The sequence below is a fragment of the Ursus arctos genome, unplaced genomic scaffold (genome assembly GCF_023065955.2).
Source record: "Ursus arctos isolate Adak ecotype North America unplaced genomic scaffold, UrsArc2.0 scaffold_17, whole genome shotgun sequence".
In the NCBI taxonomy this organism is placed as follows: Eukaryota; Metazoa; Chordata; class Mammalia; order Carnivora; family Ursidae; genus Ursus; species Ursus arctos.
In genome coordinates, this window is record NW_026622841.1 from 9,600,980 (window position 1) to 9,673,068 (window position 72,089).

At 38.0% G+C, this 72,089-nt stretch overlaps 1 protein-coding gene and 1 pseudogene across 1 annotated transcript; both read left to right on the forward strand.

The window, feature by feature from the left end:
* Positions 1-16,744: 16,744 nt before the first annotated feature.
* DSEL (dermatan sulfate epimerase like) lies at positions 16,745-44,505 on the forward strand. Its single transcript, XM_026496456.4, has 2 exons — positions 16,745-17,129; positions 17,947-44,505. Exon 2 carries the CDS (start codon positions 18,836-18,838, stop codon positions 22,472-22,474), a length of 3,639 nt encoding a protein of 1,212 aa, XP_026352241.2. The 5' UTR covers positions 16,745-17,129; positions 17,947-18,835; the 3' UTR covers positions 22,475-44,505.
* A 3,132-nt stretch (positions 44,506-47,637) lies between these two features.
* Positions 47,638-48,639, forward strand: LOC130543966 (60S ribosomal protein L9-like; annotated as a pseudogene).
* Positions 48,640-72,089: the final 23,450 nt, after the last annotated feature.

The window sequence follows — 72,089 nt, forward strand, 5'->3', positions numbered from 1 at the left end:
GGCTTAGACTTACAACCCTGAGATAAGGCCAGAGATCAAGAGTCAGCCATCTAACCAACTGAGCTACCCAGGTGCTCCAAGACTTGCATTTTAAATTATACATTTAAGAAGCTTTTAAAGCCTGATTTTAAATTGCTTTTTAACACAGAAGAACAGTTCAAAGATAGGAGGAGAAGAATATATCTTCAGTTCAAGAAGTGCATTGCTTTTCATGAGATGTAGGAAGTCTGTAACTAACAGCATAGTTCAAAAGAAATGGTTTCCTGTTGGTGTAAAGTTCTTGCCATGGTAAATGTTCTTTGTACTTCCACAAAAAATACAAACAAGAGATATGTGAAAAATAATTTCAAAATTTAGAATTTACAATGACCTTTCATTCCATCCTGGTGACCTCAGCATGGAGAAACTCTCATTAGCATGCTCTCTAAAGCAGAATCCTGATCGGCTCTCAGAACATGAGTCACTAGGTTCTGGCAGTGACTGTAATGATAATTTACTGTGGAGCAGAGCAACTTCCTTTACACAAGTTAAGAAAACTTTGGTGCTCCTCAAATCTTTCTGTTAAATTCGTATTCCTATCCCTTTACATGGTATACTAATTAATGACAGGAGAGTAAATAGTAAATGTACGAATAATGTAAATGCTGACTTTAAATGATGTTAAAGATGGTATTAAAATTGACTTGAAGGGAAATAATAAACGCAATCTACATAAGGTGGCTTCATTTTCTAGAAGTAGCATTGTTTACGGAACAGTTACTAAACTAAATGCTTATCTCTTCTTTAGAGAAACAGTTGAATTAATTTTTTGATGTTCTGAGTATAATGTTTTGCTAATATTTGCAACATCCTTTATCAAGGATTCTTTTGCATAAGGATTATATTTTCATTTTTAAAGGAAAAAAACCCTAAAATTTAATCTAATTTAAATATACTATGTGATGTAAAAATTTAGCAAATGCACTTAATAAAACAGTAACATAACTGGAATTATTTTTAACCAGTGACTCAGCTCTTAGCATCTAAATAAATGGTCCCAACTCTGTCTCTTCTTCCCCCCCAGGAAGTGTATGTTCTAAAGAGGCAGTACTCCTCATATTTCAACACTGTTCATCATTTAAATCTCTCTCTCTCTCTCTTTTTTTTTCAGTTTGGAAATGCTATTGCATTTTGCATATGCATATTGCATATGCCTCTGATCTCAGCTTCATGTAAAATCTATCATTGGCTCTATGATTGTACCTCCTGTGCTTGAAAAACACCTTCCCTGTAAAACGTGCTATTCAGTGCTATCACGTTCTTTCTCTCCCATTGTCCTCAAGTTTCTCACAGTGATTCTTCCTGATTTGTGGAATATTCCAGCCCAATTCCTGACACATCCACTGGGATGAGACTTCCATGGCTCCTTGAGCACCACATCCCAATGAACTTCTAATCTTCTCTACCTATAGTCATACTTGGAAACTTTCCATTACATAAAGCTACTGATTTCTACAGCTGCTCTCATTTTCCTGGTGTCAATCTTGTTTCACCCTAACTTATTGCCTGTCAGAGAAATTCTTTGGAAACACAGTTCAGGACTTTCCAGTTCCTGCTCAAAATACCCTCATAGCTTCCCATCACACCAAGAATATAATCCGCGTCCTTCCCAGCGGCCACAAGCCATGCCCTGTGTGGTGCTTGCTTACGTGTTCAAGTCCCCATGCCCCACATCCTCCAAATGCACCCTAGCCTCACTGGTCCCTTGCTGTTTCTCAGCCCACTCAGCATTGCCCTGTCTCCGGACCAGGGCACTGGCTGACCCCTTGGCCTGACATTCTCTTGCCTTGTTCTGCAACTTCTTTTGGTCTCTGCTCCAACATCACCCCTTAGAGAGGCCTCTAAATTAGCATTCCAGGGCTTCAGTTGCTCCTTAATGGGCTTTATTTTCTTAGCATTTCTTACTATGTAACATTATATGCTTATTTGTATGTGTGTTTATTGTACCATTTGAAGGTATAATAAGCCTCCATGGGAACAGAGGCTTTATCTGTTTGGTTCCCTCGCCTACCTTGAGTACTGAACCTAGCTAGAATTAAGGGGAAAAAATGTCAATGCAAAAAGGGAAAACAGAAGAAGGAAGAAGAGGTAGGAGTGATGGAGGAAGAGGAGAGAAAAGGAAAGAATCTTGTTTCTGGAAACACTTCCTCTTCCTCCAGCTCACGTGTGCAGCTATTTCTCTAAGGCCATTTTTAAATCTATACCAGAACATCGGTCTATATGTGTGCCATATTCATAATTCCTTCTGTGTGCAGCTCGGTTAATGATGTACGTAGCACTGCTGCAAATACCAGTCTCCTTGTATGTGTTCAAGGCCCAATCTAACCTTAGATTGACTTTATGATCAGCTTTGTCCACGACTGTATCCACACAAGTCGCTCCTTCTGTAGAGAATAAGAAAATAAAGCAAATGCCATTATTTTAAATATTCAGGGAATAGAATTGACAGAAATGGGTGCCAGATAACCTATGGGAGATGGAGGCAGGAGAGATAAGTGCCATTCTGACTTATGTGACTACATGTTGGGCCACTCTCTAACGTACAAGTGATGGAAGATGATCAGGTTGGGGCAGGAAGCATTCACAAATTCGAGCTTGCCTTGTGAATTTTGGTTCGCTTTCAAGACATGCAATTGGTACTATTAAGAAAACATTTGGTTACCTTGACCTGGCTACATAAATGTGGGAAATTAACAATCTATGGATGGCTATTAAAGACATAATCATGTACAAGGTTATACAAGTGGGAAGGATAGAGTAAGAAGAGTAGATGGTCCAGGGGCTTGGAGCACTTCTGCATGTAACGGCTGCTGAGAGGGAGCAGGGATAGGTGGACAGTTGCCCGTGCAGGTGATTGTTCCAAGATGAGACAGTGCACAACAACATCGAATGCCACTGGGAGATCAGGTAAGATGTGACCTGGGGAAGGTCTGTCGGATTTAGCGACATAGTGTGATTGGTGTCCTCGGAGTGAGCCCTTTCAGGAACCGGCAAGAGAAAAACAAGAATGGACTGGAATTATAAGCGAGTGAGAGGTGAGAAAACCGACATTAAGTGCGGCGCTAGGAGAGAGGATAATTCGCAGGACCCCATCAGAAGCGGATCCCTCCCACACTGTAATCTGAGAAGACAGGCTTCGTGCCGCTGTGGGTAGCGTGTAAATCTTGCGCTAACCCGTGAGGGGGAACCAGTGTATTTGTTTTAACTGCCAAGGAAGAGGAAATAACTTCTGCTGAGGGTAAGGAGGAAGCTGTCTGGAAGTGGGAGTGAGGTCCCAGTCTAGGAAAGAATGAGAAAGGCTTACATTAGTCGTAGAAAAAGGAAAAGCCAGTTGACCAAGAAGGACTGAAAGGCAGAGGTGACAGCCCATGTCTTCTGTCCATCTTCACTGCCACTGGTCTAGCTTCAGCTACCGTATGTAGCCAGAACTGCAGTAAGAGCCCCACTGTCTCCCTGGGCACTCTATGACCGCTTGCTATTTTGTTCTACTCGGTATGGTCAGAGAAATATGCGCAAAACACAAATCTGATATTCATGTAACTCTATGTTCAAAAGTCTCAATGGCCTCCTATCATTATCAAGCTAAAGACCAAAATTTTTAACACAGAGAGTGTGATCATAAAATGTATTATCGAGGGTGCCTGGGTGGCTCAGTCGGTTAAATGTCTGCCTTCTGCTCAGGTCATGATCCTGGGGTCCTGGGATTGAGCCCCACAGCAGGCTCCACATTCAGTGGGGAGTCTGCCTGTCTCTCTGTCCCTCTCCCTGCTCGTGCTCTCTCCCTCTCTTTCTCTCTCAAATAAATAACATCTTTAAAAAATAAAAATAAAATGTATCACCTAATGAGGAGCCTTTCAAGGTTGATAAGGGGCACTATTCATAATTAATGCTGAGGAAGTTAATGTAAAAACCGGGACAGCCCTGGGCAAAATGGGACTGAGTGTTACCCTACGTTGAACCTTACTTGGTTTTTCTGCTTTATACATCTCCACGCTTCCTTCCACATCACACTGTCCTAAGCTTTTCTCCTATCCAGACACACAATTCTTTCTGTTTTTCTTATATGCTTGCTTCCTTTACTACGGCCATTTACACCTGCTATTTCTTCCACAAGAAACACATCTCCTCCCCTGTTCACTGCCGTGGAAACACAACACAGATGCAGTGTTTTGTTTTTTTTTTAAAGCCTTTATGACATACAGTAGTTGCAGTGCAGGGAAGGTATAGGTGAGTTCACCTATACAGGCACTGGGCTCCCAGTCCTAAGTGCACAGGTTTTCATGAACATGTGTGTGTACCCAGATTCCCTGTATTTTCCTTGTGGCCCCAGGCAAGGACACACCCCATAATACTCAGGAAGCAAAAGTGAGAAATTCTGATAATATATCAAAAAAAGTCATGGTATTTATTGACAAAAACCTTCAAAAAATTTTTAAAAGATTTTTATTTATTTGTTTATTTGAGAGAGAGGGAGGGAGAGAGCACAAGTAGGCGCAGCCCTGAGGGAGAGTGAGAAGCAGGATCCCCAGGAGGAGAGCGCCCAATGTGGGACTCAATCCCAGGACCCTGGGATCCTGACCTGAGTTGAAGCCAGACGCTTAACTGACTGAGCCACCCCAGTGCCCCTGAGACCTTTAAATTTATAAAGCAATTATAAATGGGACAAGGGAGTAAAATATTGAAGGTCTTCTAAAGGGTAATGTTATTTGTCTGAGATAGTAAACGACCGAGGATCTCTTTGTTAGTTGAGATTGCTTAACTTTTAAAATATCTGATGTAAAGTTCCACGGATTAGGGAGGGTCTGGTTTCCTCATCGCCTTCACAGCTCACTGTTCAGAATCCAGCCCAAAGAATAATTGCCACTTTCTCCAGAAAGATTTCTTTACTATTGTTCTGTATTCTTTGTCCACTTTCACAGTACCATGCAAATGTTTCCTTGTAATTCAGTTTTAAATTTTATACACATTAGCCCTAATATGTCAATGGAACCTTTTCTCCTGCACCAGAATGTAAACTCAGTGACAACTAGGACCACATCTCTCTTCTTCCTGTTATGCAGCGGTGCTTACCACAGGGCTGGGCACGTGAAAGGAACTCTATTAATAGTTGTTGAATAAATGAATGAATAAATGTGAAAATGTGTTTGGGAAAATCAGTATACATACTGTTTGTTTGTTTTTTTTTTTTTAATGGCTGTTTTGATATAATGACAAGCCATAGTGTTCTGGAGTTTGATCACTTAGGAAATTGTTAAAAGAAATCACCTTTTTTGTTCTGCAACCATGACTTTTATACCAAAAAAAACCCCAAAACAAAACCAAAAAATAAATGGAATCATAATACTGACCAACACTTAATTCCTTTCTCCTCTCATTCTTGACTCACTTCCCCTGGGGGACTTTAGCTGCCATATTGTTAAGAAAATCAAGTCACCTTGTGGAGAAGTCCGTGCAATGAGCAACTGAGACTTCCAGCCATCCTCCAGTGAAGGACGGAAACCCCACGCCAGCAGCCACGTGGGTGAGCCTTCTTGAGAGTAGCCCTGTGAGCCCCATTGAAGTCAGAAGACTGCCAGCCCTAGCCCACTGTAATAACATTTAAAAAAAAAATGCTATCTTGAGTCAGTTTTGAGGTCCTGGCTAGAGGCCAGTCAGTCCTTTCTTAAGTGGCTGACTATGTCTACACTCCAACTACCCCCTTATCGGGATCTCACACTCCGGAACACTATACACCCACCTTAATCATGCCAGGGACAGGTACCAGATAACCAGGGACAGCTCCAATGCCCAGAACCCAGGGAAATTATTTAAACTGGCCAATCTGAAACTGGCTAACCCTGTGTCTCTCGTTTCTTCCCTCAAAAAGCACAATGAAGGGCTTTGCCCTCAGTTCTGTCTCCATCTGCCCTGTGACTCGGCCTGGTGCCTCCCCTGAGTGGCCTTGGGTGGCATACTGTGTTCTCCCCAGGGAGCTGGGAGTAATAAAAGTCTAAAACCCTTTCCAGGGGCGCCTGCGTGGCTCAGTTTGTTAAGCGTCTGCCTTTGGCTCAGGTTGTGATCCCAAGGTCCTGGGATTGAGTCCCACATCGGGCTCCCTGCTGAGCAGGGAGCCCGCTTCTCCCTCTGCCTGCCACTCCCCCTGCTTGTGCTCTCTCTCTCTCTGGCAAATAAATAAAAAAATAAAATCTAAAAAAAATAAATTAAATTGAAAAAAAAACCTTTCCCACTCCTCTCTCTTGATCTGAGTGGGCCTCACCCTCCCTCACTCAGGGTAATGTGGTTAAAACGGAGACATCTTGACTGCAGCCTCTTGAGAAACCCTGGCTAGAACCATCTCGTTAAACTGTTCCCGGTTGTTAATCCTCAGAAATTGTCTGAGAAAAGAAACGTTTGTTTGCTTTCAGCTGCCAGATTTTGGGATAATTTGTTATGCAGCGATGGATAGCAATATCCAAGCTAACATTCTTCAAAATTGGCCTGATATTTGGGCTTTAACCCCCTCTCTGTTAAACCAGACTCCATTTCTCTGAAGGAGAATTTTCTCCAATCTCTCTTTCTCTCATATATATATATATATATATATATACACATATATTCTCCAGAAAGAGGAATATATCTGGCAAGAGAATTATGTTTCTAATTCAGATAAAATTTTATAAATGAGATCTTTGGAAATGATTCATCCATACATGTGCTTCACAGATTTTTATATAATCAAAACATTTTGTCATAATTTGATTTCACCACAGTTCATGTCAATAAGAGTTAACTGAGTGAAAAGTGCCTGCCTAAAATTCTGGCTGGAACAGATGGGAATACAAAAAAAAAAAAAAAAAAAAAAAAAAAAAAAAAAGCACAATTTCTGGTCTCAAGGACATAATAGTTTAATCAGCCAGTTCTCAAATGTTATTGGTAAACTTGATAAAATGCAAATTCTCATGCCCCACCAAGATTCTGATTCCAAAATAATCTCTAATGGACACAGAAATTCAGGTTTTTAAAAGATTCCTGAAAGAATTTTGGTACAGATGTAGACCAGATAATTCCTTGAAATACTGCTTTATTTTAAGAAGCATATAGGATGGTTTTTTAGGAGTTAATTTAATATCAGCAGAAACAAATCTAAAATATGTATCATTGGATTTATTTAAAGATAAATCACATTTTCAACAATGCAATAGCAGATCTGCATTAAAAAACCCGAGCTGTTGTTGTTCTCTCTCTCACACACATTGAACAAATTATTCTATTTCACTGGGCCTCAGATTCTTTACCTGTAAAATGAGGGAAGTGGATTAGCTGTGTCCTTAAAATACTCTCGGTCTTTAAAATTAGATAAATTCAGAAAGCAAGTTGCTAGACAGCAGTGTACTATTTTTGTCACATTATCCTAAGAGATGATATTTTCTACCCTGAATTTTTCTTCCATTTTTTAATACAGGCAGACCTCAGATATATTGAGGGTTGGGGTCCACCCACCCTAATAAAGCAAATACCTCAGTAAAGTCAGTCAGGTGAATTGACTGATTTCCCAGTGCACATAGAAGTTATGCTTACATTATACTCTATTAAGTGTGCAATAGCATGACGTCTAAAAAAATGCACATGCCTCAATTAAAAAATACTTTATTACTAAAAATTGCTACACATCATCTGAGCTTTCAGCAAGTCATAATCGTCTGCTGACAGAGGGTCCTGCCTCAGTGCTCGTGGCTGCTGGCTGATCAGGGTGGTGGTTGCTAAAGTTTGGGATGACCGCGGCAGTTTCTTAAAATAACACAGCCATGACGTTGGCCACATCAATTAACTCTTCCTTTCTCGAACACTTTCTCTGCAGCATGCAACGCTGTTTGATAACATTTTACCCACAGTAGAACTTTCAAAATTGGGGTCAATCCTCTCAAACCCCGGCTCTGCTTTATCAACGAGTTTATAGACTCTCGTAAGTCCTTTGTTGTCATTTCAACGCTCTTCACAGTGTCTTCACCGAGAGTAGATTCTATCTCAAGAAACTACTTTCTTTGCTCGTGCATGAGAAGCAAGTCCTCCTCTGTTCAAGTTTTGTCACAAGGTTACAGCAATTCGGTCCCATCTTCAGGCTCCACTTCTGATTCTCATTCTCTTGCTACTCCCCCCATTGGCAGTGACTTCCTCCACTGAAGTCTTGAACCTCCGATTTGTAAAAAAAAATGCATAGTTGTGAAGCACAATAAAGCAAAGAGTGATAAAATGAGATATGCCTGCATACAAAATTGAGTGAATCACATATCGTTCACATGATTGTTAAACAAATGAAATGAGACAAATTATGTAAAATTGCTTTTTAACCAAAGAGAGCCTTCCTTGAGTGATCCCCAAGCTCTGGACTAAGGCCTGCCTGCCTCTTCTCACTTAAACGTCACCACTGTCCTTTGCAGTAGTAAATTTCCAACCCCTTTTCTACAGATGAAGATATCTATATTCAGAAAAGTTATATAACTAGCCCAATGTCTCACACAGAGCCTCAGAGCATGGACTCCAACCCAGGACCACCTCACTCAAAAGTCTAGGCTGTTACAGGGAAAGAATCACTTTTTATCCTACCTGTCTGGTGATAACAATCACTTGATGTACAGACCGGGAACTCCAAGTTTCTGATTTCATCCCAGCCCCTGAATCAGCATTCCTAGCACAAGCAATTATCAAGTGCCCTTGGTGGCCCTCATCATCAAAGACTTCGGAAAACAGGGTTCTGTCCATCTCTTTTTCCAATTTCTTATGTGTAAAATGATCGCTAACAGGAGAGATGATTTTCATCTTGCTTTTGGGGTTTGACTGCATCTTCTGATAGAAAGCTGTGGCCCGGGGTGAGGCATGTGTCAGCGGGATGGCCCCATTCTTTCTTCCTGAGCCTTCTTGATGGCCTGTGTGGCGGCCAGATGCCAGGAAATGGCTCAGTTTCATCCCCAGCGGTCCCTAGATAAATAACTGAACTACCACATTCGTTGTTTTTGAATTCCCTCATTGTCTATAGGAAATCTCTGGCTAGCTGTGCTGGAAAGTCTGGAAACAGGTCAGCAAGAGAGGATCCAGGATTCCTTTCTGCAGTAGTCAGCCAGCTTGCTCAGTGCCTGGCGGGACTCGGGTGTTATAACAGAAGGGGGGCAGTTCTGAAAAAGTGCAAACATCCTAGAGATTTCTCACAATGTTTTGATTTTTATGCATTTTCCCAGTTCCTGAGTCATTACTAATCTCTCCGTCCTCATCAATTTAAATGTGCTTTTGAAAATAATGGGCAGTGAGCGAGATACAGAGGATCCCTCAAAGATATTTAAACTCTATGAAGTAATGATTAAAATACAGAAAACAATTGAAGTAATAATTCCTAACTATTATGCCTTTTCATTATGACTTTTCTGTGCATAAGATTAGATAAGCTCCATTTGGCCAGTAATTATTTTCCCATAGAGGTTCTCCCCCAACAGTGCCTGGCACAGTGCATTATTGAGCCCTTAGTGAATGTTTGTTGAATAAGTGCAGGAAATAAAGTTTAATACGTTTCTGCAGATATAAATATTATTATTCTAATATATCATCAATCTTTGACTGTTCCAGACTGACAGGGGTCGTAGCAATAGATCACTTAAGAGAAAGAACAGCACTTTTCTCTCCCGCATTAAAATGAAAGTTGATTTCCTGGGATAGAATTGGTCTAACAAAGATAAAATCAGGAAATTAATTTTCAGTGCATCCAGCTTCTAAATCAAAAGTCAAAACCTTTTCTTGTATGATCTGAATTCATCTTGCATTCATATTTTAGTTGGCCTTCATGGTGTTTTCAAAAAAAATTAAGCCATTAAAAAAAATCAGGCTATTTCATGTATAAATCCAGATTTCTGGCTTTCTTTGCAAAAATCAGACTATCTGGCTACTTGGGGCCCTAGATTCCATATGACAGCAATCAACTTGCTGACTTCACCCACATACATCACCCAGTAAGACGGTGTGGTGCTGTGGTTAGCGTGTCGGCTGTTTGAAGGGTCACACGACACATGCTCAGTAAGCGTCACTGTTACCGCTGTCATTAATATATCAATATCATCTTCAACATTACGATCACTAGGTACTCACTCTGCATAGGCCTATGGCTGGGGACTTCTGCTATAAATATTATAGCATCTTTCTCCCTCTTCCCTCCTTTCTCTATAGCGTTATCCGAGAGAACTTCCTGCAACAAAGAAAGTGCTCTGATCTGTGCTATTTAAAATTATAGCTACTAATCACGAGTGTTATTAAATGTCTGAAATGTGGACAGCGCAATTAAGGGACCACATTTTTTATTTTATTTCATTTTAATGAATTTTATTTTAAGTAACCACATGCGGTGACTGGCTACTATGGACAACACAGCTCTCTAACTTCACTCATATATACCTTTTATCCTCCATCAACCTGCTCTCTGGATTGGAAACTAATTTATGTTCTATTGTAAGTGGCCGGCAATATTTTAAAAAGGTGAGCTCTCTGAGGGTAATTTGCCAGTTTTGCATGATCAAAGTGGCATTTAAAAATATGAATCCATTGCATCCCCTTCCCCACCCATCATTCTAAGATAGGATTTCATATTGTGTATTTTTAATAAGCACTTCTAGGGGATTTCTATAACTAGGCAAATTTAATAAATCCTACCAAAGAAATAATTTTCAAAGAGGGATGAGAAAGAGGAGTCAGCTTGCATTATGCAGCTGGTGGACATTTGTGAACCACTTATGCCAACCTCCCACCCTACCTCCTGCTATCCCAGCCCCACCTCAAACTCTCCCGCCTCTACTACCCACCACCAAATCCACTGTTTTCTCTATGCCTCTCAGGAGAAGCACGACCCTCTGATATGTCATTGTACAGTAGATACTTTTTCGATATGAGCCTGCTCTGTTCTCTGATGATGACTGATACCCCAAACCCACAAATGTCAGCCCCCGTAGCAATGTTTGAACTACTTAACCCTGAACTTCTTTCCATCACTGTATGAGTCATGATGTAACCCTGACCATGCTGTGTAGTCATCTTTTCTTTCCTGAGACTTTGAATCTGCAGTTCAAAAAGGATAATTTATTTCTGCCTGATAATAGAATCGAGGCGATATAGACTTGTGCTGAGGGACAGCCATATTTAGTCCTATCCCCATGACAGAGCTGGTAAAAATTGAAGAATGAAGCAAAGGCTCAGAAGCAGAGAGAGGAGTCTCCTGGCCTTGGATGTGTGGAGAGAAGAGCCTTACTTCCCAGTGGCTTTCCAGTGAGGACGTCTACTGGGAAACATGGCGGCTGGATCTGACAAGCTGGCAGCTACTAGGGAAGGTTACTGGCTGACATCATACAAGCACGATCTGCTCCTTCTGCTCACAGCTAAACTTTCACTGTTTTCTGGGGAATCTGTAAAGAATTGCAAGTTGGCCACTCACCGACCCAGGATGAACTTCTCTGCTACCTTTCATTCAACGAATTTGCCCCCAAAATGTGCAAAACAAGTCCCACTGTTTCCACATTGTCTTAATTTTTCTCCCTTCCCCATCTTATACCTTCTATTTACTTCACTCACTCATGTGTGAATAAACAATTAGCATGTAAAATAATCAAGCTAGCTGCAGAATACTTACCTCCGTGTCTCTGGGCTGTTACGCAACACCAACTCTTACCCCTGGTTAGGCCCTGTGCTCCTGTCAGCCTGGGGATGGGTCGGTCACAGATTCAAATAAACCCTCAGAGATATTCCCCTGGGTGTGTGGACAAGAAAAGAATGAGAATTCTTGTCTCAGAGCAGCGACTCTCAAAGTTTGGTGTGCACCTCACAGCATTTGAACAGTGGGATTCATGGGTCATAGACCCAGAGATTCTGAATCCATGAGGGCTGGGACAGATTTGAAAAACTGGCATTTTAAGCAACACCCTGGTCTTTCCGGTCTATAGGGGTTCAAGAATTTTAATTTGAAAGCACTGTCCTGGAGGAAATATTTCAGATAATAATGAAGGTGCTTGGGGCGTGCATGTGCGCCTGTGTAGGCAAAGGGATATAATTTTTTAACAGCCGAAGGGCATTTCTCACAACCCTAAAGCCACATCTTCCCCTTACTGTTTTGTAGTAATTGACTTACTGCCACTTGTGCCTGGAAGTCCAGCCCAGGCTCTTTCTTGAGGTGAGATAGCTGGGCTTAGGGGTGTATTGGGTCAAGCGAAGAGAAACAGACCCAGTATCTAGGAAATAGAAAGACATGTGTGAACCACTGGGTAACAGCTGGCTCTGGAACTAACTGCCAAGAGATGATAGGAAGCCGGGGTATAATTTAAGACTTGATTTGAACAACTACCAATAATATGCACATACTTTTTGGAGTCAGTTGACCAGGACGAGGTTTCTCAAACTCAGTAGTATCAACATTCTGGGCTGGATTAGTGCTTTATTTGGGGTCAGGGGTGGGGCTGTGCATTGTAGGATGTCTGATAGCACCCCTGGCCTCTCTCCACTGATTGCCAGTGGTCCTTTGCCCCCCAACAATGACCATCAGAAATTTCTCCAGACATCGTCAGATTTGCCCCAGGTCGAGAACGACTGGTCTGAGAGAGGGGGAAGGGAGAGGGAAACAGCCCCATCTTGTGCTCCCCTTGTAAGCTTCACTTTGCCTAAAATCTTCCTTCACAGTAAAAGCAAAACGGTACGTACGCAGATGTGGTAGCAAGGAAGCCTACCATTTCTGATTACAGGGTGTTAGTGGACTTATGGGGAAAATCCTTTCCCCAGAATGTGGCTGTGGTATTTTTAAATTTTTATAAATCCCGTTACTGTCATACAGACTCTTGTACAGCCAGATAAACAAACCCAGGGCACACAGAGCCACATCTTCATTAGCAACTCTGCAGGCAAATTCCCTGTCATTTTGAGATGTTTTGTATTCAAAGCAATTGCAGAAAGAGTATTTCTAGACTCTACTGCCTGCTCTAAATCTGTGGTTTTGTCTTTATTATTGGTGTGGCCTATTACTGCTGGCCAATTGTGCAATAAAATTTGCAGCTTAAGTTTGGTGTCGGTTTCTATACAATCACAGCTGCTATCTCTCCGAACTCTGGGGAAAACACTAGTTCTAACAGTGCTCATGGATCAATATAATATGCATCTGGCCTTGGTAAGTGGTTCAAGAAATCTGCATCTGAGCTCTCATAGCCAAAGTCATCTCAAGGAAGGGCTATGCTAGGGAAGAATAACAAAGCCATCCCTGGACTCGAATGCCTGCTTTCCGAGCAAGCCCGCACACTGGGGATCTGCGTGTGGTCAATTGCGGAAGGCACAGCAATTGCTTCTTGCATATCTTTGCCCCAATTATTAAGAGTCCACCAGAATAATAGATCATGGACAAATAAGATTTCAGTCAAGGGACTTTGTGTAGTGTCTTGGCTTGTTTTACTGCCTGCATTTTATCTTCCTGTAAGGCGATATAGTATTTACCTTATGTTCTAAGGCTCAGAACTTGGAATTTACCTATCTTAAGATATAAAATTCTTGCAGAAATTCTCCTTAAAATGTTGGCCAACTTCCCAGTCTTAGTTTTCGTTTGAATTAAGTCACCCCAAGAAAGCTCCAACTACTGATTGTGTGGTAACAAGCTTCTCAGCACAGTTGGAGAAAAAGAGTTTCTGATTCTGCTCAGAACTCAGCAACCCACTGTAGACATTTATGACTTTTTCTTCTTCTGCCATAAAATGAAGGTGATAATTCATGTTCCACATTCAACACACACTTAAGACAAAGTGCTGGGATCTGGGTTAGGGTTAGGGGATGAGAATTAAAAAAAGAAAAAAGAAAAGAAGGAAAGGAGGGAAGGAAGGAAGGAAGGCAGGCAAGCAGAATGGCTCCTGCCCTGGGGAATCTAGTCCAGAAGCGTCATCTCTGTTGTAAGTAGGGTGGCTGGGGATAGGGCTGGAAGATTCAAATAAATAAAACAAATTTTCATAAATTCTTTGAAATTGCGAGCAAAAGCTCATGTAGATTTAAGTACCTGTTATATAGCGGGAAATTCCCAGAGTGATAGACTATACTGTTCCCCACTTATATTAAAATAAGATACTGCTCCAGGATTCTGAATTTAGCATCTGTTGGCATATGTGTCTCTTGCCACACTCATAAAGGTTTTTAATGTGCAATAACGTAACATAGAGCTCATCTCTTCTATGGTTGGATGCATTATTTATAATTAACTAACTTTGTACCATCTTCAAGCGTGGAAGAAGCAATAATAGGAGCTATCCATTTTTAGTTCACAGGAAACAAGACTCTATTTATTTTTCATAGTGCCATTTACCTACCACCCTTTCTGCCAATGATTTGAACTGTTTAGCTATAGTTCTTATTTATCTCAACACACTCAGAACTGGGAGATGGTGCCCTGTTGAAAGTGAATTAGCCTGAAAACTCATCTGAAAATACTGAGAAGTTAGGTGCATCCTGCTTCAGTGCAGATGCGTGGGGTAAGACTGAAAGACCACAATGTCTCTACCTAATTCCTTCATCTACAAAATGAAAATGATCATACTGATGTGAATAAACTTGAAAAAAAATTGTACGGAAGTTAAAATATTCGCCTAGCAGATATGAGAGCGCATAATAATTCCCCATGATTCACTTTGCCCTAGCATCATGAAGAAATTTGGATCCACAGAATGAAAGAACTCCCATCCACATGTTTTGTTTTGAGAGATGGTCGGCATATTTATTCAGTATGTTTACTAACACTAATTCCTTGGCAGTTTCCAGAACTCCCTTTTGGAAAAAATTAAAGGAATCTCTACATTTGGGCTCCTCTTTCCCCCAACTCTACTCTCTCCCATAAATGAGGCTGGAAGCCATTCTGGGTCACATAGGGGGACAATCCAGACATTTGCAGGAATTTCTGTCTTTGGAGTTGAGAGGAGAACCCTTGTCTGAGAATGAACCTCAGCGGCAGAGGCGATGCTCTATGGGAGCCCAACTGTTAAAGGTCCAACTCATTTCAAACACAGATGCAGGGCTTACAGAAAGGACTGAGAGACTGCTAATGACTTGAAGGAACTTTGAATAGAGCACAAGAGTCAGGTGAAATATTAAGCACAGAACAAATGATCTAAGGACTAGAATACAGATACAAATCATAGAGTGCTGGAGTAATTCATTCTAACTAGGGAAACCTAACAGGTGTTTAGAGAGGAATTCAAGCATCTCCGCTGAGAAGAGGATGATAAAAGAACTGGGGTTAGCTAGGCAGAGGACACCACAGGGAAAAGAATGAGATAAGCATATTTATGGGGGTGCCAAAGCAAAAGCAAGTTTGGCCATTTGGACTGGGGTGGGGGGGTGGTAGGGCTCCCAAGAGGACAAGTAGAAGAGTAATGAGGTAAAAGCCACATTTCATCTCCAAGATAAATTATTTGAGATTTATTTTGCTAGTAATGGTCTACCATTTAGTCCTACCAAGAAGTGATCTAAGCAAGGCGCTCATTTTTAATGGATGAATCTGTTCGTTTTACCAAAACGGAAAGGAGTTGGAGGGAAATGAAGGTGTTACCAATCCCCGACTGGAGATGGGCTTGTTCGTTTGTGAGGCTTGATGTTTCCCTGGATTCCTATGTTTACTAATTTACTGTGAGAGTTGAGGTCAGACCCTGGGTTGGCTCACACGGAAGCATAATTTTAGATATCTGTGAGAAATCCCATATGTCGAATACAACAGGATTCCCAGCTGCTCTAGCATATCTGGACCCTGGAACTGCACATGGGTGTCATAGTTAACTGAGGCACACTGTCTTCTCTTTGTGGGTCTTTATTGAATTTCGGTTTTCATTTCTTTAATGAGAAAGAGATTCCTTCCCCTTGTTTGCCCCACACCGTCTCATATTTATACTGCCGGATAAATTATTTAAATCAATAAAACTGATTAGCCTTTTTGTTTTCCTCTGATCTTTAGCATCTGTGCTCCTGAAGTCATGCTCACATTAATCTGGTATATTGATTTTGCCTTTCTAAATGACAGCAACCTCAATCAAGCTGCCTCTCATTCCTTCTCTCCTCATCCACTGCTCTTCCTAAGGGTAATTCCTGACATCCCACAGCGTTATCCCGCCTGTCCCCGCTTCTGCTAGCATTTGTAATCAGACCCAGAAACTCTTGTCCCCCTCCCGGCCCCAGCTCACCAGTCCTCCTCCCTCTATCTCCCCCCACATAACCAAAGGGTAAATATCAGCAGGACCCAGGCAGCGGGGCGAGGTCTTCAGACAATTGGCACTTCTGAATTTCCGCCTCCTCCGGCTCCGATTTCCCACCGCAGCCCGGAACTCGCGCGGCGGGAGACACCCATCAACTCGCTTTCGGATACCAGGATGGGGCGCTCGCCGGGTCCCTGGACCCGCCCCAGCCTTGTTCTTGCCCCGCCCTCCCGCCCGGCTTCCTAAATCGCCATCTCGCTCCTTCCTACAGCCCCCGGGCCCTAAGGCCTCGCCCCCACCTCGTTCTCGCCCCGCCTTCGGCTCGCGGTCTCTAGACCTCCCAGGTCCCGAGGCCCCGCCCCTGGATCCGCCTCCGTCTTGTTTTCGCCCCGCCCACCGCTCGCGTTCCCCCCTCCCACGCCCTTCTCAGGGCTGAGGCCCCGCCTCCGCCCCGCCCCCATCTCTTTCCCGCCCCGCCCCCGGCCCGCGTCGCCGTCTCTTGCCCTCCCCGGGCCGCGCGGCCGGAGCTGGCACGGAGGAGCGGCGGCCGCGGCGGCATCGCGGCCTGGGGACGCCAGCTCTCCGCTGGACTCGGCGCCCGCGAGAGCGCCCATCGCGCGGGGACCTGCCTCCCGCGGTGCGGGGCTGCCCGGAGCGTCCGGCGTTCCCCGAGGGCGGGCGTGTCCTCGCGGCGCGGGGCGGGGGACCAGAACGGGGCCGCAGCCTGTTGGAGCGCGGGGGGGGTGCCCTGCCCCGAGCGCGGGGAGCTCTGCGGGGGACGGCGCGGCCGGGCTCCCTGTGCGGAGCAGTTTTCTCGAACTCTCCACCTCCTCCTTACTGGGGCCCAGCGCTGCCGGGAGACCCCGTCCACATCTGCAGAAGGTAAGAGGACTTGGCCATTTAGGGGTCGCTTGTCCCCAAATCACAGCCAGAGGTCGAGGCTGGGGAGCGGAGGATGGGGGCGGCACGTTCGTAGGAAGCGAACGAAAAAAATGCAACAGGCGGGGCGGTTCAGGAAACTCTGGCGTTAATGTTTCCTACGGAGAGGAGACTTGTCCAAGACTGAAACTTGGTTAGGTTCTTCAAAACCGAAGACGGGCAGAGGCGACGCTGCACCTTAGTCTGGGTCTGAGCTCCCTCTGGTGGCCTCTTGTAAGGATGGAAGACGAGGCTACAGGTGAGGTTGGAGCGCCGTTGCTTGCTCCCACGCATTGTCATGATTTCTCCTTTGAGAAACGTGACTGGTCTCAGTAGTTTCCCATACAAAGGCACCTTTTGATCCCATAAAAGCTGATCCCTCAACCGAAATCAGAAAAGGTCCTTTCAACTCCTGTCTTTTGTCCCTGAGTCCTATGCAGCCAAAACAAGAATGATAGCAGGACTCGTCTCTGTGTTAACCGCACTTGAATAAAAAACACGTTAAATGAGTAAAGCAAGCCACAGTTAAAACAAATGCTGCCGGAAAGTTGAATCTTGCAGCTACTTGTCATCTGCCACCATTCATTGTTATCCGAATATGTGCATTTAAAAGTATAAGAAAAAAAGAATCACTTGAGCTGACTTATATTGTATTCAATTACAGATTTTATCGTGATTCTAAAATTTCTGTCAAGAGATTGTAGAACATTTAAGTCATCAGTTCATGTCCACTCCCAGAATATCTGTAGCCTCAGAGAATTTCTTTTTGTTTTTCCTCCAGAAAGGAGTGTCATGAAAAAGGAACAGAAAAGAACCGTCACTTTTGGTGAGAGGGGAGTTTTCTTTCCCAGTTGGTGGTTACTTCATGATTGGAAAAGAAGTACCTAGGTGGCTGAAGAGATTAGATTTTTATAGTTGTACAATGAAGCTGATAAAAGAAGACATGAAAATACTTTCTCTGGCTCATAATGGGCAATGAGGAAGTAAGCCTGAACAAGACAGATTTGAAATGAGAGCAGAGATTTTGATTTTTAAAAACCAAATAGGACTTTGAACACTTGTTGAGGATGTTCTTTTCCCAAAAGTGGAAGAAGAAAAAATTTTCAAAGCAAAAGTGTAAAAAGTGGAAGTGAGTAACAACCAAGTCGACTTCAAGAATTTCAGTACATCATCGACTCCTTTGGGCAAACACAGAAGCATCCCACATGTGGGTGATTTTATCACTAGAGATGGTTTCTTATCCTAGGAACGACTTTTTAATTCGGATTTTGGAGTGCTTATCCTTATTCTTTTTCTTTTTTTTCCAATGTGTGTTTTGACTCTTCATGTTAGATAGATTTATGTAAAGGAAGGAAATCTTGAATTCATAATATGTTTGACTATATCACTGTTTGCTGTGTGATATGGAAACATTAGAGGTTTTAACATTCCTTGAAGTTTTATTGGAAGCAAATCTGTGTCAGGGACACAGATAGACAGTGTAAGTTTTCTTTCTGGCAGCCCTACTTGCTTTGAATGAACCGAATGTTAGCTGGATTTCACAGCATATATGATTTACAGTCTTTGTGTTATCAAGGCCTTAAATGTATGTTTTATCCTAGGCAGATGGGAAATACATTGAGCACTGTGTTTGACATGCATGCCTAAGGAAGGGAACTCCCCGATGGATCATGGCGTTAATGTTTACAGGACATTTCTTATTTTTAGCATTAGTGATGTTTGCTTTCTCTACTTTCGAGGAATCTGTGAGCAATTACTCTGACTGGGCAGTTTTCACAGATGATATAGATCCGTTTAAGACACAGAAAGTGCAAGATTTCAAACCGAATCAAAAGCCGAAGAAAAGTATGCTTCATCCAAGTTTATATTTTGATGCTGGAGAAATCCAGGCAATGAGACAGAAGTCTCGTACAAGCCATTTGCATCTCTTTAGAGCTATCAGAAGTGCAGTAACAGTTATGCTGTCCAACCCCACATACTACCTACCTCCACCCAAGCATGCTGATTTTGCTGCCAAGTGGAATGAAATTTATGGTAACAATCTGCCTCCTTTAGCATTGTACTGTTTGTTATGTCCAGAAGACAAAGTTGCCTTTGAGTTTGTCTTGGAATATATGGACAGGATGGTTGGCTACAAAGACTGGCTAGTTGAGAATGCACCAGGGGATGAGGTTCCAGTTGGCCATTCCTTAACGGGTTTTGCCACTGCCTTTGATTTTTTGTATAACTTACTAGATGATCATCGAAGACAAAAATACCTGGAAAAAATATGGGCTGTTACTGAGGAAATGTATGAGTATTCCAAGGTCCGTTCATGGGGCAAACAACTTCTCCATAATCACCAAGCTACTAACATGATAGCATTACTCACCGGGGCTTTGGTGACTGGGGTAGATAAAGGATCTAAAGCAAATATATGGAAACAGGTTGTAGTAGATGTGATGGAAAAGACAATGTTTCTGTTGAATCACATTGTTGATGGTTCCTTGGATGAAGGTGTGGCCTATGGAAGCTACACAGCTAAATCAGTCACACAGTATGTCTTTCTAGCCCAGCGTCATTTTAATATCAACAACTTGGATAATAACTGGTTAAAAATGCACTTTTGGTTCTATTATGCCACCCTTTTACCAGGCTTCCAAAGAACTGTGGGTATAGCAGATTCCAATTATAATTGGTTTTATGGTCCAGAGAGCCAGTTAGTTTTTTTGGATAAGTTTATCTTAAAGAATGGAGCTGGGAATTGGTTAGCTCAGCAAATTAGAAGGCACCGACCTAAAGATGGACCAATGGTCCCCTCCACTGCCCAGAGGTGGAGTACTCTTCATACTGAGTTCATCTGGTATGATCCCCAGCTCACCCCACAGCCTCCTGCTGAATATGGTACTGCAAAAATGCACACATTCCCTAACTGGGGTGTTGTCACCTATGGGGCTGGGTTGCCAAATACACAGACCAATACCTTTGTGTCTTTTAAATCTGGGAAGCTAGGGGGGCGAGCAGTGTATGACATAGTTCACTTTCAGCCATACTCCTGGATTGATGGGTGGAGAAGCTTTAACCCAGGACATGAACATCCAGATCAGAACTCATTTACTTTTGCCCCCAATGGGCAAGTATTTGTTTCTGAAGCTCTCTATGGACCCAAGCTGAGCCACCTTAACAACGTACTGGTGTTTGCTCCATCACCCACAAGCCAGTGTAATAAGCCCTGGGAAGGTCAACTGGGAGAATGTGCACAGTGGCTCAAGTGGACCGGTGAGGAGGCTGGTGATGCGGCAGGGGAAATCATTACTGCCTCTCAGCATGGAGAAATGATATTTGTGAGTGGGGAAGCTGTGTCTGCTTACTCTTCAGCAATGAAGCTGAAAAGTGTGTACCGTGCTTTGCTTCTCTTAAATTCTCAAACTTTGCTAGTTGTTGATCACGTTGAGAGGCAAGACAATTCCCCAATAAAATCTGTCAGTGCCTTCTTTCATAATCTGGACATTGATTTTAAGTACATCCCGTATAGGTTTATGAACAGGTACAATGGCGCCATGATGGATGTGTGGGATGCCCACTACAGAATGTTCTGGTTTGATCATCGTGGCAATAGTCCCATTGCTAGTATACAAGAAGCAGAGCAAGCTGCTGAATTTAAGAAACGGTGGACTCAATTTGTTAATGTTACATTTCAGATGGAATCCACAATCACAAGAATTGCCTATGTCTTTTATGGGCCATATGTCAATGTTTCCAGCTGCAGATTTATTGATAATTCCAATTCTGGACTTCAGATTTCTCTCAATGTCAATAATACCGAACATGTTGTGTCCGTTGTAACTGACTACCATAACCTGAAGACAAGATTCGATTACCTGGGTTTTGGTGGCTTTGCCAATGTGGCTGACCAGGGCCAAATAACCCGATTTGGTTTGGGCACTCAAGCAATAGCAAAGCCCATAAGACAAGATAGGGTTATTTTCCCCTTTGGATTTAAGTTTAATATAGCAGTTGGGTTGATTTTGTGCATTAGCTTGGTGATTTTAACCTTTCAGTGGCGGTTTTACCTTTCTTTTAGAAAACTAATGCGGTGGATCCTAATCCTTGTTATTGCCTTGTGGTTTATTGAGCTGCTGGATGTGTGGAGCACTTGCACGCAGCCCCTCTGTGCAAAATGGGCAAGGACAGAGGCTGAGGCAAGCCCAAAGTCTTTGTCTTCCGAAGGGCACCACCTCGATCTTCCTGATGTCGTCATTACCTCACTTCCTGGTTCAGGAGCTGAAATTCTCAAACAACTTTTTTTCAACAGTAGTGATTTTCTCTACATCAGAGTTCCTACAACCTACATCGATATTCCTGACACCGAATTTGAAATTGACTCATTTGTAGATGCCTGTGAATGGAAGGCATCAGATATCCACAGTGTGCATTTCCGTTTACTCCGAGGCTGGTTGCAGTCCTTAGTTCAAGACACGAAGCTGCATTTGCAAAACATCCATCTGCATGAACCCAGTAGGGGTAAACTGGCCCAATATTTTACAGCAAATAAGGACAAAAAAAGAAAATTGAAAAGGAGAGAGTCTTTGCCAGAGCAAAAAAGTAGAATGAAAGGCACCTTTGATAGAGATGCTGAATACATTAGGGCTTTGAGGAGACACCTGGTCTATTACCCAAGCGCGCGTCCTGTGCTCAGCTTAAGCAGCGGGAGCTGGACCTTAAAGCTTCATTTTTTCCAAGAAGTTTTAGGAGCTTCTATGAGGGCATTGTACATAGTAAGGGACCCTCGGGCATGGATTTATTCAATGCTGTACAGTAGTAAGCCAAGTCTCTACTCTTTGAAAAATGTACCAGAGCACTTAGCTAAATTGTTTAAAGTAGACGGAGGTAAAGGCAAATGTAACTTAAATTCAGGCTATGCTGTCGAGTATGAATCGTTGAGGAAAGAATTATCAAAATCCAAGTCCAGTGCAGTCTCCCTGTTGTCTCATTTGTGGCTAGCAAACACAGCAGCAGCCCTGAGAATAAACACAGATTTGCTGCCTACCAGCTACCAGCTGATCAAGTTTGAAGATATTGTACATTTTCCTCAGAAAACCACTGAAAGGATTTTTGCCTTTCTTGGAATACCTTTGTCTCCTGCTAGTTTAAACCAAATATTGTTCGCCACCTCCACAAACCTTTTCTATCTTCCCTATGAAGGGGAAATATCACCAACTAATACTAATGTTTGGAAACAGAACTTGCCTAGAGATGAAATTAAACTGATTGAGAACATCTGCTGGACGCTGATGGAGCGTCTAGGATATCCAAAGTTTATGGACTAAATGCTGCCGGTCAGCAGGAATTTGCACTAATACTTTGCAGCCTGGTTTGTGGATGCGAAGAGTTTGTTTATTCTTGTACTGTGTGTGTGTGTGTGTGTGCGTGCGCGCGCGTTTTCAGTTTGTTACTTGCACAGAGATTATTTTAAAAAGAGGCACCATATTTGGCCTAGCAGGATTTATTTTTATGTCACTACTTTCCTTGCCTTTGTTTCTGAATTTTTTTTCTGCGGAAATGTTCCTACTCCAGAGGCGTAGTTGAACTTATATGATGGCGGTTGGGAGGTAAGAAGATCTTACAGGTTTTTGTCTAGCCATCTCCCTCGCCTGTAACTGTGCTGATCTATCTTGGAACCTCAAACACTGCTAAAGGCCTTTCAATTGCTGCTTTGCCCAAGCATCTCTTGCTTTCAAGATGGACTACAAAAGTTCCTTATCTTTTTTAAAAGATCTTCTAACACATTTATCTTGCACCAAAAAAAAAAAAAAAAAAAATGGTTGGGTTTTTTTTTTTTTTTCCCTGTGTATAATGTTCAGTGATACCACTGGGGAAATGGTGAAAGCTCCTATCAGAACTGTAGAATTCCTTCTGGAAAATACAGATGGAAATACAGAATGAACATTTTTTTTGAGGTCCGCAACAGTGACCTGAAAGGCCTCTTTAAAGTTTTTTACTTAGAAGTAATAAGGAGTCAGTCTTTGAACAATCTGGGTGCCAAGGGCTGGTAGAGTTTTTTAGACTTGCTTGTCTGTTTAAAACTCTCTTTCTTGCCTCCTTGAAGCTACAGCTGTTCCCATCACACCACTCACACACCCTGTCTTTTCTGTCACTGTCATGCAAAACAATCCATTGTTACTAATTGTTGAAGTCCCGACATTTGTGGGGATTTTTCCTCCTGATGATTAATTTTGCATTAAAGCCTGACACTTAGAATCAAATTTCTTTTTGTGGAATTATCACTTTTGACTCAGAGAAAGCAGTGCCACGCTTGCTGCCAGTGTTTTTTTAGACTGGAAACCGAATTGGAAAACTGCCTGACTTTGCCTGCATCCCTTTGAATGAGTTTACAGACTGCCAGTGTCTGCAAAAGTTAAAGGCAAATGGGAGATGATGTCAGAGGCATCTGTTTCCTTTACCATCTGCATCTTATTATAAATGTAGTCGTCATAAAATGTGGTTCATTTTATTTTGGTAGGCTCTGAAATCAAAATGCCATGCCATTGTAAGCCAGTGGAGTAATTACAATGCATTGGAAAACCATTAGGCAGTGTCGAGACCTGATGAAAATCTCTGTATGGATTGCAGTCTTCCTGACGTTTCAAACTGCAGTTTTCCCAAGCTCTCGAACACTTGGGAGTCTGTCATTCTGACCTAGATAAAAGTGGTTCTTTCTCAGTAGTTTGTTATTATGTCAAAATGTGCCTCCAGAGTGATAAAGCTGTGGGTATGTTACATTCCAGCTAAACCTAACTTGGCTGTCATGTTTCTTCCATTAGAGTGTGAGTGCAGACTGCTCCTCCTCCTTAGATCTACTTCCTTCCCACTGCTCTCCCTGCTTTCTCTCTGCAGTGTCCAAATGAATGAAATCGTGTGGTATTCATATAGGTTGAGAGGGCAGCTGATGACCTGAATCTACCCAGTATTCTCAAGGAAGGTTATTCTGCCTGTCTCAGGGTTATCAACAAGCATGTAAAATTGCTACATGGATGATAACACTCTTTCCATTACTGGTCATAGTCTCAGTGTTTGCTTTCAATTCCCAGGATGCGTGATCTCAAATCAGATCAAATCAAAAGGCTTTGGGTTGGCAGTAATAGCAGGTCTGACCAACGTAAGAATTGCACACACTGTACCACTGCCTTTTAACATTGCGGACCCCCCCACCCCCCGCCCCCGGGGAAGCAGAGCACCAGGTGGCGAATGTGGAAGAATTGGAGGAGAGGTGGGGAAAATAAAAAAGAGAGTTGTATGAATGAGCATGGGAACATGTTACTGATAGCTCCAGAAAGGGACATATTTACCAAAGTGATCTTCACAGTGTGTCCTAACGTTCACCCCCACACAGCAATGCCAAGATGAATTTCCCTGGCACTGTACTCACCCACCTCCACCCCAAGGGAAAGTCTGCTGGAAGAGACCTCTACTTGCAGATTCCCCCATGAGGAATGTTATGGGTGAGGGATGACCCAGCTGTTGGGTCTGCATGCAGATGTTCATGCTTGGGACCCTTGCCTTATTAATCATAATACCTGACGTGACTAACTCCCAGAACATCTGGGTCCTGCGTCCTTAGGCTGTTAGCTTCCGAAAAATTCAAAGAGCCTCCACACTTCATCTTATTCTTGTCATCTTGGAAAATAATTAAAGGGATGATTGTCACTATGTGACACTTCTAAAGGAAACACCTGTCCTCTCTGTAAAATTAACCCCTTTCTTTATTAAATTCCCTAAACTTAGGCCTAATTGGGATAAAAACTGTTATTAAAATAATAGAATTTAAGTCTGGAAATAAAAAAGACAATTGTGCTGACAAGAGTAACAAATGCAGTGGTGATATGGTTCTCAAAAGTTTGAAAAAATGCAAATTACTCACTTAGGATGAAAGAAAAAGGCCATATCTAGAATTGAGTTTACCGTAATGAAATTCTGGAGAGGATAGGAAGGGGGAGATTTTCTTCAGGAAAAGCAAGATGAATTTATGAATATGCTTAAATTTAATTGATAGAAACCTAGAGTCATAAGTTTTAAGCAAATGATTAGGCAAGCACCTGTTAATAAAGGTCTTAGGGGCGGCTGGGTGGCACAGCGGTTAAGCGTCTGCCTTCGGCTCAGGGCGTGATCCCGGCGTTATGGGATCGAGCCCCACATCAGGCTCCTCCGCTATGAGCCTGCTTCTTCCTCTCCCACTCCCCCTGCTTGTGTTCCCTCTCTCACTGGCTGTCTCTATCTCTGTCAAATAAATAAATAAAATCTTTAAAAAAAATAAAGGTCTTAAATTAAAAAAAAATACATATTAGCTCTAGACCCAACTATTAGGCATTTGATTGGTTGTCTTTTTAAACCAACGGGAAAGAATTAGTAAATGCCTGATAAGAACAGGATATTCAACTCCCAGGCAATGGCAGACGACTTGTCACAAAACCTTCAGCAAATGTATTCAAAGAAGCAGCTCCCCTCCGCCCACACTAGTGCATCTTAAAAATTTATCCTTTTGTGGAAATGTTATCCCTTTGTCACTTACTTTTGATTAACATTGTTTATTAGCACTTTTGGGGGCATCATTGAAGATCCCAGCCATTCTTGATATGTAAAGGATATCCAATTAATCTGTGAGTAGACATTAGCAGTGGCTTTAAATCAGTGCGTTTGATTGGCTTGATTAACTGATGATAATTAGAAAAATATTCACTGATTAATTTAGGAAAAATGTAAATAGAAGGCATTAAAATACATAAATACCATTTCCAGAGGTAAGGATGCCTAATATAGGCTATGTCAAGGAATTTAGTATGTGGGCTATTTACTGCTTATTTAGATGTTAGCTAAAGCATGTCTAATATGTAAAAAAATGTTTGCTAAGGCAATTTCTTCCATTATCTGACCGGTGTCATTATTCCCTTCATGTTGGCAGAAAAATTCAAATAATATTGTAAGAACTAAATTACTGAATTTTTGCACAAAGGATGATAGGAACTTTGAACAATAGATTCTAACATTCTCTAATTTGTAGGTGCTTGAGCTATTATTTATATGAGCTTGTGTTATATTTAGTCCACATAAAGTATACATATTTAATTCTGTTTCCAAAGATGGTTCAGCTAAGGCTTCTGAACCATAGAGAGTTTCATTTTTGTTTTTGTTTTGTTTTTCTTTCACACTTACACAGTTAGTGTGAAAGAAAAGATAGACTGAAGGTCATAAACTAGCTTATTGGAACTATATGTACAAGACTCCACTATTAATAAATAAAACGCTAAAAGCAACTTGGCTATGGTTGGGATAATTTTGTAATAGCTCTCTTTAGATCTTCGGGTAACTGAGGATTTTATGTGGAGCTGAGAAGGCAGGCACTTGAAATGGGGGGCACACTGAATGCTGACATTCAGCCTAAGAATTTCAGCCACAAAACGTGCTCCCTTCAGTGATGAGTTAGCCTGTCATCCCCTAACTTAGTCTCAGTTCTGTCTCTGACTTGGACGCATTTCAGTCTTCTGCATACATCATCCCACTTACTAAATGGCAAGAACGTCCCCTGTGCTAGGCACCTGTGCTCTAGTCCCTGCTGCCATCCGTAAGATCATCGTGCTGCATGACACGTTACTCATGAAGAAGGTTACTTGAGACCCTCTAAGTTTGGTTCACAGCATTGGCACAGGGAAGACTTTTACTTTTAAAGAGAAGGATCTACAGTGAATTAGTCTCTAATGTGTTACCCATTCAATCATAAGGTTTTTATATGTCTCGTTATAATCCTCACAACAACTCTATACGGTACTTACTTTACAAATAAATTTGAAACCCCTATTATCTCTATAGGAAATACATTTTTGTAAGGGAATTTTTAGTGGATTTACAATACATCAGTTCATTTATTCACTATGCTTTTTTGGTATCTACTATTGAGATACTGACTAGTGTGAGGGAAGAACAGAAAAATCAGTTGACTGACCCTGCTGCGTGAGGAATTAGTCTTTCCAGACCTTAAAGTGGATAGGAATTCATCAAGAAGCGGAGAAGGGGGGCATGCCAGTTAGTGATTACCACCCAAGGAAAGACACCGAAAACTATTGTCTGTTTTGCAGGAGACGTGGTTTGTTTATTTCTGAAATGGTGGTTGTGAGGAAAGAGAGTCATTTATTGAGTTAGAGAAGTTATGCTTGGTAAACTGGGATGGAGATCACCACCTATTTTTTTTTTCTTAAGTAGGTTTTGGCTCTGGTTGTCATAGGACATCCCATTAATAAGTAGCTTTTCCAAAAGGGTAGTGCAAATAAATGGAACAGAACCAACACTTACTCTCCCCATTCCCACTGACTCAACTACCCCAACACTAAGAAATTTGGTTCTTGGTCAATATCAAGAGATGTTTGGAAGAGAAAAGAAAATGTGACTACGGTCTGACTGGTGTGCATACAGATCATTGCTAGTAATGACAGAAAGATAGCACCATGTTTTTCATCCAGAGTCCAGCTGGCCAATAGCATCTTTCCCTGTCCCTCCTCTCTGAGTGCCTCCAGACCCAGAGTGCCAGGCACAGCTATCAATACTGGGAATGCAATCAGGAGAAAAATCTATGGCGCTGACAGTCTGGTGGGGACTAGAAAGAAACACATTTTGCATTTCACAATGTTTCTAGCTCAAAAGAGTCCACACCAATGGCAGTGCCTACTCGCGTCACATCTGTGACCACAATCAAATATAGTCAAATAGAACTCATTTTAGGAAAAAAAAATCTGGCCTTTCCTCCACCATGTGAATAATACCAGCAGGAAGGGAGGGAAAGAGAAAAAAGGAAGGAAGGGAGGGAGGGGGGGAGGGGGAGGGGACTTAGAACACAGAAAGTAAGGTGTGCAAGAAGAATCACTCCTATAACAATTGTGTTAATTATTCCATGAACTATTTAAAAATCTCTTTGAAATCTTATTGTAGTTAAAACTTGAGAAAAAAGATAAATTATAATTTGAGCAAATCTTTTTCATAATATACTGCGATTGCTCTGTTTTATTTCTTTAAACTATTTTTATATTGCGCTCTCTTAAGATCAAATGTAATTTTTCTTTGAAGTGTATTAACACTGATGTTAAATTCTACTTACACGTTTCAGGTTTTCAAATGTCTGAGATATGTGATGTTCTCCCATATGTTGTCTTCCTCTCTGGTTTGAATATATACATTGTTCTTAATAGTTTAAGGAGCAAACTTTCACACACAGGTGACATCGTGAAGCTCTTCATTCTTTTTCTTTTTTTTTTTTTTGGAAACCAATTTGATTCCTAATCACTGTACTTTCCTCATTTAGAACATGAGCAATATAAACTGTAAACTCTGTAATCCCTACATTAAATCTGGCCCCCCTCTATGCACAATGCATAACACACTTCTTACCTTATTTATTGCATGATGCAAATAATGCTCTAAACCCTTGTACTACAGTGAAAGAATATTGCCGTTTTTCTGGTATTTATTTATTGTTTTAATTATGTATTCATTTATTCCTTCATTTTGTTCCAAAGGATTAATTTTATTGTAGATTTGTTTAAAGTACATGAAACTTTAAAATATGGCTATTTTAAGTATATTAAGCCTTTTTAATTTGATGCCTTAATGTGATATTTCACAAAACTTTGAAGGGGCGATTTATTTATATGTGAAAGAACACAGTAATACAACCAAGAAGTGATGAAATTGCTTTCGTAAGATACCCATAAAAAGATAAATGCATAAAAAGAATGCAGTTAATACAAGTCAGGTGGTTTTACTTTTCATTATCAGACATTCACCTGAGCCCTGTGGCTAGTTCAATGTTAACAGCGCGCAGCATGTTACAGTGAGCTTATGAGCACCGACATACTTGTGGTTCTTTGTCCAGATTTACCAAAATAACCTGAATCGCACACACATTCATTTATGACTTTGTCTTCTACCCAACACGAATTATAAAACTCAAGAATATCCCATTGTTGAACACATGAGTAGAAAAGAACATGCTTGGGGCGCCTGGGTGGCACAGCGGTTAGGCATCTGCCTTCGGCTCAGGGCATGATCCCAGCGTTATGGGATCGAGCCCCACATCAGGCTCCTCTGCTATGAGCCTGCTTCTTCCTCTCCCACTCCCCCTGCTTGTGTTCCCTCTCTCGCTGGCTGTCTCTATCTGTGTTAAATAAATAAAATCTTTAAAAAAAAAAAAGAAAAGAACATGCTTGTATACACACATAACAACCTGGCAGAGTTCCATGACCATCAGAGGCATAAGGTTTTTCCTGAATAACTAACGGACGACCCCTGGGGGTCTTCCACAGGCCTTGTTTGTACCTCCCCCCCGCCATTTTCTTGCTCAATTTGAAGAGGGCCATTTCTGTTAAAATATTACATTTATATAACACTTTTATATATTATATGAGCTTTGGAATTAGGAAAAAAACCTGAATACAAAGCCCTAGGTCAGTAAATACTGACCAGCTGTGAGGTTTTGGGCAACTTTCTTAATTTTAAATCTCCATTTCCTCCTCTGTAAAACTTTCCTAGAGTCGATGCATGGATTAAATAAAATCACATGTACAAAATAATGGAACAGTACTTATTTCCTCTTTGTGATCACCTACAAGTCTCTGGTCTTTTTATTTTGGTTTAGTATTTAAAGTAGCATCTATTTTAGTGTAGTATTTAATATACCAGTTGAGTCACACAAACGTGAAATCACAATTATACATTTAATACATTAATTCGAAGCAGTGTTTTATGTTCACATTTCAAGAAAAAATTTTATTGCAGCTTTCACCTACTTCAGCTTCCATGTCTTTGTCATTTCAGAGCCATGTTTGTTGTTGTTTTTTCCCCACAGCATATCATATTCTGAGTTTCATTGAGATAGAGACCATTTTTAATTTAGGTATGATGCTATCGAAATTATGTTCCATATTACAAGTGCCAATGTATAACATTAAGTATAACTTTATGCCCATACCTTCATTCAATAGGTACATAATTGTGATCTGCTTTATAGTAACCATTTTATTTTTTCTATTTTATTTTTTCCACTTATTTATTGTGAAATGAGCATGAAAGCTGAGGTATTTAAGACTATATGTGAACACTGCGTTTACTCCATAAACTATGATGATGTAATTGGAAGCCAACTGGAGGTACCATATCCAAATTACATATATAAAGACTGTTCATCTTAACACCATACTTAACAAGGACTGCATCATATACGATTATCTGATCTGTGTAGAATATTTTTTTTTCTGTTAAATCACATGTCATTGGCACATATTCTTGGGTTGAGGTACCTTATCCTACAGTGGATGCTTTGTAAGTTCAGATGCTTTCTTGCTTCCACGGCTATACATTGGGACCCAGGGGCAAATTCCAGAGCCTCCAGCTGGAAACCCAGCCTTCCAGCAATGAGTGCAAAAGAGAATGCCCCTCTGTATTGGATCCGACTGCCACAGACCTATGGTGGTAGGGTTCATACCACTGATAGACAGGAATTCCATTTCTGTGATTAGTTCTCCTTGGGTATTGCTGTCTACACTCTTACTAAGTTGGTTCACTGTATGCAAATTAGAAATCGCTCTTGTGTTGATTCTTGCACATGCCAACTCTACTTCCCCCACTTACCAAATTGTAGGTATTATGGCTATGCAAAATAGATTACAGTAGTATGTTGACACTGAAAAGTTGTGTTGACCCTATCCGAGAAGTCGGAAGCCCTCCTCTACATTATTGATGAGTTTCTGTGGCCAGAGCTGGAACTTAAGAGCAAGAATTTATATGCTCGCATACTCTACAATATGGCACAAAGGATATTGATACAAAAGAAATTAATAAAGTGAGTAACAGTGTACCTGTCTCCCACAATTTATACTAGAGGTTAAGTCTTCCATCTGACTTTCCATTATCACATCCTCCTGCTCCCAACAGTGATCCCAGGGGGAACATCTATCCCGGGTTTGTGTTGTTTGTGTTTACTATTTCCTTGCTTTTCCTTATAGTTCCACATATGTGTCTATCCTTGTCAACATAATGTATATTTTTGCATGGTTTCAAACATTATGTAAACAGTAACGTACTGCATATATTTTTATGCAATTTGCTTTTCTTTACTCAAAATTTTGTGTGTCTAATGCATATTGTTGTTTGAAGGTGGATGCTCCATAATGCACCTATGTAAGAATTTTGTTACTGTGTTTTGTTTGTACCCAAATCTTTCCAACCACCCCCACTCCAACCTTCTTCCTGGGGGGGTGTGTGTGTGTGTAGGACTGAAAGCACATCCTTAACTATTCTAGATGGTGCCAAGTTAGTATTTTTCTAGTCTGTATAATTTGACACTCTAGCCATTATAGGAAAGTTTCTGTGGCTCCAAGTTTTCTCCTATACTTGACATTTTCAAACCTTTTAAATATTTTCCTGTCCTGGTGGGGTGAAAAGGAGTCACTTTTTTTTTTTTTCCTGGATGTGGAAAGACAAAGATGGGAGGGAAGGGTGTCACTTTTTTGTTTTTATTTGCAGTCCTTTGATTATTAATTACATTCAGCACATATACCTGGTGTGTGGGAACACACACATAGATAGTACTCTTTCCTATTTCCATTTGTGGTTCCTCTTTTGTGAAATGAAATCCATGCTCATGTCTTCCATCCATTTTTCTATTGAGTTCATTCTTTTATCAACTCAATGGAGTTTACCATATATTAATAATACTAACCCTTTTTTGGTTGTCTGTGTTGTGACTAGCTTTTCAGTTTATATTCTCATGATCCTTGTACTATAACTTTTGGGATGTGTTTTGATACACAAGTGTTCTTCATTTGAATGTATGAAAATATGTCAGTGTTTTTTCTCTATTATATGTACCTTTTTTGCACCGTATTAAACAGTCTTCTCCAAGGTCTTAGCACAGAAATTGTTCTCCTCTACTTTATTCTGAGCATTTTAAATTTTTAATCATTATCTATTGCTGCAAAACAATATTACCACAAATATAATGGCTTAGAACAACATATTTACTGTCTCACGGTTTCTGTGGGTCAGGGATTCAGACATGGCTTACCTGGGTCTCTGCTCAGGGTCTCTCACAGAGCTGCAAGCAAGGTGCTGCTTAGGACGGGCCTCGCACCTGGGACTCACCTGGAGAAGCGCGGGCTTCCGAGCTCACACGGATCTTGGCAGGAGTCAGTTCCTTGTGGGTTGTTGGACTAAAAGCCTCATTTCTTCTCTGGCTGTTGGCTGGAGACCGTCCTCAGTCATTTACCATATGGGGTTATCCGTATGTCAGTTTCCTTCACAAAAGACAGGATGAGAGAGCATCAGTAGGGAAAGGGCTAACCACGTAGCATATTAATCCAAGTGACCCCTTTCCACTTTTGGTTAGGAGCCCAGGCACAGGTCCCACCCGCAGCCTAAGGAAAGGGAGTACACAGGGACATGCAAACCAGGAGATGCAGTAATTGGGAGCCATTTTAGAGTCCATTTGCCACAGATCTTGTCTTATATTTAAATATTTAATCTGCTTTACATTAATTGTTGTGTTGATTCTGAGGTTTTATTTTTTTCCCCGTATAAGTAATCTGCTGTCCTAGACTGAAAAGATTGAATAACCTTTTCTTTCCCACCATCTTTTGATGCCATTTCTACCACACATCAGGTCCTTATGTTTCGTGCGAGTCTATTTCTGAGCTCTCTATCTCATTCTGCAGGCGAATTTGATTACGCCAATGATAATACCACACTGTCTTAATTACTATTGTCTTTTTGTTAGCCTGAGATCTGGCAAGACAAGTCGTTTTATTTTCTTTTCCCTCCATATGCATTTTAGAGTTAATTTGCACGTTCCTCAAAACAAACAAAGAATAATACACATTAATTGTAAGTGCATTACATCAATATTGGAGAATTCACCTCTTAATTCTCCTATCCAGGAGCATGATATTTCTCCTTTATATAATACTACATTTGTTAATCTTTTGATAGATTTCAGTCTGAGCACTTTATAGATTGTTATTGCAGTGAATGATATTTATTTTTAATTATAAATCCTAACTGCTGCTAGTATATAGAAAATGCAATTGATTTTTGTGTATTTCTGTTGTATCAGGGAACTTATTAAATCCTCCTACAAATTTAATAATGTACCTGTAAATTCTTTCAAAACACTTACATAGGGGCTTGTGTAATGTGTAATTAATGAGAATTTTATTCCCTTCCTTCTTATAACTTTTTAATGTCCTTAGCGCATTTGTTAGGGCCTCTTATAAAATACTAAATGGATTTAGTCATAGTGAATGTTCTTGCACTGTTCCTAATGTGGACGGAATGCTTTTGCATTTCACCACCGAGCACATGGAAGATTCACCTTCTCACTGTGTGGTGTTCCCTTCTCTTCCTAGTTTGAGAAATGACCTTTTATTATCAGTGCATGATGAGGTTTATTCAGTGCTTTTCTTGCATTTATTTTGATAGCCACGTGTTTCTTCGCCTTTATCTGTTAATGGAGTACACATATGTGAAAATATCTTTTTTTTTTTTTTCTTTTGAGATTAAACCAAACTTGATTTGCAAGGATAAAACCAGCCTGGGAATGATTCATTATATTTCTATATGTTGCTAGATTGTGTCAATATTTAAGTTACAGTGTTGACATCAGCACTTGTAGTTGTGATTTTCTCACACTGTACTTATCTAATTTTGAAGTCGGCTTACTTGTCACATAAAATAAATTGAGGATGTCCTATTTTTATATTCTCTGGAAGAGTTTGCCTAGGATTGAAATGGTCTAACACTGAGAATGTTAGAACTTATTTGTAAAACCAACTGGTCATTGTGTTTTCTTTGTGGAAACATTTTGACTATGTATACAACTGTATTTGATGGTTTTGGCTTATTTTATTGAGGTCATGTGTTTATTTTGAAGCCTATTTTGGACAGAAGAATTTGTCCTTTTAAATGTTCACATATATTGACCTAAATTTGCTCAAAATGCATTCTTCTGCTTCTCTCTAGTTATCCAACCCCCACACAAATTTTTTCCATTCCTAGTATGTGTGCCTTGTTTATTTTGTTCCTTTATCAGGGCTTGCCTTTTATATAAGTCTTTTCAAAGACTAACTTTTGGCTGTTTTTTTGGCTTATTATTTAATGTTTATTTGATATTGCATAATTTTGGCTCTTGATTTTACATATTCCCTTTAAACTATTTTATTTATTTTCTCTAATTTGCTGTTATTGTTCTGTTTTGTATCTTTAATCATATGACTTTGCCCACCACCCGAAAACCACCAGGAACAAAGAGGATTAATTGTTTATTAGAGTAAAAGGGATGGAAATAGTACAACCTTTCTCTAAATTAGCTGTTGCTACGAAGTGGGGTAATTCTATGATTAGGTATCTGAATAAATCTTATCTAGAAGGAGGGAAAACTAGAGGCCAACTCTGTAATTAGTTAAGAAATAGATGTCACTCCTGTTATCTAGAAGAGAGGGATGTGTATAGTATTCTATGGTTTGGAAAATATTCATGTTTTTTCTGGGTCCAGACAGTTATGGAGTGGTATTGTTTTTGTCTTGATCTATCTTGGTCACAGAGTTGCTCTGCTCTTTGAAATAATTTATGGTCAACAGGAGGACACCAGACCTCACCAATGGCAGCAGGCCAGCTTCTGGAGGCTCAGAGTTGTTTCTGATTTTCATTTAAAAATATTTATTCTTTTTATTATGTTAATCTAAGACTACCAATTTACCTGTCAAATCATATTGGTTGTATTCACACATTTTAATGTGTAGTTTCCCATTATCCCTTCTAACCATTTTCTGGATCCCAGTGTGATCTCTTCTACAACCATGCATACTCCTGTATTTATAGAGTTTCTCTAAGTTACCTCTTGCTGTCACTTTTTATCTTCAGTACATTGCAGTAGGAAACTATGAACTGTAGGGCACTAATTCTGTCAAATGTAAGGCTCTCTGCCTGGATATGGACTGGTATCTGGTAAATTTTTATAAATGGTCTATGTGTTGTGTAAAAATAGTGGATATTCTCCACTTGTTGGGTAAGATATTCTGAAAATCTGCTGGCTCTGACTTGACAATTTTCTTATTCAAACATGTGTATCCATATGAGTTTTTCCTAATCTTTCAATTACTATAAAAGCTTTATGTCATTAAAGGCATATGTATGTTATATTTAGTATTTATTATACATTTTATGAATAGAGCCTTAATATAGTGACCCTCTTTTCTCTAGCATTGCTTTTGGTTTAAACAATGTTTTTTGGATGATACTAGATAACAAGCTTCCCCTTTGTTTAGTATTAGCCTGTCATGTAATTTTCATCTTGATGTTTTAAAACATTTTTGGTCATTTATTTATTTATTGAGAGAGAGCATGGGGGGAGGGGCAAAGAGAGAGAGGATCTTAAGCAGGCTCCATGCCCAGACCTTAAGATCATGACCTGAGCTGAATCCAAGAGTCAGATGCTTAACCAACTCAGCCACCCAGGCCCGCGGCCTTATATTTTTAAAATTACATCTTGTAAATAGAACGTAATTGGATTTTTATTCTTATTCTAAAAATCATTATTTTTGTTATCTCAAGTGTTTAATCTTTTGATTTCATTGTGATTATTCATCTGCTTGGATTTATTTAAAATAATTAGTATGTACTTTCTGTTTATACCTTTATTTACTATATTCCTTTTTAATTTTCTTCTTTCTTGAATTATTTTGAAACAATTGTCCCTCCCTTTTACTGGTTTAGAAGCAATGTATCCTATTTCTATTATTTTGAGGCTTATAGCAAAATGAAAAGTAAATATGCAGTATTTGTTTATAATTATCCATGTATATACTTTTTTCCCTTTCTATGCCATCTAACTGTCAAAGTTTTTCATCTGTATCTATTCTTTTTCCATTTTAAGTGTATTTTAATATTTTTCTCAATTTTTGTTGGCCTAAAAATTTGTCTTTTTTTGTCACTCACTCACATAGGTTTGTTGTGCACACAGTCCTAGGTTAACAGCACTTGGAATCCATTACCCCGGTAAACTCTTTGACTATTTGTTTCCTTTGTGAAATCGGTAGCAAGATCGATGGCTGAGAATGGTATGGGGGAAGAGGTATTAGAGGTTGGAGGTGATAGAAGGTATAGCATGGTCGCGTAGGAGATGAGAGCATAAAGAAGGTGGGAGGGGAAGTGTCGCACCATTGCCCGCAGCCCTCAGGACCCCCTTGACGGGAATGGCCCTGCATTTAGACACACAGCTTCTCCCAGCCTTGTGCAGCTGCACCCATGCAAGTGTGAAAAACACTGGAACGTTGGACTGACCAGAAAGTAGCAGTGTCACTGTGAAATGACAGGATAAAAGAATGAGGTGAGATCGTGTGTGGGGGTGGATTGTAGGGAGAGAGACTCATGAGGAAATGAGATTTAGGACACAGAATTATAAAGGACCCTAGATTCTAGTGGCACCAGAGACTTTTGTCAGGAACACACTCACTGGTAAAGTAGGAAGCAATACTTTAAGACTGAGATCCTTGGAACTGAGATGACCGAGACATGGAAATTACTGCTTACGATAAAATCTGGGGCACCTTCAAACCAGGCAGGAGGAGAGCGAAAGAGAGCATAGACAACGCTTGAATGAAATTCAAAGAAGAAACGCATTCTGGGGTTAGCCAAGTTTTATAGCGGGGACAATAAATAAACAGAAAGTACATACTAATTATTTTAAATAAATCCAAGCAGAAGAATAATCACAATGAAATCAAAAGATTAAACACTTGAGATAAGAGACAAGAGAGGAAAAGGCACGTGCAGAGGAGACAAGGGGGATGCGGAGGAAAATACGTGCTGAGTTCCCGAGAGCACAGCGCCAAGTTTTCAGGAGCCAGAGAAGGGTCGGAAATAGATTTGAACAGTATCACTTGGTTTTAGAGTCTAGCCAAAGAGGAATAACGTCATAGTCTTGGGGTTGTTGGCGTGAAGAGCAGTAGTACACTTGTTCACGGTAGGGGAGCCGGAACAAGACACAGCCCCACCTTGAACTTCAGCGGGGCGCACAGGAGGCGACTCTGATTTTTTACCCGTCTGTACATATCCACATACGACACGCGTCATGATCATTGATTAGAGAGTAAACAAGTTTGCCAACACAGAATCTGCAAATACCAAGGATCAACTGTATCTCAAGTTCTTTTCTCTCCTAATCCGACTCTTTGATCTTCCAGGGATCTCTGCCCGGAAAATGGCCTCCACGGCCACCCCACTTCCGGGCACCTGAGTGCCTCCTGACTCACTGGAACATCACCAGAGGTTCTGCCCGGCTCTTTGTTTCTATACTTTATGAACATGTTTGTCTTTAACTTACCCTTCCCTTCATTTTTCAGCACTTTTTAAGAGTAATATTCTTTATTTTCAATAAGGCATTGAGAGGGGAGTTCCGATTTTAAAAAATGTATTCTTTACAGAAAGTCTTGAAAGCATAGACAAATTTGAAGAACAGCCAAAATCCCTCACTGAGAATCAGCTTCTGTTAACATCTGACCATGTCCTTTTACTTTCAGGTTTTTAAAGATAAAGTGTTCTGAACTGGGATCTAACTTGAATCTAATTCAATTAGTAAGTAAATGTAGGCCCAGTAATATTAATTCTAACTATTGACCTAATTCCTAATTTCTTTAGGTATATTTCAAGTTTATCCTTCTCAATGGCTTTCTGAAGTCATTGTTGTCAGTGCATCCAATTCAGTAATTAGAGGGTGAGGTGTATTGTCTGTAATAGGAACCAATCTTATTTTTTCCCCAAGTACCCTAAAATATGTTTCAGGTGCATTAATGATAGCAGTGTAAACACAGGCATTTGAAATGACAAAGAGGAAATAATTGTTCATATAATATTGTGGGCAAAGAGGGCAGGACTAACTAATCACAATATCAAAGACAGAAACCAGATAAGAAAAGACCAAGAGATTTGCATGAATATTTTTAAATCTTCTCTATGTCAAAAAAACAAATAACAATAAGAGCATTAAAAAGGAGCACCAAATTAGAAAACACAATTTCACTATAAACAAGTAAAGAGTTAAAGTCTTTAATATAGAAAAAGATCTGCGTATCTGTAGGCAAAAAATGATTTATCGCAACTTTAAAAGACAGAGAACTTAAAAGTGATAAAACATGCTTAAAGCAGATAATCTGTTTCACCAATTCTAAGTACAAATCCGGTTACTTTCCTTTTATTTTACAGTTCATACGTTAAACTTCAAATTATTTCCCCTTAAGGACTATTCTCCCACTACTAAATACAGGAAAAAATGTCTTAAAATTCCTTGGGATTTAATCAAAAGGTTTCAGGACTACTTCCAAACATAAAAGGAAGAAAGAGCTATAATCCCGTGTGGCCAAAACTTTCCCTGCTTCTCACTGGTATAAAGTGTCATTACAGATGACTGGTCCTGTCCAACCCAACAACTGACACTTGTCTCCAGGGGCTAGAATTGCATGCTTACACTGTTTCTGTGCAGTTCACATTGTTGATCCTTGCACAAAAGTCCAATTCATTTTAGCTTTCACCCTCTCTCCTTTTTCTTAATTATAGTCTCAAAAGCATAACTTACTGGACCACTGTTATTGGGTCTAGAAAAGCTGGCAAGGTTAGGTACATATCATGCAGAAACCACCCATCCATCCCTCCTCAACCCTGAGCAACAACAACAAAAATACCAGGCACTACTGTTGAGCCTGAATCACCAGTCTAAATCCCCTCTCACGGTAATCTTATTTCTGGTATTTTCTTGTCCTTTTCTGCACACACAGTAGTTTTGGGGGTCACGCTGAACCAAATATCAAGGTCTCTCTACTTTTAAGTTTTGAAAAAGAAGGATTGGTATAGGTCACTGCATTTTCACAAATGTCCTGGGTCCTTCAGTAAAGAAATCAGTCATCATAGTGACTAGCTTGGTGTCCCAAACCATAGGTGAGGGACTTCCTTTCCTCAACCCACAAAAGCTTCTTTGTCTCAAGCAAATAGGCACCAATTTATGTTAACACTACAGTTATGTTAAAACTGTGTTTCTTTGGTTTATTTCTTGATTTACACAGTGTGGGAATAGAATGCATCTTCTGCCTGGATAAAGAGCAACTCGGAAAGTCAAAAAATACAACTGACCAAGAAATATTAACACCATCAATGCCATTATTAATTTGATAAATTCAAATTAAGAAGAAATCAATATTATATCTTCATTTATAGAGCAAGAAAAAGAACACCCATTTTGATGGCTATAGCAAAAAGAAAAGTACCAGCTACAGCTTTGGAAATATAAGTATATATTCTTTATTAAAAGCAACTTGGCTCTATGCTAGGTATTTTAAAGATCTTCCCTTTCACCACCACATGTTGCCTTTTGGCCCAGAATTCCCATTTCAAGCATCTTATTCCATAGGAAAACAAAAAAGAAACGTGAAAGATGTATATATTAAGTATAGTCATTACAAGTGTCCTTTATGATAACAAGACATTGAAACTTCCTGAAGGGGCAAGAAAGATCAATGAAGATATATAGTAGCTTACTAGAAAAATCCTTGTGATAATTTTTATTAATTAATTGTGAGAAACAACTGTAAAAGAATCTTATTTTAATATTGAACAAATTTATATCTCTATATTAGACTGAACTATGTCAGATGGTCATTTTAATAAGTCAACAATGATTAAATATCAGTAATTTCAAATTATTCACTCTAATATTTATATCCATTTATGTTTGAATTATCTATTTATACAGTCATATTTTATACACACATACTTCTGGATTATTATGGGTCAAATGTTAGCGGTGGTTATCTTTGGGTATCAAAATTTCAGATGAATGTTTTTATTTTTCCTTATGTTTATCTGTGATGTTATTAGAATAATTGTTTTAAAACAATGGAAGAAACTAATTGAAAACGTAAAGAAAAACATATCAAAGTATTCCCCCCCAAAAAGGTATTCTCAGAGGATTAAATACAAATTTTAGAAACTGAGTTAAAATGGCTATTAAGCAAATGATAACTGTTCAATCTCAAAAGTTATGACAACTTGAAATCAGACTTTTTGCCCCAAAACAATAAATTATTTTGAAAACAGATGACTTTATTTTTTAAATAAAATAAATGCTTTTACATACTGCTGCTGTTCACAGAATTTTCATGAATAATAAATGGCAGTAGATATTTAAAGCCTAAAAGATGTGAATAGCCTTTCATTCAATGCTTCCAGCTCAATTAAGTTCCAAATAAATCTAATTCATTAATTTAAAACATATTTCAGAGGACATAATTTAAAGCTTAATTAGACTTATTTTGTGAAGTTTTCTTTTTATGATTTACAGAAATAGGAACACATTTAATTTCTTTTTTCCTTTTTTTCCCTTTTTCTTCCTCTTTTCCTTGAATGACCATTTATGAAATGACAACTATGACCAGGTAAAGTGAAAGATTCATAAGGACATGATCCAGATTATTCCAGGAAACAGCTAAAAAAATAAAATGGCCAGAGAACAACTCAACCAAATTCCTAGCCTGTCTAATAGTCAGTAGTAAGCAGAGTAAGTGGTCAGCACCAAACTTTGAAAATGAACTGGGTGACTGTTGCTTTAAGGTATTGTGAATGAAAAAGAAATAGATCAAAAATATCATTGTCAACCATGTCACTCCTGATTTATTATTTCATATTCTGTCCTTATCGGTACGATTCTCCTAGAGTCCTAGCTTTCGTCTTAGACCAGATGGTGATGACAGTGAATGGGATGGTGGTGAATTCTCTTCAGAGACACTTTTTAATTCTTGGTATTCTATGTCACTCCAGCTTTTCAGAGGGGTACACTGCAGCAGAACCAGACATGGCTAGGAGTAAATGATTATAAGCCTTTAGAATTTTTTATTCTTTAATTATTACTTATTATCTAATCATAGGACAGTTAGAAGTGTGCATTTAGTTTTCAAATATTTAGAGGTTTCCTTTCTTTTATTTCTTTTATTATAATCTTATTTCATTGTGGGTAGATAAGATGCTTAGTATCATTTCAACCCTAGAATATGGTCTATCTTGTTAACTGTACTTTGTGCACTTGGAAAGAATGAATATGCTGATATTGTTAGGTGAAATATTTTATAATTGTCAATTACATCATTTGCTCATATAATGTATATCCTTCCTATTCCCTTCAGCCTGAATGACTTCCTTAAAACTTCTAGTACAAAGCTGCTGAGAAAGCATTCTCTCACTCTTTCTCCCACTGGAAAATATTTTCATTTTCCTTTAATTTTTGAAGGATATTTTGAAAGAAATTTTGAAATGTATCTTCTGGTTTCTATTGATTTTGATGAAAGGTCATCAATCATTCATACCATTTCCCCCATGTCTTTTAAAGTGTTCATTTTAAATCTCTACTTTGAAAGGTTTTTTTTTTTGGCTTGATTGTCAACAGTTTATTATGATTTGCCTGTGGGTTGTTTTATTTGTATTTATTCTGCTTGACATTGAAGAACTTCTTAAATCTGTAAATGTATGCCTTTCATCAAACTGAGAGAAATTTTGTCCACTGATCTTCAGATATATTTTCCCTCCTATTCTAGGAGTAAATTCACATGGGTATTTAAACCTTTATTTTAAAGGGTTAGCTTGACTAAATGGGAACCACAAATTCTGCCTCTCTGTTGTCAACAGTGGCTGAAATATGCCTTTAGTTCCTTTGGCCTTATCTGGCATGCCCTTATGTACCATCCTAGTCTTTGGATCTGCCAGAAATTTGGCCAGAGTTTATACACAGAATTTTGTCCTGCTCTCCCATGGTTTTCTTTCCTGTACTTCTTTCTCTAATTTTCTCAATTCAGTTGTAGGCATGACATCTATCTTGTCATCCCTCAAAAGGGTAAGCATGCAGTTTTTCTGGCTGTCTTACACACTGAATGTAAGACTAACTTTCTTAGATCCACACAAGGGTCTCCAAAGATAAAATAAAATAATGTTTGTTTTCTTTAGTTGGTTGATGAGTACGTGTTTATTCACATTTTCATGTATATTATTTTGTGTATATTTATGAGTTAGTGTATCTTAAGGGTACTTTATCAGGTTGGGTGTTTTTAATTTCTAGACAACAGTCAATAATAGAGTGTTCAACTGGAAAGAAATAATTTTAGAGTTGGAAGGAATCTTTGCCATCACCCAGTCTGGCTATACAAAAAATAATACCTAGGTTACAGAGGGATCTTTCCAAATGATACATTGTCATTTTGTAAAATTGGTATGTAAAAACATCCTGAAAATCACCCAAATTCTTACTATTAAACAAAAATACATGCGTATTCTAAATAGTCTTAAATGTATTTTATTTTATATTATTTTAGGCAACAAATCCGTTTTAAAGACTAAATATTTCCGGAACACGACAGTTTATTACTGCAAAATGATAGCTATTCATTGTGAATTGGAAGGTTACAAATCTACAATTTATAGTTAAACTTGGATAAAAGAGTTGGTTGTCTGTCAGAAAATATTTTTATTCTCACTAGCAACAGACTAGATTTAAAATGCTTCCTTATCATTTTTCACGTGTCTTGTAACTATGGGGTTCTCTTGCTAAGCAGTGCCCTCTGGGTATTATTCATCAGTTTTCCATTTGATTGCACTCCTGTGATTCTTCAATAACCTTGAAATAAAACTCATATCCCAGGATACACTCCTTACTAGCCCCTTCCAGAGAAAACCTACAATAAAAGGAATTGGAACAATTTGGAAGATTTTTGATATGCTAATGATATGTACTCTGAAGTTTATAGGGACCATTCAGCATGGAGACTCAATCCTATTCAGACAGACTCCACTTACACAAGCCTCCTTGGTATTTATTCTCACACTTTCAGTAAAGAACTGGGACAATTAATGCAAAAAAAGGATAAATCCCAGGTCTTATCATTAACTTTGCCACTTTTGTTCCTAGTTCTTTATTATCTTTCATAGAAATGATAGAGTAACTTCCAAATTGAATAATTTAGAGGATTCATGATGTATACATCCTCTCCTGAGCCCAGATCATTATTGATCAAGTATTACTTTACCCAAGTTTTCCAGTAAAGATGAACCTAGGTTACTTGCTATTGTAATTATGATATGTCTCACAGTCAATGAAATATTATTTTATAAGGCATTGTAGATAACTTACTTTCAAATATTAACAGGAGACTGATTGAACTTCTGCAACTAGCAGTAAAAGTATTCATTTTTTTTTTTTTAATGAATGATATTGGTTTTGTGCTAAAAGTTCATGAAAAACTATGGTAGCCTTTGGTGGCAGCTGCAATACCAAAAACAGGTGTTCTGGCTCTGGCTCCAGCTCTGGCTCTGCCAACAGAACTGCCCCTAGCTTCTCCTTCAGGAAATTCAGCTCCTTCTTATGCAGGGCAGTGGTAAGGCAGCAGGCTGCATAGGACAAGAATGACCCTTACCCAGATTTGTGTCCAGAATCTCTACCACAGTGCATCACACATCAGTCCTCAAGGCAGATGGTGACATAGGTCATTCCTGACTGCAGTCCTTCTCACAGGAAGAACCACTAGCAATGATTTGTAGACAAGATACCATTATGAAACTCTCAGAACCTGGAGATGAAGCTGCAGCACCCCTCTGGACTCCAGAGATGGAGGAGAAAAGCATTAGAAGTGGGTAAGAGGAGAGGCTACATCCTGACCTCATCACCATCCCCAAGGCTGGCACATTGTCACACCAAGTGGGGCCCCCTAGCTGTAGGTTGTCCACTGGCAAAAGAGAGCCCAAGATATGTATCCAGCTTTCCCGCATTGTGAGCTGCTTCCCAGTAGGCTCACTCAGGTTTTGCCTTGCCGAGATCACTGGAAAATCTGTGGGGCTCGATAAATGGTAATCAGGGAAAGAGACAAGACTTAAGAGAAACCAGTATTCAGATCATGGTGGACGGCATTCTTGCTTGTAGTGGTACCAGCCAGTGACTCCGCCCACCTATTGATTTCAAGAGAAATCAATAAGAGGAGGAAAGCTGGAAAATTCACAAATACATGGAAATTAAACTACACAATACTGAAATGACAATTGATCAAAGAAGTAATTTAAGAAAGGATATAAAAATATATCTTGAGACAAACGAACTGGAACACAACATACAAAAACAATAGATGCATCAAAAACAGTTGTAAAAGGAAGGTTATATCTATAAGTGACGACATTAAGAAAAAAAAAGAAAGATCTCAAGTAAACAGCCTAACATTACATCTCAAGGAACTAGAAAAAGAAGAAATTAAGCCCAAATGTAGTAGATGGAAGAAAATAATAAAAGATTTGTATAGAAATAAATGAGAGAATAGTAAACAATAGAAAAGAGTAACAGGGCTAAGTTACAAGTATACTAATACTAATACCGTCTTTGAAAGATAAGCAAAATTGACAAACCTTTAGCTAAACTTACCAAGAAAAAATAGAAGGCTCAAATAAATAAAAGCAGATATGAAAGAAAAGAAATTCACAATCGATGCCACAGAAATACAAAGGATTATGAGACACTACTGTAAAGGATACACCAATGAATTGATCAACCTAGAAGAAATAGATATATTTCTAAAAATATACAACCTACTTCATGAAGAAATGTAAAATCTGAATAGACCAATAATAAGTAAGAAGGTTGAATTAGTTATAAAAACACTCCTAATAAAGAAACACCCAAATCCAGATGGTTTCACTGGTGAATTCCATCAAATATTTGAAGAAGAATTAACACCAGTCTTTCTCAAACTCTTCCAAAAAACAGAAGAGGAGGGAACACTCCCAAACTCATTTTACCAAGCCGGCATAACCCTGATACCAAAGTCAGATAAGGACACTGTAAGAAAACTATAGGTCAATATCCTGAATATAGATGCAAAAATTCTCAACAAGATACTAGGAACTGAATTCAACAGCATATTAAAAGGATCACACACCATGATCAATTGGTTTCATCCCTGGGATACAGGGATGGTCAAATACGCGAAAATCAATAAATTGATACACGATATTAATAGAATGAATAAAAAATAAAAAATAGAATGATTATCTCAATAGATACAGAAAAAACCTTTGACAAAATTCAATTTCTTTCCTGATAAAAACTCTAAACAAATTGGGTATAGAAAGAATGTACAACATAATAAAGTCTGTATACGACAAGCCCACAGCTAACATCATACTCAATGGTGAGATTGAGAGCTTTACTTCTAAGAGCAGGAACAAGACAAAGGGTGCCCACTCTCACCACTCCTATTCAACATAGTATTAGTCAGAAGCAATCAGGCAAAATTAAGAAGTGAAAGGAAGGAGTAAAACTGTCTCTGTTTGTAGATGACATGATTTTACATATAGAAAACCTTAAAGACTCCAGTAAAAACTGCTGGAAATAATCAATGAATTCAGTAAAGTTGCACAATATAAAATCAACATACAGAAGTCTGTTGCATTTCTATACACTAACAATGAAATTTCTGAGAAAAGAAATAAAGAAAATGATCTCCTCACAATAGCACTGAAAATAGTAAAATACTTAGGAATAAATTTAACCAAGCTGGTGAAAGATCCATACACTGAAAACTAGAAAACACTTATGAAAGAAATTGAAAGAGACATGCATAAATGGTAAGATTTATCATGTTCATGGATTGGAAGAATTAATACTGTTAAAATGTCCATATTACCCAATCTCAGTCACACCTCAAGAAACCTGGGGAAAAAAAATAAAAACACAAAGTGCAAATTATTAAAAAGGCAATGAAAGCTTGGAGAAAATAATTATGTGAGAGAGCATTAGGATAAATCTCTTCTAGTTAGAATGATCTGATTACTTTGAAATCTTGTCTTTATCTTGGATATCCATGCTTGAGTTCACTTCTCATAAAAACCAAGTAAGCTCTGGTTTTATCAACCCATTTACAGATAGCGGCTTTAAACTCCAGAGAAACTACAAAAATAAATGGTAAGTGAACAAGCACACAACCACTGGAAGACACTGGAGACTGATCCAAGGTTAGCAGAACTTTCAAAGAAAGGATGAGGGAATGGCTTGGTGAGTTGGTTGTTCTCACCACTTCTAGCCAAGATGGCAGGCTTCACCTGTACTGCACATGGCTACCACAAGGACAAGAGAAACTTCACTGGAAAGTGAACAAGGAAACTGGGAAAGGGGAGTGTAAGAGATTGGGGCACAAATTCTATGCATTAACTCTGCCTAAATACCTGGCCAACCCTAAACACAAATGCCAAGGACAGAGTCTTAGTAGCATATGCGAAGACACAATAGCTGAACGAAGTTGGCCTGCTAGTCAAATCTCTGACTTTCAATCTGAGAACAATCAAGTTAATTACCTACTAAAAACAAACAAAGCAGAAAGTCTCTTTGGGGTAAAATAACAGAACCCAGATTCCCACAAAATATTTTCCCAAAGTACAGGATACATCTAAAAGTCTTAATACATGAAGAAATAAGGAGATGAGACCTAAATTCAGTACTAAAGACGATTATATGAGACTGGCCATGAGAAGATGCAGATTTTGGAATTAGGAGACTAGGATTTGGGAGATTTATTATTTATTTGAAAATGAGAGAATAAGAGCGAGAGCGTGTATGGGAGCAGGGGGAGGGGCAGAGGAAGAGGGAGACAAGCTGACTCCACGCTGACTGCGAAGCCCAGTGCGGGCTAGATCTCACAACCCTGAGATCATGACCTGAGCTGAAATCGAGAGTCTGCCACTTAACCAACTGAGACACCCAGATGCCCTGAGACCTCCAAGGATTATAAAGCAGCTATTATAACCATGCTTTGTGACATATAAGAAAATTATTCTGTAATATTTTAAAAATAGAAAATTTCAGTCAATAAATAAAATTTAAAAAAGGCAATATTTGAAATTAAAAAAGACCAAACAAAATTGTCTGATATCGTTATAGCAGAAAGGACACAGCAAAAGATGTGAACCTGAAGACAGATACATAGAAATGATTGAAAAACTGAACAGAACATTAGTAATATTTGGGGGCAATGACATACACATATTTATAGTACCAGAGGGAAAAAAAGGAAGAATGGAACTGAAAAGATATTAGAAAAATAATCACTGAAATTTTCTCAAATTTATTGTAAGTTAAATTTTTATTCAGTGACTTCAGGAAACCTCAACCTGGTTAAATAAGGAAGAAAACTAGTTATAGACCCACCATAGTCAAAACAAAGTAAATCAAAGATAAAGATAGCATCTAAAAGCAGTGAGAGGAAAATGACACTGCATATCAATGGAACAATATTTCAAAGCATTCATGGTTTCAAAAATAGTGGATTTTAGAGGCTATTGGACCAACATCTTTACAGTGATGAATGAAAAAAAAAAAAAAGACACACAAAAACAAAAAACCCAAAGTGTCAACCCAGAATTCTATAAACCACTTCTAGCCTGAGGGTTGTCTCAGGAAAAAGAAACAGTTGTCTCACAGTTGTCTCAGGAAAAAAGAAATGAAGATATTGTATCATAAACAAAACCTGAGAAAATGCTCTCCAACTCATTTGAGCTACAAGAAATGTTAAAGGATGTACTTTAGGTGGAAAGTAAATGAAACAGATGGAAACATATATTCAAGAAGGTCTGAAAACCATCAAAGATACTATTGCCTTTTGCCGCATCGACTGTGAGAATGAAGACCATTCTCAGCCATCAGGCTGCTGACATTCCGGAAAATGTCAACTTCACTCTGAAGGGACGCACTGTTATTGTGAAGGGCCCCAGAGGAACCCTCTAGAGGGACTTCAGTCACATCAGCGCAGAGCTGTCTCCTTGGAAAGAAAAAGAAGAGGCTCTGAGTTGACAAATGGTGGGAAATAACAAAGAACTGGCTACTGTCCACAAGATCTGCAGTCACGTACATAACATGGTCAAGGGCATTACACTGAGCTTCTGTTACCAGATGAGTCTGTCTATGCTCACTTCCCCATCAATGTTATTTTATTCAGGAGAATTGTTCTCTTGTTGAAATCTGAAATTTGTTGGGTGAAAAATATATCTGCAGGGCTCGGATGAGACCAGGTGTTGCTTGTCCAGTGTTTCAAGCCCAGAAGGATGAGTTAATTCTTGAAGGAAATGACCTTGAACTTGTATCAAACTCAGCTGCTTGGATTCAGTAAATCACAGCAGTTAAAAATAAGGATATCAGAAAATTTTCAAATGGTATATATTTCTGGAAAAGGAACAGTTCACAGGCCAATGAATAAGACCTAAGATGCCAGATGATTTTTCAGACTTAGTTGTGATATTTCAAAGATGCAATTAAAGCTGTATTGATTTGGGGCTTTTTCTTAAATATATAATATATAATATATATATATATATATTTACACACACACACACAATAAACTGCTATTGCATCTGCCTTCTTAATGTACTGGAATTCATATAATAATAAAATTAAAATGTGATATATTTAACTGCATACAACTAAAAAAAATAATTGCATAGCAAAACCACCAAAACCATAGACAAAGAAAAATGGAAAATGAGAATATAAATTACTATATCACTGATAAAAGACTAATACTCCAGTAACAGGGAACTTCTAAAAATGTGAGAAAAATATACAAAAAACCCATCCTCCACAACAATGGATTAAAAAACATAGATAATTTATTTAAAACATTTAAAAGTGATTTGAAAATATGGAAATATGTTCAAAATCATTCATAATCAAAAGACGCACACAAAACCTAGCATACCTATCAGAATGGCAAAAATTAAGAACTACAACAACACACTCTGCTAGCAAGAGTATAGAGAAATGTGAAGTCCTACATATCTAGTAGGAAATGGATATTGGTAAAATCCTCGTTGAGAATTTTGAAATTTCTAACCAAACTAGATAGATGTTAACATTTTGATCCTGCCATCCAAATTCTAGGAATTTACCCTCGAGACACATCTCATTCAGTAGAAAAATACATGTATGTTTTTAAGCATGTCATACATTCTTTTATATTTATCAGAATCTCCAAACTATTTTACATTCTGTATTTTCTTATGTAAAAGTAAAAACAAATACCTACCCAGAAATTTGAAAATAGATCTGAATGAAGGAAAGTAGCCCTTAGAAAGAAACATGTATTTGTGACACTAGCCTATGTTTATAACAAGCCTGGGATTTATTGTTTTGTCAGAAGAATGGTCACAACGTAAATGATTTCTTTTAGATATTTCTTTTCCTAAAACTTCATTTACTCATCTCTGTTTCTACATACCTTTCCTCGTTTTCATACAGGTCTTCATAGGTGAGGCGGAGTTTGGGTCTCTGGTAAGAGGCACACCTGCGGATTTTACTGGCCTCCATTACAGCTGTGTGTTGTCGGAACTTACACGATTGTGTTTCAGGGCCTTGGGCTTCCCGGTTCTGCAAGGTGTGGCGAGGAAGCTCTCTGCTTGAGGGATTGTTTGTTTCCATCCGGATCATCCTGGGGCAAGGTGAACCTTGGGTCCCTAGGGGTGGGAGGAAAGACTTCATTGTGTTGGCCATAAAGTGGCTTCGTGTGAACATTCCCTAACCAGAAAGGAAGGGGGTGTCACGTTGAGCCAGGCTGTCTCTAAAGAAGGGTCTCCTCCGAGATTCCGAGGCGGGTTTCTCGTTTTCCCACGGGCCCTGATGTCCTCTTACTAAGTTCTGCCCGGGCCCACCCGGCGGTGGCAGGTCTAGGCAGGCCCACCCAGTTTCCCGGGGCAGAGTCGCAGGCTCTGCCGGGGCCTCAAGTGCGGGCACTAGGGGTCCCATGCCACAGACGGGTACCCCTCCCCACAGCGGTGCTGTCCCCGAGGGGGTCACAGCGGAGGCAGCAGTGGCAGGAAGAACATGAGCGGACGAGCCCTGCGCACACATGAAGCGGCTTTCTGCGGAGCTCCCGGAATTTGCTGGCAACCTCTGGAGGCGGAGGTAAATTCAGGGCACTTGAACCATGGCATCTGAATAAACCAGTAATATGGATATAAAGACGCGGTGTGATGCTATTATTGTCCACATTTGAGAAATGGGGTGATGGAGGCACGAGAACGGATTACTTGGGGTTGCTTACTGTGCACCCTTCACATTTCTTTAAACCCAATAAAACAAATAAATATCATATATAATATATATGACATATGTATATACTATAATAAAACATGTTTTAAGAGTGAGATTATGAATTATTATTAATATTATCATAGTCATGAGACATTCTCTGAAAAATAAATCAGTAAAAATTGAGAAACCAAGAGAGGTAGCAGGTGCGCTGTGGCTGCAGGGAGGTCCCCTCCCCTTGCGCAACACACGCGTCTGCACACCTGTGCGGAGTGCATTCAGTATGATTCCTGTTTTGTTAGCTGACGGAGAGGAGAACGGAAAAGGAAAAGAGAAGAGGTGGAGAATCCAAGAGAAAAAAATGGAGAACTGAGCTCCAGTGTGGTGAAGGCCGACCGACCTTCAGTCACAACAAGGGGAGAGGCGTGGAAGGAGACCGGCCACCAAGCTGTCACTCTCGCTGTCCTCCTGGAGAACAGCCGACATCCAGAGTCAGCCTGTCATCTGTCGAGCGTCATGTTGGCACAGGCAGGCTCTCATCTGTGCCCCAAGCATGCCGCCCTGCTCTCCTCTTGCACCTGGAAGCCCGTGGCCCTTCCTGCCTGGAGGAAACAGCACTGAAGGTCTGGGACACACCTGCGGCCTCAGGCCATTAGGCTTAGGACTTGGACACATTAAGAGCTGTTTGCGACGGCAAGAAACATCCTTTACATCTGACAAAGGCAGAAATAAAAATATAGTTTGAAGATGTTCTTTGAGCCAGGAGAATAGAAATAGAACACCCATTAACCTATTTTGCACATTGGGTGTCTTTCTGTTAGAATTTTTAGGACCTCGTGCTGCTAATCACAATGTCCATAGAAGTCCAATTCAAATCTATGGGGTTTGGGGGTATTTTTAAGGTTTCCTTTTTTTCTGAAATTAACCACCAAATTTTAAAAAGTACCAGACTTCCGTTAGATTTCTATAAAATTTTTTCTGGGTTCTACCCAGCATACCAGATGGTCAAAACCATTTTTTTGTCTTAATTTTGTTTCTAATGCTTTAGTTATCACTCCCAGCTTGCTGCCATCTACAAATCTTAGAGCCATGCCCTTGTCTGTCTTCCTCCCGGTTATTAATTAAATTTTTAACAAGACAGGGCTCACACCAACACACTGTGAGACTTCTCTAAAGACTACTCCACTTTGTAGTTGATATTTATTAACATTCTTAGGGCATCTAGCTACAACACAAGTTGATTTTTTCTGTGAAAAACTATTAATCTTTCTAGGTTTTTTACCCTTATCTTTAATATGGAATGGATTTTACACTGTATTTCTCAAGCCATCTGTGGTAGAGGACAGTTTGCTTTTTCACTTTCTAAATGTCCATGATCTACGTTTTTGTAAAATACAATGAAATATGAAATATAAAAAATAAAGTTGCTGGAAAAATTGAATATAAAAGAGAAATGAAACAGAAACAATTTTATTATTAGACCTAACAGACATAAAATCACATTCCAATAATCAAATCAAGCACACAATATGAAAAAAAAAAAGATTGCAAAAACTATGCACATTATTCACTGAAATCATGGATGGAGGCAATTAGTATTGGAAATATTACAGTTATTGCTTTTTTGTTGTTCTCTAACCTTAACCAAAGACTGAGTGAAGTTATAATCCTCACACTAAACTCCCATGAGCACATTTTAAATCAGTTTCATATGTATCGATAGTGTTTTTAATGTGACAGAGGAACTTGCATTTTGTTTGTCGATTCATCTTAATTTAGATGGGATAAATGACAATGTCTCTCAGAGAAGTTAATGTCTATCTTAACCTCTGTGCTTTGATTTCATAGCACTTGTAGGGGAAAAGCCAGTCTTAGAGCGGTACCCAGACAGGACTGAAAGAAAAGAATTTGAGGTAAATCAATAACCTTACAGAATTCTTTTTTTATCTAACATAAAGTGATTTTTTTTTTTTTTTTTGAGAGAGAGTGTGCATGCACTAGAGCAAGGGGTGGCTGGGTGGGGGGTGGCTGGGCAGCGGGAAAAGGAGACTCTTAAGTGAGCGCCATGCTCAGCACGGAGCCCAACCTGGGGCTCCATCTCACAACCCCAAGGTCATGACCTGAGCTGAAATCAAGAGTCTGACGCTCCGCTGAGTGAGCCACCTAGATGCCCCAGTGATTTTGTATTTTTAAAATTTATCCTCAATCCCTCATCAGTAGTGAGTTCCAAATATTAATCTTGTATATTTTAAATTATACTTCAATAAAAGAAATGGATTTCGTGTTTTACTGATGTGGATCTTTGTTGGGAAAATAAAATTCAAAATATTCTATTAAATTTGTGTTTGGTGATAATTTTTCACAAGTGTGCAGAATCAAGATGTATTGAAGTGAGTGTGTGTGTGTGTGTTTCCTTCTAGGCATGGAAATATTAAGATGATTTTAAAAATTCAAGCATTCTGGTACAGGGCAAAACTGTATGTGGTGCCTTGATCATCTGGCAATACTGAACAGGGGATTCAAAAATAGCATTCTTTACTGTATTATCTTAACAAATTTGAAAATATGACTACATAACTGCAAGGAAATACTACTGTCATATTTATATGCAGATATTTAGGTTGACTCTCTCACGAACACATCATTAATATTCTCAGTTTGTTTCTGCACTTTAAAGAGATAATCTCCAGGGTGCTGACTGTCCCTGCGCTGAGTCACTAATGTATTTAGACTTCATGCTACGAGGAACTACTTCACATCTGGTATTAGAAAGTGTTCATGTTTCTTGCTTCTTTTGACAGTGCTTGGCAGAAGTTGTTAAATCATAATGTTTATTTAAACATTTTTTAAAAGACGTGCTCAAATTGCTTTTATTTTCATGAAGTTTATTCATAAAATCATCTCATGCAGAAAACCAGAGGCTACATGAGTTATACAAATTACCTATCTATAAATTGTTGCTACTTGAATTTAAATCTTTTAATATGTGATGAGAAATGAAGCTTGTAATTGTGGAAATCGTCATAACATCATGCCTAAATAATAGAACATTTCTGCTCATGAATGACTTTTGATTCTGTACAATATTCATTAAGCATCCAAGTAGAACTAGGGAGTTCCTTTTCTGTGTTCATAGAATTTGGGTCATACATGGATGTATAAGGTTATTTTGCTGCTGTAACATATTATACCATAAACGTGGTGTCCTAAAACAATACAAACTTACTCTCTTTCGATTATAGAGAAGTCTGAAATGAGTCTCACTGCGCTAAAATACAGGTGGTATTACAAAATAGAGTCCTCTATTTCTTTCTGGAGTGTCAAGGGGAGAATCTGTTTTCTTGCAATTTTCAGGCTTCTAGAGGCCGCCCATATTCTTTGGCTCACGTCCCCACTTCCTCATCTTCAAAGCCATCAACATTGGGTTATGTATTTCTCACATTGCCATCTCTCAACTTCTCCCTCCTCTGTCAGCCTTTTCTACTTTTAAGGATCCTTGTGAGAGAGATCTCACCTCTCCTGCCTTCTCTTGGTATTGAATAAGAGATTCTTTTTTGGCCCCCAACTTTGTCTCCTTACAGAAAACTTCTTCCATCTCCTCCCTCCCTGGGTGCCAGAGAAATAAAAATTTCAGTCTCTTTTTCATGCCAAACAGAAGGCAACATCAGCTAACTTCAAAACTTACACTTCACATCAGGGTCAGCCGAGAAAATAATTTATAAGACCATTTTATATTAATTAAGTTAGATATTGGGGCCATGAAAACAATCATGATACACACAGTCTCTATCCCCTAGGAAGCAAATTTTGAAATTTATATTGTTTTTACTGCTTATGGATTTTTGTAGTTATTGACCACTTATATCTCATTTCTGAATAATATGAAACAGTCAAATCTTCATAGTATGATACGACATAGATAAAAAGAAACTAATATTTATCAAACATTACTTTTTTAGCAGTGTGATTTTTTTTTCTAAAAGAAAACTTTATGTACATAAAAATACTACCTACAACTATTAGAGATACAGATTACCATTGTTTTATTAACGTGACGTATCATAAACATGCTTCATTCAGTTTAGCTTTAAATTCAACTCAGAATCTCATTTGATACATTTCATTTATAACAGTAATTATATTCCCTCAGATACTTTAAATTGTATTTTTAAACTGAATATATATTATAATTGCATTGAATTATGTATGGATATAATATTACTTAGGTGTAGCCAGACAAAGATTCTTACAGACATTTGCATGTAATATAAGGAGTTTTGCACAGCTCAGGGAAGTCTCTTTCTGGCTCTGTGGATCACAGCACTCAAGTTACGCTTGAGCGTAATGGAAGAAAATAATTATGTGCAGGATGGTGTGCATACATTAGATGACTTAAGCTCTGCATGTTCAGTGAAGTATATATTGTTATTCTGTTTTCAAAAATTAGGAAAATGCCCTTGAAAACCTAAACAACTTATACCATGTCCTAAAGCCAATGAATGGTAGGTAGGGATAGAAGCCCGGTTGGTCTGGTACAAAGTCAAGATCCTCTCCAGTACAACATGGGGATTTGTTCTTTTAAGAGACACCACTGACATGTTGATTGAGATGCTATAACCTAGGCCCAGATTTTTTAGGAAGACAGAAAAAAATTCATCATCTGATGGGAGGTTTCTTGGATATAGGGAATGTTATAATACCATAATGGCTCTAGGGCAGAAAGGCTATGGTTAAGCAGAGGAATCATGCAATTCATGTCAGTGTGGGTAATATTTGAGCTGCCCTGTGTAGAGGAAAGATCTGGATCTTAGGAGTTAGGCATTCCTAAAATATAGTACTTGTTTTATTTATTTGTAATATGACTTGGGAAAGTTACTTAACTATTTTGAGCCATATTTTCCTCATCTGTAAAGTGAGAATACTAGTATCTCCTAGTCAGTTTTCTTGTAAGCAAGACTGACTCAAAGGATACATTAAATAATGTGGGTGTGTGTCTGCATTGTTTGAAAACGTGTACTTTTATAATGTTAATGAAGTCCACAAATTATTTTTTTCAATATGTGCATTTACTTTTTTCTGTGCACTTCAATACAACAATTGTTATTAAACCTATTTTTAAACATAATTTTGCCCATTCTAGTCCTCTTAGAAAAAATGACAGTTTCCCTGTACACATATTTGGGGAAATTATGAAAGAAAGCCAGCCTAAGTCACTTAGAAAGTAAAAACACAAAATATGTTAAATTAAGCTTAATATTATTAATTTCAAGTACAGAATACTTACATCTTTTCAAGACTTAGCCTTTATTCAAGGACCAAGTCACTTTTGAACATCCAACATACTCATTCTTTCTTTTCCATAAATATATATTTTTTCTTACTTGTTCTTTCCGTTTCTGAATGTCTAAAAATTTCATGTATGTTGATTTCAAGTTCTTAATCAAATGCACATTTAGGTAACACAACATACTTGTATTTTATTTTTTTAATGTGTGCCGATTTTTTTTTTTTTCTCTTCAAGGCAAGTATTTAAAAGCATGGTAATTTTCCTCTAGGATAATGATGGTCACAGAGCAGGACAGTTTTGACTGACAGAGAAAATAATTTCTTCCACGCCAGCTGTATTTACGTAAACATGCAGCTTATGGTCCACTTTTCCCACCTAATCCACTCATTGGTTCTCCAAACCTCTTTTTATCCATAAAGGAGCACCATCTGGTTAGCACCCGACAGTAAAATCAAACTTTGCAGAACCCATGCAGAAAGCAATCCCTCATCCTCCCTTCTCCCAGTCAACAGCTGCTTTCCTCTGCTCTGTGGAATGACATTTTGAAGGGACAAGTGGAAACCACAGTCGTAATTTGAACTAGGTTGAGCAATTTTGATGCTTGATGAAGGCATCTGTAATGAGGATTTCAAATCACCAGTATAATCAGTGTTTGCTTATGTTAAAATTCTATGTCTTAGGCACTGAATTTATATAGTTCTTGAAGATCATTTTCTTATGCTTTTCACTAGCTCAGTAAATGCCTCTTGTGTACTGGTAGTAGTGAGTGAAATTTTGGCTGGTTAAGATTTGTATTGCATTACATTTCTGAAGAAGTTGAGTCTTCTGAGCTATTGGAATTTGTTGGTTTATAAGTAAGAATACTCTTTGGCATGAGTAGTCACATACATCATCAAATATCTAGTATATAACCACAAGTTAAAGTGATAGCCTTTTTACAATGAAATAAATATGCTGTAATTCTGTTTATTTAACTCATATTAGGTAACTCCTAAAATGATAATTGTATTTCTCTTAAAATCTAACTATTTCTTCTCTGGGTTAACTCTTAATTTTTCCACATCTATGGTTGAGCAAATTAAATAAAAATCAAACATAGTAACAATTTATGAAGGATGAAAGATTAGGTTTTTTTCTTTTGTAAATGTGTATTTTTGAGAATCTAAGACAATTAAATTTCTAGAGTTGGAGGGATGTATATCTGTGTTTCTGCCTCTCCTCTAGAGATGCTGAACTTACTGGTAATAGTTTGGGGCAAATACATATATATTCAGCAATTCTATTTCCTTTCTCTGATCAGAACCACATCTCTGAACATCCCCAACTTCCATCAGAATAAAATGTGAGCAATGTGACTTGTGACTGGGTTTCAGACTATGAAGTATAGAGAGAAATAATCACCTGGGCCCTAAAGTGGCCTGCACAATCCTCATGTCTTCCCTCTCTCCTTCTTATCCTTGTAACTGTAAGTGAAGGACTTCAAATGGCAGAGCCACAGAATGGAAAAAACACTGAATTCCTGTCCCATGGGGAAAGCTACGGACTTGCATTGGTCTGTGGCATGAGCTAGAAAAACCACTGATCTGGGAGAGTGTTTGTTAAACAGCTGGCTTCAGGCTGTTTAGTATAACACGCACGTTCTTCGGTTGAGTCTCTTCTGAATGTCGAGATGACTGGGTGATTGCTTGTTGTTCAGTGATTATTATCAGCAAAATGGCAGAGAAGAAATATCTGCTGATGTGATGAAAATTGAATCCAACTTCTTATGACATAATTAATGGCTTTCTAAGGACTCCTCAGGAGGTTACAATGTAAGAAGTAGGCAGGCAACCCTCTTAAATAACTTAGTAGCAGTCACGATTAGACAGATTCTTTTTAAATTATAGAAGGAAGTAAAAATCTCTCCTTAAAAACACTACACATATCATACCAGATGTCAGGTAATTGCAGATAGATTTAACACCACAGTCCTGACATAATCAAAAAATAAATATTATTAAAATGCTGTTCATCAAATAAAAAGTCCGTCCATCATCAAGGGTTGTCCAAGAGAAGCTGAGTCCCTCCCTGGCAACTAATTCCAACAGGGGTAGTTCAGTCCTGAAAAAAGATGAATTTTTCATTGGCACACATTTCCTACCTTTAAGTCATACCTGAGCTTTCCAGGTTGCTTGCTTGTTCATCTTTCCTTCTTGAATTTTGTTAAAAGGATGAGTGTTCCATGCCGTCTTTTACCACCTGGAGGTTTTCTAATTATCCTCCAAGCCCCAAAGTAACTACCCTCTTCTGCGTGAAGCACTTCTGATTCCTGATCTCTGAGTAGTGCTGTGTGCTCTCTCCACTGTGCCATTAAAACAAATTGTAAGTGCCTTCTCAGCACTTACTACTTGCTGATATGATTTACGCCTGCCTTTCAGCCAGAGGTGTCTCCATTTATCCCTGGAACATGGAATATAGAAGAAGAAAATTTATTTGTTCTATTTATTTGCAGCTCAAATAAGGTTTGCCCATGATGGGACGGGATCAAATTCAAGTAAAGTGTAGAAGGAAAAACTCTCTCTCTCTCTCTGTGTATATATATATATATATATATACTATACTTATAAAAATATATTACATATAGGTATATATGCATGTAATCTTTAAACAAACATTCATAGTCTCCCCACCTAAAGTTTAAAAAGCTAATTTTGTATATCCTTTTCTGATTTTTAAGATAAACTTTTACAAACTAATGTTTTTCTTAAACATTACACAAGTTTCATTTCCTGACTCTTCTCCATATTCCCAGAGGCAATTTACTACTGTGAATTGATGTATACCTCCTTCCTTCCTTCCTTCCTTCCTTCCTTCCTTCCTTCCTTCCTTCCTTCCTTCCTTCCTTCCTTCCTTCCTTTCTTTTTTTTCTGGAGAGGGAGAGAGAGAATCTTGAGCAGGCTCCCCACGCAGCAGAGAGCTGGATGCAAGGCTCAATCTCACAGCCCTGAGATCACGATCTGAGCTCAAAAAAAAGTCAGACACATTTTTAAGAGTGTATTCCATTAACTAGCATTTTCATTTCTGGTTATGTCTAAAAAAAACCAAACATGTATTCATTTATACGTTTAGAATATATATTTTATATCAGAACATGTATAAAATGAACATACAGTATATATTTTTAACCGTAAAGTAGCAAATATGTGTAGTCACAGAATAAAATATAGAACACTGCAGTATGTTAGATGAATGCCTCATTACACCACCATCTAAAACACACGCATACTGACCGTTAAACATATAACCATTATTATGATTCATGTTAAATCTTTCCTTTATCATTTTATTTTACTTTATCTTATTTTATTTTCTGCGTTTTTCCACATATGCATTCTTATTAATAACAAGGAATAGATCACTTCCTATTTCATAAGATAACTTTGAGGACTAAGTGACTTTTATAATACACTTAAAATCAGCTTCTGCATTTATAAGCCTTATACAAGTATTATTTGCAATTTTGTTGTTGATCTTCTTATTACTATTATTTAACATGTTTCCCTGAGCACTGTATGGAATTTCCTGAGGGCAGACATAGGCATACAATATCTGGATCTTAGGACATCAAACATATTCAACCACACTGGCTAAAACAAAACGTTACTAAAGACACATGCAGTAATTGGTAGTCTCACCAGCAACAAAGAAAGTATGTCTTAAATATGTCTTGTTCCATATCCTCACAATACTTGATATTGCCAGACTTTTTTACATTTGCCAAACTGAAGAGTATTGAAGTATATCTCATCAGGTATTTATTTGGACTCTCTTGGTGAGATTTTTTTTTTTAAGATTTTATTTATTTATTTGACAGAGACAGAGACAGCCGGCGAGAGAGGGAACACAGGCAGAGGGAGTGGGAGAGGAAGAAGCAGGCTCTCGGCGGAGGAGTCTGATGTGGGGCTCGATCCCAGGACTCCAGGATCACGCCCTGAGCCGAAGGCAGATGCTTAACCACTGTGCCACTCAGGTGCCCCTCTTGGTGAGATGTTTAACCATCTTTCCTTTCATATGTTCACGGTTGTCTGGGTTTACTCTTCTGTGAAGAACCTCTTCAAGACTTTGGACAATTTTGTTGTGTTATTAATATTGAGGCATAGAACTTCCTTATATATTTTGTACATAAATCTTGTGTCAGTTTAAGGATAGTGAATAACTTTTCTGAGTTTTTGTCTAGTATTTTTATACTCTTTATGGTGATATTTCATAAATATAAAATCTTAAGTTTCAGTACAGTAGATTTTATTGTTCCTTTTTGCACCTTCCATGCTTTGTTTCAAAAGGACTTTACTAATCTATTACATTTTTCAATATTTTAGAATTAGATATAAAAGAAGGGGGAAATCACAGAAAAAATTAATTATATGATATAATAAGCAACACAGTTTTGAATAGCCATAATTACACATAATTCAACCACATAAACTTTTGTATTTTTTTATTGGATTTACTTATAGGAGGGTACACTATTCTAATGGATAACAGTTATTGCCACACTTAGATCCATTGTTCTAGCATATTTTCATCCTAAAATTGCAAACAAAGGTAAGAAATAGGAAATTCTGGTGGTGAGGGAAATGTTGCAGATAACAAAAATGCACATTTTTTACAAAGTAATTTTTGTTAAGATTTCAATGGTTTTTTCTAATGCATCTTATTTAGTGGACAATTTGGGTCAACAAAACCTGGTTGGCTAATTAAAAATAAACTCGACTTAATTGACAGTGTCAGCGTGGATTTATTTCTAGGCTCTCCATTCTGTTCCACTGATATGTGTATGACCTATATGTCAAGACATAACTGTTTTGCTTGCTTCTTATGAGAGCTTTGGGAATTAACTTTTACCTCGAGTTTTATAATTCCTCAATGTTAAGAGATTTGACCTCTTTGGATTTTCAGCCGAGACTAGATGCCTAAAATGACAAAATACTACAAGGAAAGAGTCTTGTAATTTTCTGGCAGTTTCCCAGAATATAGTACAGGAAGTAAGACTCAAAAGTACATTCTATGAGGAGTCACTGAAGTGATAATTTTTCAGGTGTTGCTAAGTGGCTCGGAAGACATGATGCATGTTCAAAAGAAAGGCAAAGAAGAAAAACACTCACTTCCATCCAGGGAGTAACTTGCCAAGTGATGCATCAGTTTGGGAATACAGCAGAGAAAAAAAATTGATTCACTCTTTGGAGCTCCAAGAGCACTTGAGGTCATTTAGTGCAGGTGTTTCCTTTTAGTCTCCTGTTACAAAAGCTCAAAAATGCATTTTATTAATACTAATATATTCTTATATCTTGCAGACACAATCCATACAGCATAAAATTAATATTCAGACTTGTATACTGTTTTACATGTTAACCTACATGACAGTCAATTTATTTCCTACAACTTCTGAATTTATATCAAGGCTTACTTTAAATTTTTAACAGTTTAGAATTTACATATTTCTTTCAGTTTCATTTTTCGCAGAGTTCCAGTACAAATTGATTATATTATGAAATCTATTGATTGGGAATGACTCATTTTTTTAGCACTTAATGATTTCTGCCCTGAACTTTATTTGCATTTACCTGATATGATTTGCCTATGAAGTTCCTTTCGCAACTTAGTGTCACTTAGTGTCACTTAGTGTCTGGTTAAAGGGTCTCAGGAACTGGGATTTTGTTTGACGCCATCAGAGTCAGAGTTTCTTATTTGTCTCTTTGTTTGTTGTTTGACGAGAAGATTTATTTTACTTACAACCATTGTTACAGCTGGACTATTTATCACAGTTATGTAAGCTATAATTTCTTTAGGTTTCCTTTGTTTTTATCCTTTGACGTAGACACCTCCTTTGCATTACTTTTTGTTTCCGAAATGTTTTGGAGGGTGAATATAATGTTTTAAATTCTACTGCGGTTCTCTTTTACTTTTTCAAATTGATTCTTTTTCTATTATTTATCAATTATCTGATTAAAAAGTGAGATTATAATTCTAGCAATCTGTGATAAACAGGATAGTACTTGACTTCTGAAAACTTCTTCAAAAGCAACATTCCTCTCATTTCTCGTCCTGTCATTATAATTTCAAATGTGGAATCTTGATTATTGTTTTTGAACTATTATTTGAATAGTATGTGTTTTTACAGGAAAAAAACTGACATTTTATGAAGTTTAGTAATCCTATTTTCCTGCAGTTATTTTCAATCACACCCATTTTAATTGATTTCAAAGCCCACAATATGTCCATTTGATAAGAACACACTTTTAAGTATTTTTTAAAGGATGAACACGTTGATGGTGGATTTTGTGATCTCTCTTACATCTAAATCCTTACAATCATAAAATCTGTCATTCACTTTCACAGAAGAATAATTTATTGGCTGCTTAAAATTTTTCTTAGGTTATATTTTTCATGCAATTCAAGAGTTTTCTTAATTTTGTATGAACCAACTGATTTCTTATTTGTTAACTTCTTACCCAACATCTATTGACTTCTTTTTCCCCAATTTTACTGAGACAATTTTGTATTCAAAATTATTTGTTCTTCCCATATATTAGTCTGGGTTTCTGGAGGAAACTAGTATCAGTCACAAAAGGATTAACTATAAAAATAAAGGAACTGTTTACAAAGGGTTAAGGGAACCCGAAGAGAGAAGCCAAAGACAAGAAGGGATAGTGTTTGCCATACATCTCTGTGAGAGCTGAAGCTGTAGGAGAGAGCCACCTGACGTGAGCTGTGGCCTTTGCAGGCAGGATTCACCACTGCCAGCCAGGGGCCCACCCAGGAGAGTCAGGAATGGGTATTCCAGTCTCTCAGTCTCCTGCTGGCACCTGCCACCGCCCCAACTGACAAATGCCAAGATGCAAGGGAGCTTGCCGATATGGTCATTGTGGTCACAGAGGTCAGCAATCAGTGGTTGTGTGGTGTAGGTCTAATGAATGAGGGAGAAATCTAAGGAGAAAATCAGGGGGAACAAAAGATGTTTGTGCAAGTATTTTCCTTTGTTGATAAATGGTACCAATGCTCCTTGTTCCAACTCTTTCCCCTTCACTCTTCTTTCCGTCTGGAAAGCAGTTGTGAACCAAGGTCTGTGGCAGGAACATTGTACAGCTGTACCAGCCCCAGGTTGACCATATTTGAATTTTTTTTATATGAGAAAAAACCAAACTGGAACTTTATATTTAATATTCCTTGCTTTTCTACAGCTCCAGTGCATGATGATTCTCCTAACCCTCTGTTTTCTGCCTTTGAAATAGCTCTTCTCATTTCCACTCCTATCTGACTTTTATTTTTCACCCTGTATAATGATAATCAGTTATTAACTAAACTTTTTTTTATACTCTCCATTTTAAAATACGCTTTAAACTCTCTCCATTTTTTCATACTCTCCATTTTACCATTTAACTATGGATTAAGTTAATCTTCCCGAAACACCATTTCTACCATACCATCCCCCTGACAAAAATCTCAGTAATTATTCTTGTCCTATAGAATTAATTACAATGCACTCTAAGGACTTATATTATTTGATTCTGACCTACCTGTTAGATCTTATCTCTTCACACTTCCTATGGGTATTTGATATTCTGACACAGCCATTTTAATACCAAGCACATTTTGACATAATGAAGAGAAAATTTGGTTTTGCCAGGGAATAAATAGATATATTCATATTCCTTTCTATCCTTTTTTAAAAAGATTTTATTTATTTGCCAGAGAGAGAGAGAAAGAGAGACAGCACACAAGCAGGGGGAGCAGCAGGGAGAGGGAGAAGCAGGCTCCCCACTGAGCAGGGAGCCGGATGCGGGACTTGATCCCAGAACTCTGGGATCATGACCTGAGCCGAAGGCAGACACTTAACCAACTGAGCCACCCAGGCATCCCACTAACCCACCCAGGCATCCCCCTTTCTATCCTTTTAAGTTACCAGGAGCAAAAGACACACTGTCACTTTACTCACAAGACACCCTGAGCCTTATACACCAATTTACCCCCTTTCCTTTAGGGACATCGCTGATGAACAGAGTTAGTACCCATTGACATGGCTCTTTCAATTTAAAAATGCTGAAATCCATGCCTGTACTTAAAAACAACAGTAACCTGTGCTAAGCTAGAATATTAATGAAATAAACTCTCAAATGAACATGTATTTTATGGTAACAGATGTGGATGTCACAGGGACCCCATAAAGGTCCTCTGTCACAGCTATATCAAAGTATGTGTTCTGTTCTGCATTACAAGAGAGTTTGTGGGGTCAATATGGGAAGTATTGTTTTGCTGCTCATTCTCTCGGGACACTGCTTTAGGAGAACTGTCAGTGTATTACTATTCACAAAACAGGTCATGGTTCTCCTTTCCAAATTGCTGCAAATGTGGCAATTCTTGAATAAATACAATTTATTACATTCTGAATGTATAAATTCGAGAAATCTAAAATATTAAAAACTAAAACACAGAATAAAAAGGCAATAAAGCTTGGATAAGATTATGAGTATTTCTTTAAAGTATCATAAAAATAAATCTTTTGAATCTATGGAAGAATGGAAACTGTATTTATTTTTATTTAACTCCTGTGTCCAGAACAGATAATATAATAATAGATGAAACTATATTGTTAGGACTGAAGACAAATGTTTCAATATGAAATATTCATATAAAGTCCTTATGACATTTTTATAGATTGTGCTGATGTAATGACAGAAGAAAGCTTGTATTTAAGGGAAAAAAATGGATCTTTTAATTTGGCATTAACTCCCATACAATGATCAATTAAGTATGGATCATTCAATAAAAGATGTAAATCAGAAAAATCACACAAAATTCTATCTTGACAAATTGTACATTTTTTTCTGTAACACATCAAGTAAATATCAGATTATTAAATGATAAATCTAAAGAGTTGACAGTTGAAATAATAAATTTGAAGATTGTTTATATCTCAAGTAGAGTTATATAATCAAGAGAGGCAAAAACAGTTTGAAAACTTTCTTTTACCTTATATTTTAATAGAAAATGTGAAATCAGAGTAATAAACTTTGCAGAAATATGTGCATAAGTATTATAAATAATTATATATTATACATATAGTTAAGAAAGCTTAATTTCTAAGATTATATATTTAAAATTTTAGAAATTAAGAACAGTCCAAAAAAAAAAAGAAATTAACAACTGTCATTTAAAAAAGTTAGTTATCTATTTTACTTAAAAAATAATGTTTCACTTATTCAAAATCAATTTAACCCGATAAGTGATTGGCTATCTATACAACTAATTAAAAGAAAAGAAAAGCAGAAGTTGTGAAAATAGGGAAATAAGATATGCTTGGGAAAAAAAAGAAAACAGTTTAGAAAGAAAAAGCTATTAGGTTGGCTAATATTATGTGAAAATACATTCATTGTCTCATGAGACACATGTACATTTTAATAAATATTTAGGCTCTTTCATTTTACTTAGTCCTAAGATTAACAAAATGATGTTTACGAGCTCCTGTGTATAATGTAAAAAAATTTATTAAAACTAAGACAATCATTAACAAAAGGCTCTCACGAATATAATTTTTGTGACTTAGTAAATGATGGAAATATTAAACACTCAAGTATATTTACACACAGTATACACATTGTGTGTTCTCGCTGTTATTTCAAAAGAAACTAAGGGCAGACTCAGCTCTTAATAATGTAATAAAATACGATATTTATACAACAAGTAATTCTGTAATAATGTATGTGTCTTATACTTACAGAATATGAAATAATTCTATAAAATACAATAACACAGATGATGAAAGAATTATCCTTTGCATTAAGACATTTTGCTTTCTAACCATTCTAAGTGCAATGTGGAAATCTTGGGAAAAAATTTAATGTGTTTACCTATACCAACCTATACCTCAGATACAATCGTCTTTTGCTAGTGACAGCCAGGTCATACAAAAGATTACATGCACAATTTTTTAAAAAAATTACTAAGTGATTTAAGAGGTAATGATAGACAATTTGTGTTATAACTTACCACTTAGTAAGAAGCTTAATAATATGTATGGTATATTTTTAAAATCTTTTTATAAAGCATATATATATGTATATATATATTTTTTTTCTTTTTTTTTACAGACCTATATGACTTATATACTGAATATTACCCACCGGGTATGAGCCAGTAAAGGATCACCTATGGGAAGTGGATGAGAACACTGAGAAGTGTTATGAGATTTGGCAGTATCTGTCAGGTAGTCAGATGTAATCATGACTTACCTGCCTCTTCTGATTATCTAAAAAAGAAACGCTCATTCTCTGAGCGTATAAATGTTTTGAATAACCCATATATTCTGATTTGTTGTTTCATTGCAATCTGCTATGCTAATGCTCTTTTAATTAATAATACATGTGGTGGATTAGTAATGGAATTTAGGTGAAAGAAAAACTGGGTCTTTTGTAATTATAAAAGCAACATCTTCATAAAAGCAAAAAGATTAAAATGAATTTTGTGGGAAGCAAAGTCTGCTGTAATGGGAGAAGTTAGTGTGAAATAAGGATCAAAATGTCTTTTTCATACATGATTGTGCATTAAATCCCCGAATGATTTCATTTTGGCAGGGTCATTTTGACCCAACCGTATCGAAATAGCAACATAAACATGCATTAGGGCAAAAGTCTGGGTTCTCCCCTATGCAGCACGTGGACTCAGTCTATCAAGAAATGATCCCTTTGCCTGGTCTTAACACCTCTCCTTTTGATGCTTAATCTATCCAGTTCACTTTGTACATTCTCCTTACTATCCTACCTTAACCACTTACTTAATCAACCTCTAAGAAAATAATACCATTTATAATCTGTACCATTAATATTTGCATTTAATCCCATAGTACATTTGATTGTTAAACTGATCTATAGCTATCTATCTATCTATCTATCTATCTATCTATCTATCTATCATCTATCTATATATGTGTCTGTGTGTGTGTGTGTTTTAGAAGGTAAACTGAGGCACATAAAACTTTTGAGTAGTTTTTTAGCAAACATTGAAACAGGCAGCACCAAATGGAAAATGACGAGGGGCGCCCCAGGGACTGGAGTTAGGGGGGGAAGTTTTCACAGAAATGAACTGAAGCAAAGAAGGGACCCTATCTGATTGTCTATAGTTTATGCATTTGCTTTATTTGGGAAAGACTAGTTGACTGTGACTGGTTATTAATGTTTACTTTCTTTTCTTGAAAGCATTGACTCTGGTGGCTTAGGTTTTGGTTTGGTTAGGTAGTCTACCAAGGCATTAGAGCCATGCCAGTCTAATGGCCTCCTTGTTGTTATTTTAAGTTATATATTGTATTTTTCCAAATACATTCTAAAATCCTTGAGGGTGTAAATAAACAAATACATGCATATATACATACATACAATGCTTGAGAGTTTTTAACTTGTTCATAGGTCTCAGCAATTCAGGTCATTCTAATTTTTTATCTAGTATTCTTGCCCTCACTGAATTGAATAAACTTTGAGGAATTGTTTATTCATAGCACATATTTTTACAAAGCAATATGCATCCATAGAGATAATAAGAAATGATTAACAATCTCATATATATATATGAAGTGTAATAGATTCTGTACTTGTAATTCATGCATGCACAATGCACGTATATTTGTACTTTTACATATTAGAGAATGTCGATCCCACTTAAAATTAGTAATCATATTCCTTTGCTGCAGATACATTGATGCACCTGATTACAGGGAACTACCTTAGACCTTCCTGGAGTTGTAACAAAACAACAATATATGCATTGGATTACTTTTCTAAGGGTGAAACGTTTGCACTTCTGAAGTCAATCTGGCTGCAAGGTATTTGGACAAGGATTGTAAACCTGTATCCCTCTTTTACCGCAAGGATAGCACTGCTGATCTCATTTATATGGCCAGTGAGACAGCACGAGCCAGAGAGAGGGACAGAAGGAGAGGGAGAAGCAGACTCCTCACTGACCAGGGAGCCCAACGTGGGGCTTGATCCAGGACCCCAGGATCACGACCTGACCTGAAGGCAGACACTTAACCTACTGAGACATCCAGCTGCCCCTTTTGTGTTGCTTTTAAAAGAGGTCTGCCACTCTTCCTTTTCTCTCTTCTTTCTCCCCTCTACCTCTCCATTCCTCCCCTCCTCTCTGTCTCAAAGGATTCTGGTGTGCAAATTAGGAACTAATACATGATCTGATATTGGATTGTAAACTGCAAACTCAGTAATAAAAATTTAACGTCTACGTATTGTTTATAAGATCAGGAAAATAGCATAAGGAATGTAGTGGTCAAAAACATCTGAACTTATAAATAGTTAAGCAATTATATTAATCTGTATTCAATTATACAAATTGCTACCTGATATTTACTTGAACAGGTGTTAATGAGTAATGGGTAATGAAAGGTTGGAAAACTATTCCTTAAAACGTAGTTGAGGACATTTTTTTTCTTTTTATGGGAAAAGTTCCAAAGAAATTATGTATTAAAATATTAGATTCTGTTAAAGTGGAAATATACATGATTTCTAAATAGAATTCATTCACTCATTCTACAAATATGAAGGAAGCACCTACTACCTGTGAGAAGTTTAAGTACTTGGAATATATTAGTAATCAGACAAAGATTTCTGCCTTCATTCTAAAGGATTGGGAAATTAGCAATAGATCAAGTAAGTAAATTATGTTTTATGTTAGTAGGTGATGAAAAACAAGGTCAGAGTGTTTGAAAGTAAAGGTATGGGATCTGCTTCAAGTTTAAATAAAGAATGCCATACCAATATCATTCAGAGACAGCACCAATGAATTGTTTCCAACATACACTAATAATCATCAATGAGAAATGAAGAAAATGAGGTACACAATTTTCTCTCAATTTCATTCAAAATTCATGAATAAGAAAAATCAATTTTAAATTTAAATATCTCTAAACCTGGCTCGGTACTACAGTCTGTTACTTCAAGAGTGAATCCCATCCTAAAGAAGATTCAAGTTAGGAAAAGCCTTAGAGATATCATTATTTCTAGGTGAGCCTAGCAAATGCCAGGCTGACATTCAGGGAAAGTTTAAACTCCTCTCTTTCACTAGTTTTTCCTATTAGCTAGTCACACAAGGCCAAATAACACCCCCCCCCCACAATGAGGTGTAGAAATTTAGAAGTGATAAGAGTAGTATTATCTCAGCTGGAAGAGATCTTTCAAAAAACCCATCCCAGAACCAGAAAATTGAATCACTTGTCAGCTCTCACTTCTCAGGCTCACACTCTCTGATCAGTACTTGCCCAGAGAGAAATGAGTGTGGAGAAAAGAAACGCACCCTTCTCTGCCTCTCATTTCTCCTCTGTCCATTCTGTTCTTTGTTTTGATTTGATCTCATTTCTCCCTCTTCATCTGCCCAGCTCACCCTCATCTTTTACCTCTAAATATTCTCTCTTCTGATACTTTTTCAAATTTAACATTTTACACTTGCCATCTCTTCTCTTTAGTTAATCCTCAAATATTATAGGAGTAAAAGAATGAGAGAAAAGAGGAAAGCAGACATAATTTAATGTTAATGTTCTAGTACTGGGCAAGGCCATGGGTTTCAGATGTTCAGCATATTAATTTTAGGAACAAAAAAAGGGGAGTAGGGAGTGAGAGAGGGAGGAGGAGAGAGACAGAGGGGGAAGGAAGGAAAGATGGAAGGAAAGAAGAAAGGAAGGGAAAGAAAGAAGGAAAGAGAGGCTATGTGTGGACTAATAACGAATTTGTCATAAAATAAGAATTGTTATTGTGATTAATAATATGCACCCAAGGTTATTTATAAGAAGGAAGAAGAATAAAGAATAAGAGGAAGAACTCAGTCTACTGAAATACAAGAGTAATTTCATCGTAAGACAAAGGCAGCAACATTGTTATTGATATTGAGTGATCAATAACAATTTTGAAGTTCAGTAGGAAATACATCGAGGTTAGAACTAAAGATGTCTGGATGATCTAACTGGAAAGTTTTTACTGTTTTCTCACATTAGTATGCAAATCTAGTGGGCAATTACAGGAAGTAGCTATGGAGTTTCACAAAACAGGAGAATAAATTTGAAAGGCTTTCAAAATCTCTTTGCCAACTGAATCAAAGAGCTTTAATCATTTTTCTTAACTGCAATACAGAACAAATCATTCTGTCAAATGAAATGACTCTCATACCATTTCTGCTTAATTATGGCATAAGCCCAGTAGTAGACTGGTCTAACTAAAGTCTTGTTTTTAGTGTTTTTTTAAATAAAAAATGTTAGTATTTGCATTAACCATCAGTGAATTTAATATATTATTAAATTTATTCCAGATTATCCAAATATTTTGTGTCTTGGCAATCATTTTTGGAATCTCCATCAAGCAATCATATTCACCAGAGGATACAAGTTGAAACAATATCTCCCTGTTTATTTTGCACCCTTTATCATTAGCAGTTTAATGCAGAACCTTATAGATTACAAATAATACATCTAATTTTTGTCTAATTTCACAATGCAAATATTTTAATATCCTTTAGGCTTTGCAGTTTATACTGTTTCTTGCATAAAGCTTTTTGATCATCTCCAAAATTCTGATTCTCTTTTATCATGTCAATGAGAGAACTAATACACATTAAGTTTATCAGTTATCCATTGACCTCCAGAAAGTTAAAGGGGTTAGACTTAACAATCAGACTAAAGACAGAAATTTGTACTTATAAATTTATAGAGAAACTACTATAGTTTTTAAATATATTTTGCCTAAATACATTTTTATTATTTTACCATTTTAATTTCAGAAGGGAATGTGTTAAGAAGTCTATAAAAGCATTACGAATCCAAGAGTTCTGTTAATTAAAATGCACGTGTGACGGTGAAACTTTTGGTGACCTGATCATTTGAACCAAGAGGTGTAAAGACAAATTATTGTATCCTGAACCTCCCACAACAAATAAAAGGGAAGCACACTATCTGATAGACTTCTTCGTGTTCTGGAAACATCGTGTTTCACGTTTAGATGTGTGTCCTGACCTATGTGGTGGGTGATGTGAAAGGCTGACAGCCAGATGCACTCCACAGCAGGTCTATACAGCAGCTTGGACCATATGGTGGACCCCATGTTATCAATGATGGGAAAAGATGCCACATGTAGTAAAACCTAATGGAATAAGTCACATCATCGACCATGAGAGTTTTTTATTTAGAACATGCCATCCACGATAGAGAATTGTACACCTTTTGAAAAAAATAGTTCCTGGCATGCTACTGGCCTGGAAAGAATCAGAGATTTGGGGATATGTGACATACTCCAAATTTTAAAATATATTACTGAGTTTCATTAAAGGACAAAATAAATTGCAAAGCATATCAAAGATATTTAAAGGCATTTTCCACAGAAGGAAAAGAGAAACAATCTCTTTCACATTTCTTTAACCTTTATTTTATAGGTAATCATGATGCAGTCAATGGTTTCTGAGCCCTTCTATCTAAGCTGCTCATATTTCCATGAAGCCTTAAAGTGAATGTCACAATTCAATATTTAACATGCATTGATGGTCATGAATGTATAATTGATACCATTGAAATGGTGACCCTTCTGTTCTTCCAAAGCTCTTTCTTGTTATAAAACATGTAGAAGGATATTACAGTTTATTAGCAATCATTTTCCACTTTAAAAGTTTAACACTATCTAGAGGAAATTTCATGTGAAACTAGTAACAGTGAAATCCTTCCACAAGGATAACTAAATTTTCTTTCATTATAATTGCTTTTTTCCCCACACATAAAAATCATGATCAGCAAACTATACCAAGAGAAAACTACAGAATACATTAAAATAGCATCTGCTATTTAAGTATTTAAACTATCAAATTTGATAGGAAATAATTAAACAATTTTCTTTTCCCAGTGACATTCTGACTCTCTGTAAAAGTAAAACTTGCTGGTTCTTACCTGTGATGACTTCATTTTGTTCTCAGAAAACAACTCTTAAAAGTCTAATGCAAGGCCAGAAGCAAGGTTTTATTTGGTAAGTCAGGAGCCAACCTGGATAGTGTTACAAAAAGAATAAGAAAAATCCATTTTAGGGCAAAAAATTGACTTTGAAGAGTCTCGTGTCAATCGAGCAGGCTCCAGGACACAGCCAGGTGCTCTGATGGGTAAAAAGATCTGGTTGGTAATTAGAAGTCAAGGGATTCCCATTTACTAAAAACAGAATCTCTGATATGGATGCAGGATTTCTATACCCTAAGCCCCCAGAATCAGTTCTGGTTCATGGGGGCACTCGGTCTATGGGTCTTAATATACTAAAAATTTTTTAAAAAACAAGTTCTTCCCTCTGATCCTCAGAGATGGTTCTAGTAATTTCACTTTCCTGAGCTATTGCTAGGCACCAAGATTAAAAATAATATAAAGTTAAGTTTCACTAACTTTACAAATAATGATATTTTTGAGTTAACACACAAAGAAACGGTT

What these genes read in the sequence shown, in the direction of transcription:
- DSEL (XM_026496456.4), top strand. Translation starts at nt 18,836, where the DNA reads ATGGCGTTAATGTTTACAGGACATTTCTTATTTTTAGCATTAGTGATG.